Below are 65,080 nucleotides of genomic sequence, written 5' to 3' on the forward strand. Positions count from 1 at the left end.
CCCTTTCTTTCTCCTTTTTTAAAGGGAACTTGTCAAGGTTTCCATCAATAATAGATAATGGTGCATCACTCTGGCAGGTTACACCCTCCGGCTGTTTTGATATTTTCCAGAGAATTTGTCAGCAATCTTACAGCAAAGGAGGACTGGGGGAGTGGTGCGAGGGGGGGGGGAAGGCCTCATTAATTTTTTGTCATTTGCATTCCCGCTGTTAAATAATGTATTGATTGCTCTTTCTCTCTCCCTCTTTTAATTCTCTCTCTTCTGCGGCGTCTCACAGCCGATGGCCCTCACTCCGTGACAGATGAGTTTGTCAGAGGCACCAGACAGCTCGTGCTCCCTGGGATGGGGCTGGGAACGCTCAATGTGACCCCAGCACCAGCTCTGGCATCGCCACACAAGTCACAGCTCTGGTGGCACCAGCTCCTCGAAGGGAGACACTGAGGTCCCCTCAAACCAGTTGCTAAAATATCCCACTCCATGACTTAGTGATTCACCTCCACACCCAGCTCCTGTGGGTCAGGAGGTTGAGGATGATGGCGCATGGGTCCTGGCATGCTTGGGGGTCATCAAAAGGAGGATTTGCCAAGAAGCTGGAGGGATGGTAACAATGCATAACCAGGGAAACCATCGCTCCTGCCCTCACCCAGTGCTGAGCTCCCCAGGCAGCCACTGGAAGAGCCAAGATGGGCAGCTCTGACCTCAGGAGGGCAGCCAAGCCAAGATGGGCAGCTCTGACCTCAGGAGGGCAGGGAAAATGGAAATGCTGAGGGGGTCTTGCTCCTACTAACTCAGAGAAGCTGTGGCTGCCCCATCCCTGGAGGGGTTCAAGGCCAGGCTGGATGGGGCTTGGAGCAACCTGGTCTGGTGGGAGGTGTCCCTGCCCAGGGCAGGGGGGTTGGAACTTGATGACCTTTAAGGTCCCTTCCAACCTGAACCATTCTATGGTTCCATGATTCTTACTCCAGCAGGAATCTGCCTCCCCATCCCTCCCAAGGACTTGAGCTCAAGGCCCTGGGAAGCCAGATACGTGGCCCATTGAATTGGCAGCTGAGCTCAACAAAAATTTGCACATGATTAGGGCTTTGCTCGGCTTAATGCGGCTTGGCTTCCTTTTTAATTAATAAATACTTAATTACCTAGTTAATATTTTAGTATTTCCCTTTAAAAATGTCTGATTTAATGGAGTTACTGCCAGCTATTTGTTTTGTACGACTTTTATGTTTATCTTCCTCTTTCATTTCTCGTTTCCCCCTCCACCCACTGCTCTAATCCCCGACGCTCCTGGTTGATCCTTGCTCCTGGAAATGAGCAGCCGGGCTTTCAGCTGAAATGGAATCTGGCCCTCGGTGCTGACATCCATCAGCCAAAGGTGCTAATGTGAGTTATTAGCAGTCGGGTACTTCACTGCAAACGTACCAGCCCTGGGGAGGAGAGGAGAGATTCGGCTGGGGAAGGGGAGGTGGGAGAGGAGCTGGGGTGGTGAGTGGGTACGGGGCTGGTGCTACCCTCCAAGGTCATCCCTAAAGCTGGGGAGAGCCCTGAGCTTGTGTTTGCCTTCCAGCCAGATGTTATCCACCTGCACAGCTTGTCTCCAGAGCAGCACAGGGCTGTCTAGAGGCATGGTGTACCCAGGTGGGAGTGGAGAAGGGCTCCAGGAGTGAGGACAAAGGAGAGATGGATGTGACCTCCTGCCATGGTGGCAGTTCTGCACCTCCTATCCTGAGACCTTGGCTCCTTCCTCCAGCTCCTCGGTGGTGCCCATGCCAAGCCCTGCACGTGAGCAGGTGGATGGCTGGAGACAGACACTAAATTAAAGCAGCTTTAGCATTCCCACCCCCCCAGGAAGCCCCCCCTACCTTGTGACCAGCTCACCCGACTGCCAAAGCCCAGCTCCCAGGCAGCGTTCCCACCACACGGGTGGGCTGAGCCGTGGACCTGTGCCTCACCTGGGGTGGGACATCTCCTCCAGCCTCGCTGAGGGAGCAGTAATCTCCATGAGCAGCCTGTTGGGATAATAAAACAAATAAACAGAAGAGTTACAGCCAAGGCTCACAGGGCACCATAAACCAGGCTAAAAGCACATACAGCGTCGTTAATCCATCATAAAATAGCAGCCTCCTACGATCCCGAATGCAGCAAAGGGAATAGGAGATGGGCAGGGTCTCAATGCAAGCAGGGAGGGGGTGAACGTGAAGTGGGGCTGTAAGCAGTGGGGTGGGAACAAACCCCAACCCAGCAGGTAAAGCAGGACTCCCAGAACTCAGACCTTCCTGCCCAGGTGGGTTTAAAACCAGTAACACCAGTTCAGGCCAGGAAGAGAGTTGTGCTGCACTCACCTTGGTCTCGTGGTCTCCCTGCCTCCCGTTCCTGAGAGCTGGGATATTCCTGGCAGAGGCCGGCCAGCTCAGTGCACATCTGAGGATGAACAGGGCAAGCACAGCCCTAACGTGGGGCTGGAGACATCATCGGGGTCCCCGTGGCTGGGCAGAGGGAGCAGGGGGTGACCCAAGCCCCCAGCAGGACACGAGCCCCACTGTGCTGGGAGGATGCTGGGTCCCGAACCCCTGTGGCTGTGGCAGGACCTGGCTTGTTCTGCTGGTGGAACCGGCGGTGATGGGGCAGGATGTCAGGAAGGAGGAGATGAAACACGTCGGGACGGAAACTTAATGGGACTCTTAAGTGCTCCGTCTTCCCCACTAATGAGGTTTCTGCACACGCGAGGGCGAGAGAAGAAAACCCACCGTGCGCTAATAAAGCCCCATGACTTTGCTGACTGGAGGCACTGGCGCTAATGAAGTCACCAGAGATTTGGGATTCCTTTGGCAGGTCTGACATTGTTCCGTGTAACCGTTATTTTAATTCAGTCTGAGGAAACAACAATAAAAATTAAAGAAAAAAAAAAGCCACGCACCGATGCGACATGCCTGGGCTGCTGAGCCTGCATGGGCGATGGGTTTGGGAATGGGGATGAAATGAGCTCCTTGATGGGTGGGAAGCTCAGGTCACCCCCAGAGAACCTCAGGTTGCCCCAAAGCTGGAAACCCAAGCCCCGTCCCAGAGCAAGGAGATGCCAAGGACTGTACCCAGCCTTGGGGACACCTGGGCAGTGGGAGATCAAAGGCAGGGCAAGGAGCACAGGGGCAGACAGACAGACAGACACTTACCACCTTTGATTTCTAAGCATTTCATAAATGCCACGTGCACACTCAGCGTGGCTGACAGAGAGCCATCCTTGGAGAAAACGCCCAGCAAGGGCTGGTCGATAACCTGCAGGCTGAAGATCACTTTCTGAAAGCAATAGCTTTATAGATACACATATATATTTAAATATACACCCTAACATATTAATATGTTAGTATATTTATATTTAACATATTAATACATTAATAATATATCTAAATGTGTGTTGTGTCCCTTCCCCCATATATATATAAAATAAACTCGGGGCCTTAATCTGGCACCAACAGCAATGACTTTGGCCGTGGCTATTTTCGGAAGCCTCACAAACATCCACTGGGCCCCCCATTTCCCACTGCAGCGTCTTTCATTTGAGCAGGGACATTAAGGAGAAGCCACTTTGCCATCTGGGAGCCACCGGTGCCGGGTTGTCCTCGCTGTCACCTCAGTGTGCAGGGAGGAGCAGACGGATGCCCCTCGGGGTCCTTTGGTGCCTCTTCTTAATTAGAAACCTCCTCTTTAAGTCTTACGTGCCCTTCCGCAGGGTTAGTCGCTCTCACCTGCTTAATCCTGGGAGATTATTTTCTGGTCTCTTTTTAAAAAAAAAACAACCACCCCAAACCCTTCAGTCTTCTTTCAATTCTTTTCATTTCACCTCATTTAATTCCTTGCCAGCTTAATGACTTGGTAGTAATGAATAAGATGAAAATTAGGGCTTAATAAGTGTTAAGAAAAGACAGTTTTCTTGCTGATGAAGGAAGCACGCTGGTGGGAAAGCAGAGCCTGGGGAGAGCACAGAGATAACCCCAAAGTTCTTCCTGACCTTGAGAGACGTGATGCCAACACCAGGCTGTGACTGGTGACAGTGACAGGCTGCAGCTGGGCCCAGGGACACATTGGTCCCAGGAGAAGGATGCTGGAGGAAGAGGGAGGTGATGGGCACAAGGAGGGGCTGGCACAGGGGGCTGGCACAGGGGAGGTGATGGTGCCCAGCTCAGCACCCCAAATGCTCCACCACCCTCCAGCTGGGGCAGGGGCTGTGCTGGGGGTGCAGGTCAGCCTGGTGGACTGGGAAAACTCGAAGGCTGCAGTGACCCCCATGTTTGGGGAACCCCACGCTCCACCTGGGGAGGTGGCTTTGGCCCGTGAAGCTCCTACAGCTTCTGATGGGGTGGCAATCACCAGGTCTGTGGCTGGGGACCGCAGAGCCACCAAGGAGAGGTAAATCCAGCCCCAAGGCTGTGGTTGCGGGGCCAAAATTGACGTAAAATCACCACACAAGACACTGACCTGCCATTGGGTCTGCCAAAGTCTTGTCTGGCAGTCCCTGGGGCACAGCCTGGCACCAGTGAGGGGGTGGGATGGTGGTTTGTGCTGACTCAGCAGAGGCAGCGCTGGCAGGAGCCGGAGCACCTGATGGTTACTGGTACCCAAGGACCACAGGGAGCAGCCTGACCCTCAGGGTGGGCTGTACTGGTGAGGACACTGGGATACCAGTTAGATCAGCCCTGGCCTCTGTCACGAGTGTGGCTAACGACAGGCCAGACAACCGCTCACCCTGCATTAGCTGGCTCTGGATGTAGGCTCTAATTAACGATGATATTGGGACTGACAGGTAGATCCGGGGAAAAAAGGTGCAGAACTAATTGACCTGCCAGAAAACGTGTCCAACAAGACTCACCAACCCTGTGCATACCCAGCCCCTCCATACTGCCAACACCCCCTTGCCACCCCTACCCAAACGCGGGGGGGTTTTGCCCACCCAAACAGGGGGCAGATGCCATCAGTGAGCCCGGGATGCCAGCACAGCCACACCACGGGCCATACTGATGACTTCCTAATGGGCCCTGAGAGCTGTCTCCTTCTCTGCCACCAGCCACGTTATTTGAGTGAGTGACTCCTCAATCATCTCGTTTGTGGGACCCCCGGCCATCCCCTGCTCCCAATCGCTTTTCGGTGCCACCAGTGCTTTTTCCTCCCGGAGATTGGTTTGCTCCTTCTGCTCTCAGGTGCTGTCACTTTGGAGATGCTGGTCATTTTTTAAGTGCATTTCTTGCTCTTTCGATCCTTATTTTACTTCCCTTGGAGTAACTGGGCATGACCAAGTGAGAATACTGGGTCTGAGCCTGGGTGAATTCGGCTGTGTGGATCCACAGAGGGCTCTGAGCGCAGCCTGGGTTAATTCAGGGCAGGGCTGGTTTGGAAGGGAGGTTTTAGGTGAAGGAAAAGCATAAATCCCAATGATCTAATTAACCCAACGAGCCTGCTGGGTGGCAATGCCAGCAACTGTGGTTGAGGAACGGGTCTGTCCTTGCTTCTCTCTGCTTTCTCAGTAAAGCCACGTGCTGGAGGGCTGGAGTGGATGCACCCACGCTGGGACCACACGACATTACACACATGTAACTTTAATTCTAGCCTTTTCAGATGCAACAAGATGCTGAAACCCAATGACAGCGAGGTGTGTGCAGGGTTTGCAGGCAGCAGAGCCGTCCTCCCATCACCTCCTCCTCTCCCAGGTGCAGAGGGGAGGCTTCGGGCAACACAGGGGAGTTTTAATTCCCTTTTGCAAGGAAGAGAGTCTTTCCCAGTGCAAGGACCAGAAGCAGTTAAATAGTTTTCCCACATAAGGGTCAGCTGAGCTGCTGAAATCCTTACCAAGGGGGATGCAGATGGAAAACAAACTGTAAGCTGAAGAGGAGGTTGGATGAGGAGCTCAAAGACAGGTGGGCAAACCTCTTCAGGGTCAGGAAATTCCCTTAGCCAAAAAAAGTCATCACTAAAAAACAATCAGAGGTGTCAAACACAAAATATTGTGGGGGATCAAATGCCTTGACCTGCTCCTGCTCACTCTTGTGCATCTGCTTATGGCTCCTATAGGAGACGGGAGACATAAAAACCACTAAAAAGCCACTATTTTGGGGCAGGCCCCTCCAGCAAACCCCAGTGGGGAGGAGCACAGGGGAAACCCCAGCCGAGTGAGCCGGTGCCTCGGAGCAGCTGGAGGTGGTGGTGGGAGCTGCACCAGGCTGGTGGGTGCCCAGGCTGGGAGATGAGGGGGTGGGTGCCTCTATTTCGAGGGGAGTGTGTGCGCTCTGGGAAAATAACCGATTTAGATGGGGAAATTTATTCCTGCTGGCACTGTGTACTATAGATCCATAAATAATCAGCCCTTAAAAGCAATTGCCTCTACTAAATCAGAGAGGCATGTAAACATCCCAAAGCTGCATGACTAATAAGGGGAAATTACACTGTAGAAGAGGCTTCACTACTTGCCTTCGTGTCCACGTGGCAGAGCCTCTGTCCTGGAGAACCTCTCCCCACCACTTCGCTCACAGCAGCGCAGATGGAGATGGTGTGAAAGCTCCCGAAAGCTTCGTGCTGGCAAAGGTCCCTCGTGGTGGGAAGAGCTGGGATCGAACCCCCTGATGGTCCTGTTTCACCAGCCATGGAGGAAACTGGAGGGAAGGGGAAAGTAAATGCTTCTCTTCTTGTGGAAAACCCCTCAGAAACCTTTAACCTTCTAGCATCCTTTGGAGAAACCTCACCTTGGGCAGTGCTGGAGCTGTTTTTCCAATATCCCGAGGGATGTCTCCTGCGAAGAAGGTGCTGGGGCTGCTGCTGAGAGAGATACTGGAATTGCTGGTGCTGATGTGAGGGTGCACATGGGCACACACAAAATGCTGCATCTGTGAGACCTTGTCGACAGCTCAAAGCAGAGCAGGGAGGAGCCTTCCCCCTCCCCTGGGGTCTGGGTGCTCCAGCATCCCCATCCCCTCCACCTGGACCAGACCCCTCAGTACCCTGACCTACTGCTGCCAAGGAGCTTTTATTCATTATCAGACCAGCACTAGGATTCAAAAGGATACTACAATCCCCAAACCCTCTTTTTAATTTTATTTTAAATAATTTCATTTATTATGAGCCCTATAATTCTCCTCCAAGCCCAGTCCCACTGTGACAAGAAGCTTCAAAGAGCCCCTTCACATTAAAATCAGATCTTGCTCCCACGCAGCCCAAGATCAGAAACACCTGCAGTGGGGATCGATCGCCTGATTAAGGGGAATTGATTGCCCCAGCCTCATTAGCATATCGTTAGTGCTGACCCTGTGGCTGGCCCTGCTCAAGCGGGCCGTGACCTGGATGGATTAGAAAGTGCAGTGAGCTGAGGAGGGATGGGAAATCAGTAAACAGGAATGGGGGGAGGGAAAAACCCCGCTCGATAACATCCACCTCATTATCCCACCGGGGTTCTGAGTGCTCGACGCTCATCAGCCCGGGACCATCGCAGGGAATACAACTCCTGGGGCACATCCCCTGCCTGCAGCAGTCCCTAAGTGGAGCATCCCTTTCATGGGGACCATGGAGGGTTTCTTCAGGAGCTCCAGCCCTTTTGAACGTTGACTAACAGGCTTTTTTTTTAGTGCCGTGAGTCAGTAGCCCCAGATAGGATTCCCATCTGTGCTGTGTGAGGCCTCGCCAGACTGTGTTTTAGGCCCCCGTCCAAATGAAGCTGAAGAACAAGTTGAGTTTGATTTGTTGGGGTTTTTTTGTCTTCCTAAGTTTTGCACACAAAATAAGGGGAGAGGAGCCTGGGCTGTTCCCGAGGCCCCGTCCAGCCTGAACCTCCCCAGGACCCACCTTGTGAAGGACTTACCTTGGCTCAGGAGACAATGTACAGAGAAGAGTCTGGTCCAGCCTGGTGGCCACCAACAGGTGGTGGGTGGCACTGAGGGGATGGAGAGGCCCCAGTGTCTGGTTTTGCAGAAAAATTTGGGTTTGTTCTGAAGACCTGGGCTACGTCACGTCACAGTTCTGCTATTGGCATCTGAGGGACACGGAAAGTATTTCAGTTTGATCAAAGGACCACGGAGTCTGGGGGGATCTCCCCTTCCCCACTGCGCCATCCCCATCTGCAGGATGGAGGTGCTTGTGTCTAACAGCAGCACCGTGGGTGTTCTTTGGTTTTATGATGCATTTTCAAAGGAAAAGGTGCTAACGGCAAATAAATTCTGGTTTCCCAAATAATTAGTGGAGATTTGGCAAAAAAGGGGTTTTCTCACTCCCTCACTGCTGTTTGGGATGTTGAAGCTGCGGCTCCAGCCTCGCATGGGATGAAGTCCTCCACGTGGCTGCTGCCCATCAGTTCTTATTACTGTCCCTTTTCTGTGTTGGGTGAATTACTGCAGGAGACTCCTTGCCGGCAGTCTGCGTTCAGCCCTTTGCTGGGTCCTCTAACACAGCAAATTAATTAGCAGCGATGTGTTAACTACCCGTGAATCTCATAACTGTAATTGCACCGCGGTGCTCCGGCGAGGAGCATTTGATCTCCTATTGATTAATGAAACAGGTTTCCCCCTTTCACGAGATGTCTCGCTTCCCGCTGGTTTCATGCCACCATTTTTGAAGAGGAATAACTCGACCGAGGATGACCCAGAGCTCAGGGATCACAGCTGCTGGTGGGATGGATACAGCAGCCAGTCGTGGTCACCCTGGTGCTTGCAGCATCAGTGTGGGGAGGGATGTGCACCCAGGGACCACACGCATCCCACAGCATCTCTCAGCTCCAACAGGTACTCCAGGAAAGGTGGGACGGGGCCTTTCTCCCTCCTGCTTTTTGGCTACTGAGCCCTGGGGATGCATCTCCAAGGTGTCCTGGTCATGAAGCCACAAGGGGGAGGAGTAAGTCACCCACCCAGCACCGAGGGATGCTCTTCCCCACACCAGCTCAGGGCAATGTGCAGGGCTCTATGCAGGACCATGTTTCAAGCAGCTTTTCGTAGAGAAAAAGCCTTGCCTGTGCTTTTCCAACTTCAAGAAAAGTGAGAGCCACGGCTCCCCCCAGCCTGGTCCCCCCCAGCACCGGAGGAGCCTCTGAAATGGAAACGAGGAAGTGGGATTCATCTGAATTACAGTGACCCTTCCAACCCCAACGCTTTACAGGAATGATTACACATTATTTTATGAATAAGTAATGTCTCGCCACATATTTCCACCTGTTCCGAGCACCTCCCTGTGATCTCTGTGGCTTTCAGAAAGGGAGCTGGAAACAGAAATCTCTTTTGCAGGCAGCAGAGATGTTTGAAGCCTCCTTCATCCCCGCATTTCAAGTGTTTATCTCCTTCTCCCGGCGCAGCTGTGCCTCCTCCGTGGCAGGCGGGCGTGACTGAGCAGATCAAGCTCTCCCCAGAAAGTTTTCGCTGCTGCAGGTCCCTCTCCTGGTCCAAAGGAAAAGTTGTCGTGAGCATCACTAAGCCACTGAAGAGAGAAACAAAACCCAGCTAAGCTGGGTTGGCAGCTGGATCCCAGAGACCCATTCATTCATTCATTAGCTGATTAACCATCCCAGTGTCCAACACGGGCGGCTTCTGCATGGCTTGGCTCGGGGGAAGGTGCTGGGATGGCAGAGATGCCACGTTGCAGAGGGGGGAGCAGAGAAGCCCTCATGCCCCCACCACGGCGGAGATAAATTACTGTTTGTTTAAATACCTCCCTTCTTCTCTATGTAACAGGCCAAGAAATAAATAGCAAATATTGCTTTCCTGTCTCCTACCACCTCCACCCACCTGGCAAAAGGCAGGGTTACAAAAACTGCTGTGGCCTTCAGAAAAACAAAACAAAACACAAAACAAAGCACAGCACCAAAAATCCCCTCCCACTTCTTCCTCTTTCCATCCCTTGTCAAAATAAGCAAATGAAACAAAATGCTGAAAATATTTTGCGACCACCCCTAATGTCTCATGCTCCTCCTCTTCATGAAAGTAGTCTTGGCCAAATTTAATTATTTTAACATCATTTCCAAACAAAGAGTTGAGGTACTCCATTTTTTAAGTATTATGAAGAAACATTGTGACACAAACCCCAACCCCTCATTCATCACTTCCTCGTCTAATTCAGCACAAGTTCATGAATAATTTCCATCAGCCTGAAACCACTTATCACTGATGAGACTCAGCCCAAAGTGCCCTCACCGATGTGGGTGTCCTCTCCCCTCTTGGAACATGCAGGAGCAAGATGCCCATCGGCTCCTGGGAGCTGAGGACCTGCAGGACTTGCTGGGAAAAGTGACCCCGAAGTCCCTGTGGATCTTCTCCTGGGTCCAACACCGAGCAGGCTTCATCCTGTTTTCTTGTGCTACAGCAAAGAAAAGGAAACCTGGATGAGTGGGGTGATGTGGTGCAAAACCTCCCAAAGCACCTTCCTCCCCGAGACGTGGGAATCTCCCAATAAACATTTTGCACCCATTTTGCTCTTCTGGCAAACAAGAGCTGTTTTGGGACGACAAAGAGAATCACACCCTAGAGTGAAAGCCGTGAAACAGGGGCCTGTGGAGCCACCGAGGGTCCAGCCCCAACCCCTTCCCGGGGCAGAGCCAGGGTCTGTCCCTGCCCCCCTGGAGACAACCTTAGCCAAGGGGCTGTGATGGGTACTTCTCCAGTCTCAGCTCTTCTCTCTCCAAGGGGCTGCAGAAGCCTCTGCCTCACCCAGCTGCAAACCCCATGCCTGGGAGGGGGCTTTCTGGGCTGGAACAGCAGAGTTTAGGGGTGATTTTGGGGGCGGGAAGGCAACGAGCTCCCATCCCACTTCTCTCTCCTCTCCATGACAGGCTGACGGCAGCATCAGTGTGTGCTGCCCTCAAGGGCTTTCAGATGGCTTCACACACACCTCAGCAGAGCAGGGCCTCCCTCTTGTTCTCATTTTCCTGAATAAACTTTGCTACAGCAGAGAATTTTCTGCTCTGATTTGCATTAGCAGGTTTCCCCCCCAGGTTCAGCTGCAGGATGCCCCCCTGCACCCCCTGCCTCCACCACGAACCCCGCTGTAAACCCACACAGGAACCTGAGTCTACAACTTCGGGCTGACTTGCAACAGAATATTAATTTTTTCCTTATGAAATCTTTTGAACCACACTTTCCCCTTCCTGGGTTCTCCCGGAGTCAGCGCGTGGGTGTTGGGAGCCGTGTTACAGCATCCAGCTCCGCAGAGAGGGCTCTCAGTGGGGTTAAAGCTGGAAGCTCTTCTCCTTACGGCGTTGGCGGCTTTGCACGGTTGTTTTTAAGCAGTTGGGAAAGATGTAGCCAGGGGTCCCAGCTAACAAACGCTACCACATAACCCGAAAAACATTAAATGCTGGTTAAAGCACCCATGTGTTGCCAGAGGGGGCAGTTTTGGCAGCCTGGGCTGGCCTTTGGGGAGATCCTCCCATGGGGTTTGCAGTCCAGTCTCACAACACACCCCCACCCCATGCTCAACCACCACCAAGGAAAGGTCCTCAGCCCCCACTGAGCCTCCCTGGGGTATTTTTCACCATCCCCTCTCCCACCCCCCTTTTCCAGCAGGGTCCATGTGCTGCCCAAGGGGAGCAGATGGCACCAGGGTGAGGCAGAAACCCAGGTGTTACTCAAACCCCCTGAACTTCAGGGCTTGGAGCAGCACGGGCTTTGCAGACACGAGTGGAGAGAACTTAGGGGAGAACTTTAGAGTAGGGTTGGACTCAATGATCCCAAGGGTCTCTACAGCACGGGCTTTGCAGACACAAGTGGAGAGAACTTAGGGAAGAACTTTAGAGTAGGGTTGGACTCAATGATCCCAAGGGTCTCTTCCAGCCTAGATGATTCAGTGATTCTGAGTGGTCAGAGGTGGATCCGAGGTGCTCCCTGGGCACACGTGGGCAGGGGGTGCCCTTGGGAAGAGTGGTCAGAGGTGGGTCCGAGGTGCTCCCCAGGCACACGTGGGCAGGGGGTGCCCTTGGGAAGCAGCTCCCTCCGGGCAGAGGGATGGTGTCACCCATCACTGAGGCATCAGGCCTTGCCCTGGCACAGCTGGGCTGGTAGAGCCATCCACTCACCACGGGATGCTGCCTCTGCTATGGCCACCTGCCGAGAGCCAGAGGAACAAACCATGCCTGGGTGGAGAAAAAAATACGTGGAAAAAACAAAGAGGAGGAAGAACAAGGAGATTAGGAATTATAAGCGGCAACAGACGACAACAACAACAACAACAAAAATATACAGCTTTCTCCTCAAACTGTTCTTTTAGTCCCAACAGCTTCTGCTGTGCAGAGCTCACGGCTCAGAATTCACAGCTGCTCAAAAAAAAAAAAAAAAAAAAGAAAAGCTCATGCATTATTTATTCCTGCTCAGATCAATCCTTCAGTGTGCTGTCAGCGAGGAATCAAAGCCCCAACAAGGCAGGCAGGGGAGGAAACGGCTTCCAACCCCCCCCGAGCGGCCAGCGGGTCCCTCAGCTGGCATGTCACACCTCGTCCCCTCCCTGTCCCCCTCCTTGTCCCCATCCCCATCCCCGTCCCTGTGCAGCCATGGTGCCCGTGCCCGCAGGAGGCTGATGGAGCCCCGCACACCCGCCCCGTTTCTGAGCTGCTTCCAAGACCCTGCGTATTAATAATTGATGGCAAAAGCTTATTTTAAGGCACAGGAGTCACCTTGTTCCCAGGGAGGCTTCTCCTCCTCACCCCCAAATCCAGCCTATTCCCACCAGCACGGCACTCATCGAGGGTGTTTATTCCCCACTCTGCCTTGCCCACGGTGACTCCATCTCCCGCCCGCAGCCTCTGAAGCTCTTAAATTCCTGCACCTCTCCCTGCAGCCAGCACCTCCCTCCCTGCCAGCTCTTTCCCCCTGCAAAATGACAGGGAAGTCAAAAAAGAGCAATTGCAGCAGCCCGGGGAAGGAGCTGGCCCCAGCCCCATCTATTTGGGACTCTGCTTCTTCTTTCACGAAGCCACAGATAGGGAGGAGATCAGAGGACAGGGGCTTGCAGGCTCTGGAAAAAATACCACTTGTCCCCCTGCCTGGTACAGGACAGGGTTGAGAGCGGGATGGAGAGAGAGAAAACATTATTATTATTTTTTTTCTTTTAGCTTTTCAGATGAAAAATCCATCCCTGCAAAGAGAGATGGGCAAATGCCCTGCAGCAGGGATGCTCCAGGCTTTGGATTGTGACCTGGAGCACTTCCAGCACGTGGAGGCTGGGCTCTTCCCTCGCCCCGTGGCGAGTCTGGCTCTCGCAGAGGGGGTGCAGGGAGAGTAGCACCCCAATGTGCTCACTCAGTTCCTTGCCCAGCTGCTTTGGAGACAGGTGAAAGCTTCAATGGAAGAGAGTATCCCTCCCCCACCATAATTTCTGAATTTCAGGGCATTTTACATCTTTACTGACAGCACCAAAGAGCCCAGTGCAGCATCTGCTCCCAGAATCGCTCTTTCCCATGAGCTCCACCAACCAGCCCCAATTCACTTGGGTGCTCCCAAAACCCTGCCCCGTTCTCAGGGATAAAACCTCTCCTCCTGAAAGCGCTGGTTTTTGGTCTCTGTCTTCCCCACCCCGAGCTTTGTGCTGTCAGAGCTCTGGTCTCAACCTCCTTCCCACAGCATCTCTCCTCCCGGAGCATCTCCGTTTCCCAGGGCGGATGCAAGGATGCTTAATTAGCCCTTGCAAAGCACTGGCTCCATCGTTAACCACCCTCCTGCTCTCAGTCTGGAGCTCACTTGGCGATGCCGCTGCAGCTCCGCTTCTGCAAAGCCCAACCTCAGCTCGGCAGCCAGAGAAAAAGCCAAGAGCTGGCACAAGACCCAGACCCCATCCCCTGCCGTGCCCAGGGTCCTGCAGGACTTTGCCTTTGCACCACCCTGCTGGCAAAAAGCACTGCCAAAAAAACAGAAAAACTGCATTTCCCACTGCTTTGACCTGGCTGTACCCCACCAAGTGAGGGGTGGTGGGTGCACAGGGCTCAGCTCTTCTACCCGGGGTTGTCCCCTCCCCGCTGTCCCCATCCCACAGCCCCGGGATGCTCCGGGAGAGCCTCTGGTGCAGCCCTGAATTCCTGCAGCACCTTCCCCTGGTGCAAAGCCATTTATCACCGCGTACAAGCAGCTCGCACGCTAAAGGCCACGCCGTGACAAAACGCCAATAGGTGTATTTACATTCAATATGTCCCGCTAATCTGGCCTTCAGAAAGCGTCTGCTGAATCTGTCCTTTCGTTCCTGGGCATCACCTCTTTAATCAGTCTCTCGTTACTGATCACAGATTGATTTCAGTTCCAGTAGCCAATAGGTTTGCCTTTTAATTTGCAGCATCACATTTAATTAAAGCAAGGTGGGTCCGGCCCCATCAAATCATATCAAAGTCTGTCTAAGCCCCAGGTGAGTGAAAACACCAGCATAAATTATTGATTAATCTTTGTTCAGATTAATCTATCACTGCCTCTCCCTGGGCAGGCGCGAGGATGGAGCTCGCGAGATGTTTGTCTGGTGGCAGCTCTTCTGAGGCTCCTGAGGACACGGTGGTGTCTCCAGCCAGGGCTGGAAACCTGCTCCTTGAGAGCATCGCGTCCCTCACTCCCTTTTCCCAACAAATCCCAGCCCTGGGGCTGAGCGGGTGCAAACTTCACCCTGGGAGATGCTGCTGAACTTCCAGAGCTTGTTATCCTCTGGGAGAAGGGTGCAAAAGTGGGATTAAAGAAAAAATATCCCCATTTCTGCACAAAGCTCAGACTAAAGGCCCTTGGGCTAGAATAATAAGTGGTTTTCCCCAGTTTGGGGAAAGGGTTAGCAGGAGTGATGCTCGGGGCAGGGAAACCCTTCTCCCCTGCCCGGCTGCTGCTGCCAGAACAGAGTTCTACATGATCAATGGAAACCACCACAAAGCTCGTACCTGGAGGCGGTTTTCTGTCAGCCCGTGGAGATGAGGGACGACAAGAGGTGGCTGTGATGGGGAGAGAAAACCCATCAGACAGACATAAAGTGAGGTGTCCCCACTGGTGCTGGGGTGGTTTGCCCCGGGTGAGCCCCTTCAGCTCTGAGTTGGGGGGGCTTTTCTGCCCCTCCTGGGCTGGGCGAGATGCTGGGTGAGAGAAATGATATAGAAATGCTAAAAAGCAGCAGAGCCTGGGAGAGAGAGGTCCTCTGGGGCTCGGCCAGAGCCAGCTCCTCCGGCACTGCAGCAACCCAAACCCCAGAGCAAACACGCCTTTCGGATTATGAATAAAGATGGAGCCGAGACGTCCCTCCCGCTCCCGCCGGCAGCCGGGATCCTGCCTGAATACTAATTGCTGGTCGGAGATGAGACCACTGAAACACAGCTCTGGGGGCAGGGGCTGGAAGAGGCCAGGGTGTATTTTCCCCCCACCGTCTGGGGGAAAAACAGGTGGCTTTGCTTGGATGCAGAAAAACTTCTGTTCTTGGAATAAACTTTGGACTCTGCCAAAACCTGAGCGGGGTGAAGGGCTGGATAGAAATAGCTGGAGAGCGGGGAGGGAGGGATTGCCAGCAGCATCAGATCAGCTCGTGAGTCAGCAGCATTAGCTCTCACCTCAACAAGCAATCTGCAAATTGTGCAAATCTGCTTTTCACAGTTCACCTCACCTGCTAAATGGCCTCAGATTTACAGCTTGGGTGTTCACGCTCAAAAATGACTGAGTTAATGAAGAAGCAGAAGGTGGGGGGGGACGGGGACGGAAGGGGATTAAAACAAACACACAAGATTTTGGATCTCATTTGAGGAGATGGCTGGAGCAGTCCCGTGTGAGGGTTTATGCCACCGGATGCTCAGCTGAGCTCATTTTGCAGTTACATCCCCAGAAACACCTGAGACCAGCTCCCGAGCCTGCTATCCCTTTGGCTGCCCTGCTTTTCCACCTGCAGCTGCAGCCCCTGTCTGAAGCCCCCACCATGCAGGGGGACTCTTTGATCAGGTAAAGATTTCCAATCCTTCTGGATTAAAATCCTCCCGTCATCAAGCACAAACCGGACAAGGGGATCAGTCTGTGCAAGGAGAAGATGAAAGGGGCCGTGTTTCCCCTCCCTGTGTAAAGTGGCGAGATCAATACCGAGCTTCCACGGGGATAAAAGAGCCAGTTGGGCTGGGGGGGAAATTGCCTGGGAAGGAGGAGGCAGGAGGAGAACGAGTGGGTGGAAAGAGCCACCCCAGGGTTTACCTTTAAAGTATTTTTAGCTTGGGAGAAAACGCTGCAACCAAATAGTTCAGAGAAGGACAAGTAGAGGACACGGGCGTCTGGTGGAGTTACCTTTGTGCAAAGGTCCTCAAAGCGGAGCTGGGGAGAGAAGAGGGAGCTGAGGAGGAGAGAAAGTTCAGCTGCTTCTTGTGCTGAGCTTCTTGAAAGCGTGTGAAAGGACGATGGTGGCTTTAAAGCGTCTCCTGGGGTCTCACACCTTGGCTTTCAGATCTTTGAAAGAAAAATTTATCAGCTCTTCACACAGGGCTGTGTGTGGGAAGGTACCTGTTGGTCCTGAGTGGTCCTTGGGTGATAATCCTCAGCATTCACAGAACCACATGGGGTTGGAAGGGACCTCTGGAGATCATCTAGTCCAACCCCCTGACAAAGCAGGTCCACTCAGAGCAGGTCCCACAGGAACTTGTCCAGGTGGGTTTGAATGTCTCCAGAGATGGAGACTCCACCACCTCCCTGGGCAGCCTCTTCCAGGGCTCTGCCACCCTCAAAGTGAAGAAATTCCTCCTCATGTTATGGTGGAACTTCTTACATTCCAGTTTGTGCCCATTTCCTCTTGTTCTGTCACTGGGCATCACTGATAAAAGACCAGCCCCATCCTCTTGACACCCATTCTTATAAATACTTAAAGCACTGATCAGATCCCCCCTCAGACTTCTGTTCTCTAAACTAAAAAGACACACGTCCCTCAGCATCTCTTCAAAAGAGAGATGCTCCAGGCCCCTCATCACCTTTATAGCTCTCCACTCTACCCTCTCCAGCAGTTCCCAATTCCATGGAGCTGGGCCACGGTTTTGCCCTATCCTGGCCCCAAGGTCAAACCACCATCTCTCTCAGCAGAACCCCTCACTGCAGGCCAGGTTTAATGTCAATCTCAGCCCCAGGGGCTTTTCCACGGGCACAAGCACTCAGTCACCTTTTCCCACAGAAACTGGGAATGTCAATCCCATTACAATCCATAATTCAAACAGTGTTTGCTCTTCTTTTGAGATAATGTCATCTTAATGTTCTCCAACTGGCCACCATTAATCTTGCACCGCAGACGGACAGATCATTATGAGTGGGGGGAGAAGGGGGATCTGCAGCACAGAATGATCAAGCATGTTACGAAAAGGTGATGTGATTTATGTCTATATCACACCACGTATTAGGGTATTTCTATAAGCTGGTCCCTGAGCGAATACAAGTACATGCTCCACTCACAACAGCATCCTTTCTTTAACTGGCTGCGTAAAAACACAACGGGGAGACATTTAATGGGGTGCAATTAAATCTTGGTGGGAGAAACACCTTCCTTCAAACAGTGGTTGGAAAAGGGGACAGTCCAGGGCACCTTTACCCTGTACTGGGAACCCGACACCTCCCCTGCCCGTACAGAGCAATGTGGGGGCTGCCAGGTCTCCCCATGGTGTGACCCCCACACCTCTCTCTTTGAGATCTGCCCTCCCCTTCTCTGTTTCTCCCCACCCAGCAATGCTGGGCTTCATTCCCTCTTCCCAAGTCATGAAGCTGTGAGATGAGCACCAAACAGCTCATCCCTTCTCATCTGGCAGCTCTAATCCCAGACCCCACGGACACCCCTTGGAGCATGCCACCTCTCCAGTGTCCCTGTGCCGTCCCAGAGGTCCCAGTCACCCCCTTCTGCTGAGCCTCAGTCCTCCAGCACGTCCCACACTCAGGCAGAGACCCCAGATGACACCCTTGGAGATGTTTTTAAACCAACAGTGGGATCCAGGCTCTTTGCCCAGACCCATCTCTGACCTCTCGTGGTTTCAGGGGTTCACAGCTGCCTACCCACGAGCTACCTCTTTTTTATTCAGGCTGATAAAGCATCTCCTCTTGTCCTAGAGCATCACCTCATGAGGTTTAACAGCTGCTGCATTCCCTCCCAGAGATGGTTGGATTGCTGCACCCTGGGACTGGTCCAAGATCTATTGAAGGCAGTGGAAAACTCCCATTGACATCAATCAATCCAAGATTAAAAAGGGTTTGTAAAGCCTGTGATACCTCAGGGATGAAAGATAAAAATATATCTATTTTCAAAATTTACATTTTAAAGGAATCCGAGTTGCCATAGCCAATAAAAAACCAGCATTGCCTGTTGTAATGAAACCCAGGAAATCGGTCTCGTCCTACAGACCCTGACCCCAGGGGAAAAGCTGCTGAAATCCAAGAGCAGACCTGGAGGAGGAGTGGAGCCCGTGTGCCAAAACCCACCTCTGAACCCGCATGGAAGAATGCTGAAGCCAGGAGACTCTTCACCACTGACGGCCTTGAGTGGGGTAAGAACAAACAGCAAACGCACCCTGTTTTATGGAGCTTCCTCAAAATAGTAGAGGTAAAGGACAAACTCCCAGGTATCCAGATCTGTAAGTTATGTCTTTGGAATAGGACCCTAGAAAGGAGCAGCTTTATGTAAAGCTGGTAAAACAACAGAATTAAAATTGCATTAAACCAGCGCTGACAGTCTTTCAAGCCAACGTTTTGGTTGGCAGCACCAATTTAAAAATGCAGTTTACAAATCAGTGACTTAGAGGTGGGGTTTTAATTTCCACTTTGATGTTTTGTTTTGTTACTTTTTTTTACTTAATGACTTTGCTCTTTGAATGTCCTTTAAAAGCTTTACTTTTTCCACGTTGCATCTTACCAAGTAGTTTTCACACAGAGCCCGGGCAGAGCTCTGACGGCACTGTACTTGGGGAAAAATAAAGTAAATCTACTTTTAATCTCCAGGGATGAAGGTGTTACTTTTTGTTTATATCACCACTATTTAATGATAAATATTTTCAGCGCTTCTGATAACCTGGGCGAGGACATTATCGATTTCTCTACCTTGTGCTATAAGGTGGCTTGTATTAAAAAAGAGATAACTCAGCTCTTTTCTAGCTTGGTGCCTGCTTAGGAAAAGGCCCTTGTTTGACTGCTTTTTAAGTAGTAGTAAACCAGCCCCCTCCTCCCATCCTCAAGAAAACCCTTTAAAAAGTGTTCTTAGACGAAAAACAAATACTAACCTTCTTTTTTTTTGCTGAATTTTGCAACAGTCCATTAAAACAACCAAAAAAATTATTAATAGGAACAAACAAACAGGTTTGGAAACTGAAATGTGAAATGTGGGACTATACCTGAGGATAAAGAGCTAAATTTGTGAAGAAAATGTACAGTTTTACAGCCTCTTGAGCGAATATGGGAGATTCTTTCTTGCAGAGAGCAATACACCCTGCACATTGGTACCAGCTGCAATAATATCCAAGAGCTCATCTCTAATTTCCCAATACAATTAACACAGTTGTCAGCAGAGTTTGAGCAGGGCTTTTCTTCCTTCCTGATCACCCACTGCTTCTTTAAGGATGGAAAAATGTCCTATTGCTGTAATTTTAAATGTTTCATGGCCCAGCCTCGCCACTGCCTTACATCAGCAATTTGCAGTTTTAATTTCACGGGTGCCTGTAATTATGTGAGTATAAGCGAGGTGCGCAGTGAAAACAAAAAGAAAATCTCAAGAGCTTAACAGCTTTATTTTTTGGCATGTTTTGTTAAATAGTCTCGGTTTAATTTCCTCGTGCTTTTCAGCAGGAGAAAAATATTTAATACAAAGAATCTAATTTGACTGTAATCTTCCGCGGCTGTTGCCTCAATACCACGTGCAGTGGTGGAAATTGAATTGAGTGGGAGGGTAAGATCAGGAGCACATCGTACATCAGCATCAATCACTCCCCCCTCCCAGTTACGGGGGGGGGGGAATTGTCAGCCAAACCTGGGAGGGGAACTCACCCCCTGCCTGAGCAGAGCAGACCCTTACATGAAGGACCAGTTTCTTTCCATCCCTCCCTCCTTCCCCTTAGCTGGGGGCACACCTGGGTCAGAAAACCAGATTTTGGGGAAATTTAGGAAGAAGGGGGTTGGAAGTGAGCAGGTGTTTCATCAGAACAGTCACCTCTTGGCTCAGGAGGAATTTATCACAAGAGCAGGATTTCCACAAGAGCCGGGTTAAAACTCAGAGAAAGAAAAGAAAATGTAATTAAGCCTCCTCTTAAGGTCCTCAGTCTCAAATCCAGCATTTTGGGAGCTCACCCTGACCCCAGGGACTGGCCAGGCCCTTTCATGCCCCCCCGGGGGACCAGCTTTATTCCCTCCAGCGGGATGCAGACAACCACCACCCCTGGGCAGAGCTTTCCCCAGGTGCCATTCTCCCCTGACATTTCACTTTCCTTCAGCTCCCCCGGTGGGTTCCAGCCTCTTCAGCTCTGGGAACCCGGGTCTGGCCAGCTTTTTCATCCAGCAGAAAATGCAGGGTGTCCACAGGTCACCTCTCCTGTCACTGCTCTAGAGATTGTTCTGAACCAAGGGGAAGCCACAGCCCCATTGTCATCCCGGAGCTCTGGCTGCTGGGACTTCACCACCTTTAAATAAAAAAAAAAACCAACCAAAAGGCTCCCGGCTTTCTTCTTAGCATTTTAAAGAGGGATCGTCAACAGTAGCGAGGCTGTAAGGAAAGAAAAAGGGCTAAAAATACCTTAATAAAACCAAAATGCATGCAGGAAGTGCAGATGGTGAGAGACAAGGGCATGGCAGCGCCGCACAAGCGCAGGCTGCTTCTCCCCGCTATCAATTTTATTTTTATATCAAGGCTACAGAGAAATTTCCTGCTAATAATTCTTCACCTGCGGATACGGAATGAGCAGCCTGTTGTGAAAACTCAATAGCTGAGAAGTTGGCACCGTGGGTTAATTGTCATCGGGTAGATAAATCCCAGCCTGTGTCACTCTCTCACGAGTGTAACTCCTACAATCACGTTATTGACGCAAATATTTGTTCTTATGAATTTGAACTAATCTCACCATTAATATTTTTCACATATTTGTTGTTTTCTGGAAATATTCCTCAGCTGATTTGCAGGAACTTGTTGGAGATGTTGAACGATGACAGACCCGTGTGAGGAGCATCTGTAAACCCCAGAATGACTCGTCTCAGCATCTCAATAACAGAACATCTCCGTCCTTGATCCCAGCCCTCTGCTTCTCAGAGCAACTTTTTGATCAGCACAAACCCCTCTATTACCAACTACAAGGACTCTCATTTTCAATTAGCTTCCTTATTAACACAAAAAAGTAAATAAAATGAGAAATGCTCCGCTGTCCCCAGGCTCTCACAATTCAATGTACAGTAAGAGACTGTTCACATTCCTATGTCATTCTTCATTTTTGTCCTCCCCTTTCATTTTTACAACACAAACCTGGTAATCAGGTATTAGGGTCACTGTTGAGCTCTACAGAAGATAAAATGCCAGATGATAAAAAAGCCCCAGTTGTTGCAAAGGCAACAACCCCTGACCTCTCCTCATGTTAACGAGGAGCACATCTGGAGACGTCTCTTGTTTTGATCACTTGGGTTTAAAAGGGAAGAAAAAAAGACAACCTCAAAAATTCTAACAAGTTCATGACACCCACATGTCTTCATAAGAACTAATTATCTGGTATTGAAATCAGAGTCCTTCAAAGCAAGAGAGGTGACACAGACCCCAGTGACTCCGAGCCAGAGAGGGAACACCCAGCTCCATCCGTGCCCCGGCGGCTTCCCACCGAGTGACCACGGGCAAAACAGCCCAATTCCAAGGTGGAGAAACCCCACTGAAGCCAACGCTTCCCCTGTTTGCTTGCAGAAAATCTCTCCTGAAAGACACCAGGTGAGTTTGGAAGAACAAAAGCCCAGCCTAGAGATGGTGTGTTTGTGATAAACCAGGGGAACTGGGGACTTTGGCAAAGGGCTGTGAGGTTCAAACCTGCTGGAGGAGCCAGTTCCCCTGTGGAGCTGGGGCAGGGAGTCCAGGACATTGGTTTAGGTGCTAAATTCACTGATGAAACCTGCATCGAGTGCCAGGCGTGAGGCTGATCTATCACCCTATTGCATGGTTTTGAATTAAATCTATTCCCTGAATCTGTAATAAGGTCTCACAGGCAGAGGTGTGGATGGTGGTATGAACGTTGGAGGTTTCCACACAGCGGTGGGTAACAGCTACTGAATGAGACAATGGAGCCTCCTGCTCAACCACCTCACTGTGAGCACGAGGAACCACATCTCCCACCTCCCGGGGCTCAGTGTATTGGAACAGAGCAAGGAGCAATGGATTCCCAGCTCAAAACCAGCAGAAAGACTAGTCCAGGGCAGGTCCAGGGGTGTAAAGACACCTGGTCCCAGCACTCTAAGGTCTCACAGGCAGAGGTGCGGACGGCGGTAGGAACGTTGGAGGTTTCCACACGGTGGTGGGTAACAGCTACTGAAGGAGACAATGGAGCCTCCTGCTCAACCACCTCACTGTGAGCACGAGGAACCACATCTCCCACCTCCCGGGGCTCAGTGTATTGGAACAGAGCAAGGAGCAATGGATTCCCAGCTCAAAACCAGCAGAAAGACTAGTCCAGGGCAGGTCCAGGGGTGTAAAGACACCTGGTCCCAGCACTGCCTTTATGCAAACCCTCCATCGAGGGCAGCCCAGTTCCTCTGGAAGGTTTTGTTGTTCTTCACAATGGACAGGCCTGGAGAGACTGGAAACAGGCAGTTGAGCTGAGGCTCAGATGAGGATCCTTGACACACGCCACGGTTCAGTTTGTGCTCTCATGGCTCAGTGCTACCTGAAGGACCAGCCCCTGAGACGGGACTGCAGCACCACAGCGCGACACAGAGCTCCAAGGCTTCCAGGGAGAGACAAATATCCTGATATTTAAGCTGCATTTTTACCTTGAAAAGCAATTTTCGAACCCACAGAGCGATTCTGACAAGGCTCACTGAAACCACATGTACCGAGTTTGCAAGAACGATGATGCTTTTACCCACCTGCCAGCCCTGGGATTCAGGTCAGATGAATCTCCTCTCACTTTATCATCATCATCATGGCTGAACAATTGTTCTACAAGACGAAGCGGGTCTCACGTGTACTTGCAGGAACCGTTATGGTTTCAGAGCGTGCAGGCAGTGGTGTGGATGGACCCGATGAGCCTGCGGTGGGATGAGCTGAGAAGGCATTTTGTGGTCCAAGAACCTGCAGAAGCCCAGCTGGGGACCTAGAGTCCAAGTGCTTTGGGTACGGCCAGGGGTGCTGTGCTGCTGCGGGGGCCCCTCTCTTCCCAGTAACATTCATGATAAGGCTACTGGGAGAGACCAAAGAGAAAAGGCAAACACCCGAAGTCTTCTTCAAGCCCTTCTCCAAAGGCTTGGGCAGGAACAATCCTGGCTTTGAGACAGGGTCCCTCCCCAGCACTTCCCACTCGCTCCCTTATTACATTTTCTGGGTTAATATTTTAATGTGGATTGCTCTCGGTGGTGCGCAGCTCCCAATTAACCCGGGGACTAATTTAAAAAATGCATTTGTTTCCGAGCAGACATTAAAAACTTCGCAAGAAGGCAACAAATACACAAGAAAGGGAAGGGAACTAAAAGGCTTTGGGTAGAAAATTAAAGTTGTTTGCCATGGCTTGATGGCTTAATCAGTCGATCAATATTGTTCACAGGGCAGGCAGGGAGGGAGCCATGAGCTGCGATGAAAAATGCATGAGGGGACAAGGGAGACCTGGGAGTAGAAAATTAAAAAGTCAGCCTGTTACATTTGTCCAATATTGGCAGAGAAATTAAAGTGGTTTGGGGAGGGGTGCTGGGAGGGAAGAGGGGAGCCGGCTGCAATAGGCGCTGCGTATCTGCTGCGGGTTCCCTTCACCAGAGAAACTTTCACATTAATTAAGTTGCTTTCTTAGCAAAAAGATGGATTTTGTAACCTTTAGCACTCGCAAGCGCCACAAGCACAGTAGGTGGGGTTTGCACTGGGGAAAATAAAACGGGATTTCTTCCCCTCAGGGATGCGACAGGAGACAGCGTGTTCTGTCAGGGTCTGTGGTACCAGGATGGTTCTGGAGAGGGTGAGACGGGGCATCTTCCTGGGCTGTCAGGTGAGATTAACACGTAATTGCACCGTAAACGAGAATGGTGGAAGGATCATAGGATCATAGAATCGTCTGGGTTGGAAGGGACCTTTAAGATCATCCAGTCCAACCACCAACCTAACTCTGATAAAAACCATCACTAAACCACGTCACTGAGCACCATGTCAACCCATCTTTTAAATCCCTCCAGGGATGGTGCCTCAACCCCTTCCCTGGGCAGCCCATTCCAAGGCTTAATAACCCTTTCCATGTAAAAATATTTCCTAATCTCCAATCTGACCCTCCCCTGGTGCAACTTGAGGCCATTTCCTCTCGTCCCAACGCCTGTTCCTTGGGAGAAGAGACCGACCCCCCCGGCTACACCCTCCTTTCTGGGAGTTGTAGAGAGCAATAAGGTCTCCCCTCAGCCTCCTTTTCTCCAGGCTGAACAACCCCAGCTCCCTCAGCTGCTCCTCATTAAGACTTAAGTCTCCAAGATGCAGCTCTAGAGCACGTACAACCTGAGACACTAAAAGCAGTGCTGCTGTTTCAGCACATCCAGCAGGTTCCTTTGCTCCCTCTCTGTTAAATCTGGCTGGTACCATTCCCCAGCTGTGCCTCCCTCGCAGAGCTGAGTATCGGGAGCAATGCTGTTCCACACGATGCTCCAGAGGAGGGGAGGGCCAACCACTCTTCAGGGAGCACAGTCCTTGCTGCTTGCTACTCTCCAGGATGCAGCTCTAGAGCACGTACAACCTGAGACACTAAAAGCAGTGCTGCTGTTTCGGCACGTCCAGCAGGTTCCTTTGCTCCCTCTCTGTTAAATCTGGCTGGTACCATTCCCCAGCTGTGCCTCCCTCGCAGAGCTGAGTATCGGGAGCAATGCTGTTCCACACGATGCTCCAGAGGAGGGGAGGGCCAACCACTCTTCAGGGAGCACAGTCCTTGCTGCTTGCCTTAAAGATATGAGCGGTTTTAAAAACTGCAACAAACTCCAACCACAGAAAAAGTAAGTTTGCTCATCCTGCAACTGAACTGCTTTTTGCCACCCATCCCTTTCACTACAGGTGGAAAAGAAAAATAGTAACATCCAGTATCCCAGCTCCAAAGCTGAGGAAGAAGACCAAGATGCTGTGGTGTGAGAACAGCTTTTTAGAATCTCCCAGTTCCTGTTCCTCACACTCAAGACTCAGAGCAAGACTCTGCTTGCCCTGGGAAGCCACATCTCAGCAACCACCAGGCACCAGCACTCAGGGCAGGAACCAGAGATGAGCACGTGCTGCAACCAAAGTGCTGAAACTCAGCAGAATTTAGCCAGTTGAATTTCATCCCTCAAAATGGAACGATTCCAACCTGTCCCACGTAGAGGCTCACAGGGGCAGAAATCACCATTTCTCCCAGGGTCTCCAAAGAGGGGAGGATTCCCTCCCACTGCAGTTTTCTGGGGGAAGAAACCCGACAAACAGGTTTGTGCTGCGCTTCCGTAAAACAATTATTTTTGTACCGAGGTACCTACAGTGAATTTTATGACCCTCCATCAGGCTCACCAATTACAGGTTTAAAATTTCAGGCTCAATTAACACACAGACTGGTGGTTGATGCCGTTTTCTGCAACTAATTATCTCCAAGTGCCAAGACACGATTCCACACACGATACTTTTGTGAACTTCAGGATTTGCTTTCTACACCATTATTTGAGGATAAACAGAAGGGAGCAGACAGCAGTGCCTACATCAGGTTGGATACCATATTATGACCTTTTTATTAACAAAACCAAAATTGCTTACGCTATCAGAAAGCCAGGCCTTCTAATTAGTACAGTAACGGGACGGATGGCAGGGCTGCTTCTCTACAAGGCTCTCTCTCATCTAAGATGCACACACCGTTCTGTCTTGGGTGATCTTTGTACAGAGAAGGCTACTTGGGTCAAATAATAGCACAAGTTTTCATCAGGTAATTCAACTGCAGCTGGATTTGAAATGGCCATTATCCCACTGCTACGGCCATGGTTCTGTTTGGTGATTGGGAATAATAATAACAATCATAATAAATACAGAAAGTTAAAAAAAATAATAATCACATCTCACCAACATCCTCAAACAAGTACAAGCTCATTCTTCATACCCAATGTTGTGCCTCCAAAGGAAGTCATAAACCCATATTTTCTTTCAAGTTCCTCTCTCTGTTATACGAGCCAGTCTCGCAAGGATTTCTATACCTAAAAAGCTGAAATTCCCACCTCACACGTTGTCCTGGCAGGAGGAGCCGCTGTCTTTGGGAGCTCAAGTCTTTTATCTTACCAGCAAGCAAACACAGTTAATTCAGTGAGCACAGGGTGATACTTAAGTTTCTTCATTTTTCAGTTTCCACAGCTATGAAACGGGCCGTTGCATAAATGCTGTAGGTTCAAATTCAATTAAACAAGTGCTTTAAAAATCTCTGAACACCCTATTTCAATCAGCCGCAAAAAAAAAAAGGGTCCCTCCCCTTCCTGCCCTGTTTTTGTGTCCCCCCTGCCCCTTCTTTTTATTAAATGTGATTAACTTCACTCAACATTCTTTCCTGAAAACCAAGCCCAAACCTTGCCACCACCAAAGCAGCACGATACCTTAATGTTGATTTATCTGAAAATTAACTGAGTGACAAAGCTTCTCCAGACACCCCCTTACCACCTCCCAAGCTTATTACCAAAGCCTTTGTGGCTCGTAAAGGAACCAAGGGTGCTCCAGCGGGGATGACAGCTGAATTAATCAAATGGGCCATCAGGAGCTGACAGATAAAACATACAGTTCTCAAGAAATACCAGGGAAGACACTTAACCCCAGGCCAGTGAGGAATCAGCTGGGACAGGACCACGGACCTTCCCGGTCTTGGAGTGAAGGAAAAATTGGCTGGGGCTCCTCTGAGCTGGACACTCCCATCCATTCCGAGCGCAGGGATTACCGGGAGGGATCTCACTCCTCACTGGAGTGTTGCAACTAAATTTTAAACCATTTAGGAAAAATGCTCTATGTGTCTGCACTGCTGAAGCTGTGCTCCAGGGCTGAATTATTTTACTAATTTCAGTTCTAAAACACGACGAATTATACACACTGTCACTGCTCATCACACATTTTCTAACCACTTAATAAATGCAGATTTTGCTAACGTTTTTCATTACAATTTTAGTAAAGGGAAACATCTGTTTCCCCCCGCCTTAGAAAGTACACTGCATCTTCCAAGCTGCCACATGCCTTTGAAATTCCATGTTTAATCAATGCCATAATCTCTTCCAGAAAAAGACCAGGGCTCAGATAAGCAGCCCTGCAATAACAACAACAACCCCCATCATACCAGCGTGCGCGCTTAAATGATTCCAGTTCTTCTAAAGAGAAGAGCAGTGTTGAAAAATCCACACCGAACCCAAGGACTTTGTTGATCAAATAATGAAATAAACAGCACACGTTCTGGAATACAAAATTTATTTCAAGCTTATAAAAGTCTTCAACTTTGCAAATTCTGTCACAAAACACAAACTGTACACTGGTAATTTCATTAATGTTTAGAATAATGATTATTACTGTTAGATCTCCCCAGATGCATTATTCCAGCTCTGGAACAAAATGATCACACACAGCTTCTTACCACCTTCTTCCAAATGCAGCAGTCTCACAGGTACCCTGCAGTCAAAGGTATTAAGTGCAACCTGACTATTGGTACAGGGTGAAAGGTTCAGGAAGGGAACCAGCTCTTAAACCACCGGGTCTCATCCGAGCCCCACAGAGCACTCACTCCTTGCATCACCAATGGCCACTATTGCCTGCAAGTGTCATGAAAAGCTTCAAGTGTTCGGAAATCCCTCCACGTGGGTGGCAGGCCATCCTGCAGAAACTTTCCGCAGCGCTGGCAGGGAGCCTGGAACAGCTTTATGTAACTTCTTAACCAGGTCTAAAAGGAAAAGGGAGAGGAATTAAAAAAAACTGGATATGGACGTTCCCCTTTGTCATCATTCTTGTCAAACTGATAGCAAGGACAGAGACTATGCTTTGGCCAGGCCCCAGTGAGGTGCACAGTCAGTTTATAAACAGAAACATTAGAAGATTACAAGGTCACTGTATAGCTGAATTCCCACTTTATTAATCATCTTTTGCTTTTTTAGTCACTTAAGCAAATTTGTTAATAGAAATTCATGCACTCTGAGAAGGAGCTCTTCACTGCTAGAGAATCACAATGGAAGGCAAACATTGTAATGCACCTCGCATTTTAACTGGGATGTAATTGTTCTTGATGGGTTCCTTCTTCAACCGAATATTGGTTTGTCTCTTCCCATGATCATCTGTCACACCCCTGCTGCAATCACACCGCAACAGTCTGAAATCTTCATAGCTGAAGATATAAGGACTTTCACAGCAAGCTAACTAACTTCCTCTCTAATGTGATTTTCAGATCAATACTCGTTGGTCATAAAAATTCTGTACCGTTTTAAATCTGATTACACTGATAAACATATATATTTATATATATAAAAGGCTAGTGCTTAGCATCACAGAGTAAGCTCTGGTGTTCCTCAGTGAAGTTCCTGCCTCCAAAGTGGATTGGTCCCATCATCATACACAGCAATGGGCATTGCATAACTCAATTCCCAACTCAAGGAGATACACAACTGAAAACCACCTAGACCAGCAGATTTATACTGTGAAGGATGCACATGAATCTTGTCATTTAAAGTCCTATTGAATTACATCGATAAGAGAAAATTGTTCTCTGAAGAAGAGGTCAGCTGAGTTTATTGAAACAAATCCTTCCATCTTCATCAGAGCCTTCTCTATAGCAACCAAACCTTTGGCCGTCAATAACTCTCCTCCAAAAGAACTAGATCTTCTCTGGCTTTAGCAGTAAATATGTGGACAAGGGCAACAGAACACTACAAGTAAATTGCTGTTATTTACTTCAGCTTGGATGGGCTTTGCTTGCACTACAGAGAAATCGAATTTTCTGAACCATAACACAAAAATAGGTAAATGAAGTAAAATTGTGCACTTGAGACATCTGTCGAAAGAAAAAAAAAAAAGTGTTCTTCATTCCCACCAGAAAATTAGGGCTTCACTACATCCTGTCATGTGGATTGCACAACTGACATGTGAAAGGACCAACATATTGACACTTCTGATGTACATCTGGTTTTGCTTTGTTAGAAGTTTTAGTAGTGTTTTATCAAATCAATAAGGCAGGTCCATGACTTAAACAAACGTGCTACCCATTCTATTAAACATTCATTTTCAGAAACATGCTGAACATGGATTTGACCAGTAAGAGTTGCTTTCACCTTTCAAAAGCTATTATTTTAAGATGCACTCCAGGAGAAAAGACCTTTGCAAATCTCTCATCTTAGTGGCCTTTTTATTAAATAAACAAACCAGCACTGCAGGTAAGGGAGCCTTACTGTTCGGAAATCACACAGTGGAAATTAAAGATACAAAAGAACCAGTGCTAAGGTACAAACCTAAAGATTATGAATGGCAAAATTAGACGTTTGTTTTCAAAAGTCTCAGTTAAATTGCTCCAGGTGAAGGGGTAACGTAATGGAAGTAAATGAAGGAAAAAGTCTGAATTGCAGAGAAAACGTCTCCCAAAAGCCTCCTTTGGGAGACTGCAGCGGAGAGAACAGCAAGAGTCTCCACTGCCAGAATTCATCTTGGTGAAAGGAATTCTGAATCATAAACCCTTGGTCTCACCCTCTGATTAACAGGGCTGCTTATATATAAGTTTATTTCATAAATACAATTCTAAATACAAACAGAATTAAAGGTAAGCAAGGTGGACCCTTCCCCACCAGGTTCCTGCCTCTCACCACTCTCCAAATAACACACACCACTTCCCATCCTTCCACTTCCAGGTACGAGACAGAAAGAACTACAGTCAATCTCTACTGTCTAGCTGGTTTAAATAGAGGAAATTACAACAGCATCAGAACTGCCTCAAGTGACTCACTGTACGTGTGCTGAAGTCTATCTGGAAAAATGTATTTTCCAATCCACTTACCATGAAAGATCTGACCACTACATCCGGCATTTGAGGCAGCTGGTAGTGCAACAGAGCAGTGGTGGCATGGTCTGTCACCTGTATCAGACAAAAGGAGAATGTAGCCTTATTCATTCTGTGCTTCAGATAAAGCAGTGTTAATCTGCAGGAAAACAGTATAAATTCCACAGGGAAGTAGCAAACCAAGGATTACATGAGTGCGAAGACATTCTCAAATTAATTTTGGGTAACTTTTGCCAACTAGCTGCCATTCCCTCTGCCAACCTCATACAAGAATCAGCTGAAGCAATCGTGATAAATAACTTCATACACAGGCAGTTAAATCAAACACACCTTTGGAAGTTCATAAACATCATAAAAACTAATAGCATTTGAAGAATCTAAACTGGTGGCTGATGTGAGCCAAGTGATGAGGAAGGCATCCAGCTTTATGCCACATGGAACAACACGAAACTAATGTGCTTTGCTTCCCACTTTGGACTAGACAGGCTTGAATTCACACCAACCCAGCCATAAAAAGGAAAAAATGAAATCTTCTGTACCATATAAAATAAAAGCATCCATTGCAAATAACTTGCCTAATTTTCAACTGCCTACAGCGTAAGAGCAGAATCTATGCTTCTGTGATTGAAATCTTGTGTGTTCTGTAAAATCACAAAGTCACTAAAAAAATCATGTCAGAGGAAAGCACTTCAGTTTTCTCTTTGTGTGTTCCCATTTTTCGCTTTGGTCATTTTTTACAGACAATATATTCTCTTAATCTATGCTGATTTGCTAAACAAAAGAAAAAACATTGTCAATAGCATAGCTAAATTAAATACTTCTGGAAGACTAACTTATTAGAATAGAGGTTATGACTTCAAAAAACCCAAAGCTTTGGTTTTGGTCTGTTTTATTAAAACAGCCCCTGAAACACCACGATAAAATATCTTGATTTGAAAATGCATTTTAATGTAAAAAAATTTGCATGCTCCTCTCCATTTTTTAATGGAAAAACTTAAAATATTTAACTCTTGTAGTCCTATTTCAGGTTGCTAACACTGAAGAAACAGGAATCAAACTCTCAGTTTCATTTCCTCTGAAGGCAGGAATTAATCAATATGATTACGGTTTATAAATACTCGCATTACTAAAAGATTTCTGATAGAAAGCTTTTTAATTTCCCAGACAGAGCCGTGACAATATGCTACATCTGGGAATTATAGCTAGACAGAATACATATAAAAGATATATTTATAATAAAAGGAATAATTATAGGAAAAAAATCAGGAAAACCAAGCAATGCTTTGATAGTTTGGGTGCTTTAAAAAAAAATCACTACCATTTTGAAATTATTTTGAAAATGGGCACTTTCTGACAGCTAGGATACATTCACTACCAGTATTCAGCCTGTCAGCTGCAGGTTTAGAGCTTCCTAAATTATTAGCACAGTCAACAGCTTGATTCTTCTCAGAAGTTCTAGGTTTAATGCAGAAATTATTGGCAAAATTCTTTGGGCTGGACTATTAAAGAACTCAGACAAAACAACCACGAGAGGTCTTTTACATCTTGTAACTTGTAAGTCTATTAACAGTCCTCGGCAGTGATATCAAAGCATCCAACAAACTACGTGATCCTCTAGTTAGTGATTCAAATTGTATTTTCTAGTTTTAACACAGAGAAGTAGTGCTCTTCTCAGGCCTTGTCGATATATTTCCCAGGGCTTGTCTTTACACTATAGTAAATTTGGAGTAAGATAAAGTGTGAACTGAAATTACAATTGCTATTCCCAGCTCCCTCCACTTGTTCCTGATTTGTATTTAGTCGGATTCAGCAATGTGGATTGTACTGAAGCACTCGGAGCTTTCACTGGAGAAGGAGCGAGCCTTGTGCTTGAAGCTATTCAGGGTAGAAGATGTATTCCTGAATAAATCCATGTATAGACAGGCTCTAATTCACACCATACAAACTTCCTCCGCAGAACACTCCATCAAATCAGTCTGTCCTACACTGAATCCAGTTGGAAGTTACACCACGATTTTAGGACCAGACTCTGCTCCCCATCGGTGGTGCACGTGCCTGACTCCAAACGCAGCTCCGTTCAGTGTGAACACGGACACCAGATCCTCACACTTGGAAGGGAAAACTTTTGGGACTGCACACATTCTGGTGAGTTTGCAAAAATATTCACAAAATGGACCTCTGCCTGCTTAAGCCATGTATAGATAACCACTGAACACATTAAAAAAAATAATCAGAAATAATGTGGTTAACTGTGCATTAATAGCACAGCATAACTCAAATCAGTAATTTCTTTTAAACACATCTCATGTAGTGTTCAGAAATGACTGTAATCCAAGCCCTACTAGCGATGTGAATTTTTTTCTTTTAAGATAGTGCATTTATAGGGTAGTACCAGACATGTCAAAGAATAGAAAGTTCTGAAGATATTTATGAGCAGCCGCTCCCCTTCTGCTGTCTTTCTACTTCTAACAGACTGCAATTCTTTTTTTTTCCTGAACAACAAAGTTGTTTTCTCTTGGCACCGAAGAAAGTTGCTGAAAAAAAATACTGCTATTAACAAATTTAAATTGACTGGCCACTTTGGCAAAGTTGCACATATGCTGTTCCTATTGTAATGTAAAGCTAATGAGATTCCACAGGGAGATAAAAGCCATCCCAGCATTGCTAGAACACTAACAATGTTTTCTGAACAAAAAGGAGGCGATTTCTACCATAAGCAAATGCTGATGAAGTGCTTCTAAAAAAGATCAAAGTGGGTGTCAAATCTGAGGAAGAGGAGTAGGGGAGTGACCCCCCCAAAACTAGCAAACACCATAATGTCAAATAGCAAAGAGCTGGGCAAATGATAAACTGGCCAGTGCTTGGGAATGAGGGAAGAACTAACCCCCCCCCCAGGATAACAGAGATGATGAGAGAAAGCACAAACTGCCCAAGATTAAAAGAGGAAAAAAAAAAAAAAAAAAAGGAGAAAAAAAGAAGAGGAAAGAAAAAAAATAAATCAATACCCAGCTTTACTAATGGCAATACAATTTCACACCAAAGCAAAGCAAAGCAAACTGCATATGCACCAGCTCACTTAAGGGACACACTTTTTCTTCCAGCCAAGTTGGAATCACAAACTAATTTATTCTGGGTGTAGGATGACATTTTGTACATTTCAGGGCTTTATTTTATTAACTTCACTTTGATTGCTATACCTAACCTACTGCTATCAAAGTTATCTGTCACTTTCTAATTTCTCTACCTGTTTTTATACAGGAACACATTCAGAAGAGCAGACATTGATTGGGACAGCTGTTGCTCTGGACCTTGAAATAGATTTTCAAGAGATCTTGCAGAAAAGCTCAATATTTCACAATTCATATATTGAAAAGCACTTGGAATTTTTGTCTGGGGGAAAAAAAAAAGTCACAACAAGGCAATCTCCTGAAGCCACAATTTTGCTAAATAAAATAGCTATTGTTTACCTAAGCATGTTCCCACTCTGAGACAGAGCAAAAGAGATTGTAGGTACACGGAAAAAAATCTGACAAAGAGACTGATTCAGTCTTTTCCTTTAAACCAACTTAAGCTGTATGAAATGATTCTGCTTTCCCAAGGCACGGTTTTGTTTTCAATTTGAACAAGAAAACTTCCCTTCTTGTTAATAGTTAATTATATTGTCTGAGATTTTTTTTTTTCCCCCTCTTTTCTCTTCCAAATGTGAGTTGACGGAGCAAGAGAGACTGCAGGTACGTGGAAAAAAAAACATCTGGCAAAGAGACTGATTCAGTCTTTTCCTTTAAACCAACTTAAACTGTATGAAATGATTCTGCTTTCCCAAGGCACGGTTTTGTTTTCAATTTGAACAAGAAAACTTCCCTTCTTGTTAATAGTTAATTATATTGTCTGAGATTTTTTTTTTTCCCCCTCTTTTCTCTTCCAAATGTGAGTTGACGATAAACAAGTACTTAAATACATCTCTGCTCCCTTGTCTGGGGCACTGTATCTATCAGGAATACAAACCAGACTGATACAGGATTAAACCTGAGCCCAGGCCACTGCTCTGCCCCACAGCAGTGGGGACACACGGACTCCACACCGACTCCTGGCTCCCTCTTGCACCCCACTGCTCTGCCTGCCCACTCATACACTCATAAACAGCTCATGATCAGCACCCTGCAATGAGTAGAAAATAAAATCCCTATTCTTTGTCTCAACCAAACCAAGACCAGTCATTTCTACAGTTTTTCTTGACAGTACTGCTCTGCCAAATTGTGCTTCCCAAAGGTGATACAACCAAAAAATGGCATTATTGAGCCTTGACACCTCTTAGGCACATAGCATTCCCACAGCTGAAAAGTCATTCAAATTAAAAAAACCCACATTCTACAATTTACAGGTTGAGAAAGCTGAACAAGTGCTTCCTCTAAGTAGATAAGAAGCAGAAAAGCAAGGACCTATGGTATTGCTTTGCTCCACCACAGACCAGGTATGTTCCACACACGTGTGAACCTATACCTGGCATAAAATCTAAAGCAAGAAAAGACAGATATCACACGCCTAAATTACAGAAGCTGTCTCTCTTCTAGTACTTCATCTCACTGCCAGTAAATATGCTTTTCAAAAGTTGCTGCGAAACTTCCTTGAAGAGTCATAACTTTCCCTGCCACTTACTTATTGGTTTATTCCCTCAAGTACGGCACTGACAACTCCATCTAATATAAAGGGATTCTCTAAATCCCCTGAAAAGTTTTTTCTTTTTATTTTTTTTTTGAAACCCTGCTAAGTTCATGGCCTTAACAAGTAGTTCTGGAGGATGATGACAGCACTAAAAAAAAAAGAAGTTATTTTATCAGTGTTTAGACCTTTTTACAGTGTGGAAAACTGCATGAGTGCCTTTGTTCATTTCCAAGGATGCCCATTCTTCAATCATCTCTCCAGGATCACGTTTGAGTCTCTCTGGAGGGAATCCAGAGCACAGAACCCAGTGCCTGAGGGGCGCTGGGAAGGATGATGGATGGTGCCTCTATGAACGCAGCACTGATGAACTCCACACAGATCCTTTACACATCCTTCCCCTCTCACAATTCAGTAAAGCGCTGCCAGACTTTTCTCGAGCATAGGATTTATCACTTGTTTTCAGAGCTCACAGAGTGTTTAAGTTTTTATTTCGCTTGTTCTGCTTGTTTGGGCTGGGTCATAGAGATTTTATTTCGCCTAAGCAGGTTTTTGAATGGAGCCAAGAACTGATCATGCCCAGGAGCAGGTGACCCTGGAACAGTCCATCTCCTCTCCTTGAACAGACATCATCAATAGCCCAATATTTGTCTCATGCATGAATTCATCCCGCATGTGTTTTTATGCTGAGATTATTGACAAGAATACATCTTCATACATTACAATACTTATGTGTCCTTGTAGTGGTGAAAATCGTGCTCTGAGTTGCATCACTTTGGGATCACACAGCTCACAAACAGCTGGAGAGGCACAAACAGCTTCTCAAATTTAGGTGTAAACGTGCCATGGGAAGAAGCACATCAAACCAAAACAAGACCAGTTTGTGGCACACTAAAATTGATAGCCCATTTAGGTGAAAATAAGAATGGGACTCTGAGATCAGAACAAAACATACGGCTTTAAAGCCTATGCATATGACTTTACACAGCTGAAACAGCTGTGCTGCTCTTAACTAAGCAACTTGATAAATGAAACAGTTAATGTTTGACACCATCTCCCATTTTCACCCACTGAGAGCAGTTCCACTATTCTATATTTTTGCCTCTTTTTTGAATGCAAAGTTATGAATATTGCACCACTCTCTAAATTTTTTTTTAATACTCTACACAATCACCTGGAGTTATGCAGCCCCCATGTTCACTCTTCTTTCCACCAAGATTTAAGCCCCAAAATATTTTTTATTTCTGGATTTGTTCCTCCTCTTGTGCTAGTGGATGAAGAGATGGAAGGTGTTAAAATAAGGAGGTTTAAGATCAAAACAGTTGCTGCTCCTGCGGAGCTTAAATGTCAGACCAACATGGAAGTCTGAAAAACCTTTTCTTTGCTCCTTGTGCTTTTGCCCTTTCAGCCTTCCCTCTCTTATTTCCCAGCTCCATTCTCTGAATCTAACCCTGCTGGTGGATTCAAAGCCGATAAAGCTTATTCACCCCAGGATCAGACTCAAGGAGTCTCCAGGGAACTTAGAAAATGACTGTACACTTTAACAGTAATGGGCCCTCTGGGAGTCGTCCCCCATCAAATTATACACACTCGGGTATCCTGCCTAATAAGAAGGCGAGAGAAAAGGCTTGCTGACACAGCCAACGTTTGCAAACAAAAAGTCAGGACAAATTTAGCTTTGTTTGACAGGGTTGGATTGAAGATCAGAGGTCTCTGGTCCTTAACCTAGAGAGTCGTGCTGCAGCCCTGTGAGAATTTGACAGGCCCGCAGCTACCCCCGGCAGATACCTTGTGAGCTCCAGATGTTGTTGTATTATCATTGAAGACAGGGTTTGAGAACTTGGTCCAGCTTTTAAAGAGACACAGCCCTGCCCTTCAGAGGGATGATTGATTTTACACTCTTAAAGTCAGTAGAGCCAAAAGGGCTACGCAGCCTCCTCGGTGGGAGCAGTCACTCATCCTTATTTCTCCTCAGCACAGCACTTCCACACCATGCTCCTGGTGACTGCCACAAAAAACACGTTTCGGGAACATTCACATGTGCTCTGACATATTTACAGATGATTTTTTAATGGCATGAAAACATTTGTTCTGAAGATCCTGCAGTACAGATCCTACACCAGTAACAGAGTGTAATAGTTTCTCTAACACTATTTTATCTATTTCCTTTATTCTGCTACTGCTAAATCACTATTCCTGGGTATTATAAATGGATACAAGTGCAGCTTCAGAGAATAAAGAAAAAACCGAAACCAAGCACTGCCCCTGAGAGAGAAAACTTACTATGCTGAACCACAGCATTTTCTATCATCTGTTTGAAAACCTGACTTGGGTCCTAGCCTTAACTTCTTTAACTCTCAGCTCAATAGTACAGAATGTATTGATTAGAAAGTACCATCACCTTGCATTTTTATCCCATTTTTCATGCAAGAACCTGAGAGTACCCTGCAACCAGTTCAGCAATAGCTCCTGTGAAGTCAGCAAGTATTACCCCAGCCTAAGGGATGAGGTAAATCTGATCCAAAGAGAGGTGAAGTTGCTCAAGGTAACAGAGTGACAGAGCTGGGAACAAACCGTATAAAACTACTATAAAAAAAACGCAGACAGCTTTTCAACTTGTTACAGGCAACCCTTTCTCCTGCAGCCTTTTCTTTATGGTTTGCGGTTTTTTTTGGTTTTTTTTTTTGTAAATATTAATGCATTTGGTATTATTTACAGAGAGGGAATTGGCGAACAGGAACTTAATATTCAGGTTGCATCACATTATTTCAGAAGCTCAGGAAGAGAATAAAGATTCTTATTTAACTGTAACGCAGCCACAGAGGCAGCAGTAAGAGGGGCACATTTTCTCACTGGCTTCTTCCACTTTTGATCTGATCACCTGGACTTCTAAGCAAATCGTACATTTACCCCACTCTGCTGTCCTGCATAGACAATTAAAATTATATAATCAAAACCTCATGATTTATTATGGCAGTATGACTTAACCCTTCCAAGTTATTCTAAACCAAACCATCCAGGAGGAGAATCTTACGCCCAAATGAGCTTAGAACCAAACACACACATGGGGAATTGAGATGATGCATTTAATTACAGAACCTTAAATCTATTCCATTGCAAAAATTACTTTAAAGCATACTGATAAACAAGTTACTAAGATATATGCTGTTTTAATTCCCCCTGTGTTACCCTACTTGACACTAAGTAACTTTGAGGAGAAAGAAAAAAAAGAAAGAATATTTAATCCACTAATCTCTGGAGTAAAGAATCAACCGCAGCAAAATTTTGCTTTAATGCTGGGCTGAGAGGGAGAGCAACCAACCTCCCCAAAAGCTGTCCTTTGATCTCTAGCAGGTTAATATCAGAGGTCAAACATCTTCCCTTCTGACTGCATCTGAAATCTTGGAAGGAAGATGCACAAATACAGCCAATATACCATACTTTTGACCCCTGCTTTTATGCCCTTTCGAGGCCCTGACCCCCATTTGTTACACAAACTGCAGAAGTAGATGAAAGGAAGCCAGTGCACCAGCTGGAGACTCAAGCTCCTTGAACTGTGGCTTGAAGGTAAGGAAACTGGAATTTAAACCTGGATCAATCTGAACTTACAGCATTCTGACAAGAGGCCTTCAAAGAGAAATCTTCCTTTCCCTGCCTGGAAAATAGCAAGATATAGATCTTTCCAAAATAGACTTTAACATCCTTAGTAGTTTTATACTTAGTGCTCCCATTCTCTCATCGGTCTTTTCTTACTTTCATTCCTTTCAATAAGTTACTCCTTTTCCTTACACCATCATGGGAAGAGAAGCAGGCAAAATAACATCATGGAAACAATTTCCACACTCATTTTGGGAAGTGAATTCTACTGATTTATTAAACTCAAGCCCTCAGGAGAGATGGGCAACCAAACCCAATGAAAATAAAAAACCAAAACACAAATGAACCTGAAGCAGTCCTTCCTCCCCCAAAAGATATAAACAAAGTGCGCTCGAAGATTCCGCATGAAATTTTAAGGCTATAGTAGTATAATCTCCAATTTCCTATTCCAAACCACAGACTGGAACTGTGATGGGAAATAAATCCAAATTAAACAGCAGCAGAAGTGATCTCCTTTTCTACTCAGAGTTTTCCATTATTACAGATTATTGTCTGTTATCTGCAAGTTGTGATGACAAAGAAATAAATTCTAAATTCTTTTACATAAGGGCCTAGATATTTAAAATAAACTCTGCATACCTCCTATAGACATAATGTAGAAAGAAATGATGTGAGACTTACCTTCTGAAAAACTTGATAGTTGGATTTAGACCATATGTCAAGCTACAGTAGGAAAAAAAAAGTTATATATTACCACACGTGATTACAGAGAAAAAGAAGCTAAACAGCTGTTCAAATTAAAAGAGCAGGCAAACAGATCTACAGAGACATATTTCTCAGTTCACTATTTTGACCCATTGCCTATACCTGCTGCTATCCAAGAGAGGGAATTAATGATATATGGTTTCCTTTGCATTGCAATGAAGAATGAACACAGTTCATCACAGCTTCAATAAAAAAAAATTATATATACATGACCTGCTAAATTAATGCGTTCTCTTTAAAAACAGCAAAATCTTCATTTGTTTGGGGTTGTGGCTGATCTATGCAAATATTCATCAGCTTCAGTCTGTTTCCAAAATGAGGGCATTTTTACCAAGTTTATGCTTGTCTTGTGTCTGAATAAGTGATTCAGTTACAAACGACACAAAGAACGTTTAGCTGAATTAAGCCAAAGCAGTGGTCTACTGGGGCTAAATAAAACATCCCTTAGGAAACTGCATTTACATTCGCAGACAAAAATCACACTAAAAGAGATTTAAGGTTGCAGATAACTGCACACATCCATGACTTAAATGTGTGCTCAACTATCGACAAACTAAAGGAGCAAAACTGAAGTTTTATTAACCCCTGACACCAGAAGGTAAGGCTGTCCTTGTTAAACAACCAAATGGCTCACATATTAAACAATTTAAACTGACATGCTAATGCTCTTTTAGCCCAGCCCTGTGGAATATCTTGTACTCTGTCAAGGAAAAGCAGCAGGAAAACACAAGAGGAATTTCCATCAGTCCCAGACTTGCAAATCACTTTTTTCCTACAGATCCCACTGAACTCAAAAATTCCATATGCACAAAACTTGTCACAAAAATGGTGTTTGCTACAGCATGAACCTCAGGAATCTTAGTCTAGACAAAAGAAAATATTTTTTGAGTGAAGTTTTGAAGCAGATGTAGCTCCTCCAGTGCTTGATAAAGTGGTCAGACACATGCTTTCCCACAATGGGGGTTTATCTCCTTTACTATAAAGTACAACTAATTATTTTAATTCTGTCTTACGATAGTGCTCATAAGTTCTAGTTGAATTTTCAAAGCACAAAAAGGCACAAAAAATAGAGTCTGAAATGAAGGAAGTCATATGAAGTGAGTAAAACGCACTAGAGGGGGAAGGATGCTGACCAAGTAATTAATTCCCATTGCTAAAAAGGGTCAAAATGCGAAAAGTTCCCATTCTTTAAAGAGTAACACTCTTAAGTGGCCCAGTTGTATATATTGGTACAGAAGTAACACTTGGGTGCCCAAACCTCAGTCTGGACAGGAGGCGATGCTAAAGACTTCAAAAACCACTTGAGGGTAGATGTTTGAGGCTGACCTTGCCATGAGACAAAAGGCAGCTGATGTCTCCATGGCTCTTCCAGGTCAGACAAAGACAGAAGTACCCCGAATTAATGAAGCTGTAGCATTAACATAACCCAAAGAAGTACCTACAAATCTTTTTATATTTACTGACTCTTAGGGTGGGATGAAGAACCCGTGTGAACACCCACAACACTTATCTCTAGAGTCCACCACCGGGGGATCAACCTGGACTTGGACCTGAGCTTGATTTACAGTGTAATAACAGACCTGTGCCTGGGGGGAAGGAAGGATCGGAATTTTATATTAGAAAAGTCTGCATTTGAAAATAAAAAATTAATGCATATTTTCAAAAAAATATTTTCCTGTAATTTAAGGCTTTCTTTGACTGTAGAATTGCTATAATTGGAATGTGTATGTGGTTTTGCTAATCTCTAGTGATCAAACCAAGTATGTGATCCTCTCTAGTTAGACTCAAAAAAAAAAAAAGTCCACTTCAGCTGCTGCATTAAGATGAGTCCAACAGGTTCTGAATGTTCGTTAGTTGGCATGAAGATTGAAAAGCTGAAAAAGTAATGAATGTCTGTCTTACAGACATGATGTTATCCAAGTTAATAAAAAAAAAAGAAAAAAGAAGAAGAAAAAAAAAAGCTCCCCAAACCACATGCGTACGTCCTAAATGACTGCCCACCTTTCCCCCTGAAACAGAGGATTAAGGCAGAGGCGGATTAAAGAATGCATCGTTATAGGTCTATTATTCTTCAACTTTTCACTTTCAATCAAGACACACATTTGTAACTAAAAAACTGCTGAAAGCACAATTTCAGGGCATCCTCTGCATGTGAATTAAACTGGGGCTTTTTTTTCCCAGTGCCCCACTCTCCCCACCCACCCCCAGCATAAGTAACAAGAGGCCATTTTCTGAAGGTCGTCTGAACGATTTCAAAGGCGATAACAAATCAGAATGTTCCCTGCATCTAATATCAAACAGGTCCGGTGCCAACACTTATTAGAGAAATCGGATTCAACCCCCCCTTCGCCCAAACACACACATCCAGCTTTGAAGTGGAAAGAATGCAGGGATCAGAAATTACCCGAGAGACAGCTCTGCCTGTCTTTGAAGCTTTCCTTTGATACTACTATTTCTTTTCCTCTCTTACGCTAGGAGGCTAAAAGCTGCCTTTTCTTATTGATATGGGGTAATTAATGAAGCTGTAGCATTAACATAACCCAAGTTCCTTAACATGATAATTCAACAGAGACACTTATGTTTCTTTAGTTAAGTCTAAAGATGCCAAAATAGGAATTTGGCTAGGTATGATGTTAGGTACCACTCTAAATATGCCCCGTCAAGGTGGTTCTTGCACTCTGCATCTGAAGAAAAGCAAGGTATCACTATGCCAAAAAATCCCAATATGTTTTTATTTTTATTGGCAGACTTGGGCTACTAATGGCTCAGTTGACAATAAACCTGCCCTGCAAGGGTGAGCTGCAAAGCTTCATTTATTCAGGAATCAAGACAACACTTGTAATTAATTACTATCCATGGTTAAATTCCAGTGCACAATGAGTGTGTCTGAGTTTGAATTGAGGGTGGCACGGTGCCATCGCTAAAACCGCGGGGCTAATTAAAATGCATCAGTATCTGGTGGATGCAATGGGTTCGTACGGTAAGAGAGAGAGACTGCAGAGCCAGCAGCATCCAGAACCTGGGACCTGACAGAGCCTGCCAGATCTCACCTATTGTTTTTGCAAAGTGTCACGAAAAATGTCTAAGTTATGCAGCTGGCAACTTGGCAAAGACATATTCTGCAGGGTTTGTGAATAATTCACAAGAGAAGTGCATGGAGCACTTGAAGAAATGCAATGATTCTTTGTGTGTATAAGCAAAGCTTGAGAATAAAACCGCAGAACGTAGTGTCTTATTTTAATCACTGCAAGCTTAAGACTTCTATTTTTTTCACCTAAATTTTGAAAGTATTTAAATCTGTAAGAGGGAGAACCCAATTTACCTGGATTTCAGCACAGCAGAAACCACGTGAAGCTTTCATGTAAGTACCTGTCAACCTACAAGGTACAAGCAGACAGCAAGCAACAGCAACCTGGATAAGGCAGTGTCAGCTTTCCTGGATAACTGTTAGTGTGCCACCACACACAGTTCCACAGCTACAAGAAACTACAAGAAATATTTGTTTTATTCTAGACTTGCCTGACTAATGGATGAGAAAGACTATCGATGCTTCTCCTGTTCACACTCCTCTCTTCCCTTTTTCTTCCCAGCAATGCACAATTTGCCAAAACAGTTGTACTTTTGGAGATAAATGATGATTCCCCTGATCTGAAAGCAAATTGTTGGCCTCTTTTCTGCACAGTCTATTTTAAACATATTGTGATTCTTCAGCCTCCCGATGACGGCCATTTCTTTTATGTTGGATACTGTTGAATATATTTTGTTGCCCCAAACCCCAGTCTACTTGGAGAAAACCCTCCACTGAATTTCACTTCTGTTACTTAAAGGACCTTCTGCGCTGTGCAGTGAGGGGTGTTACTCAACAGACCCTCATTCAGCTGTTTAAGGGTAAAGAAGCAAAACGATACTATGACTTATCCAGTGTCCCTTATTCAACGTGGCTTACAGAAAAGACAGGAGCTTCAAAATCACCATACTGTTACGACACCACCTAGTTAATCTTATATCTGTTGTTTACAAATATTAAATGCTTGCTAGGAATACAGAAGCAACCCCCGAAATTCAGCAATTACTGTTTCAAATGCCCACTGGAAAAAGGATCACCTCCTACTGTGACCCTGAGGATTCTCTCTATTTTAGTTATTTAATAGAGGAGATACTCATTGATCTTTTTCATGCTCTTCTGTGTCTCTTCTGAATGCTCGTGTATTTTCCCTCCTAGCAGGTTAGAAACCAAGAAGCTAGAAAAGGATGGTGAAACCTCACTGAAGCACTCTCCCAGCAGCATCTGTTGTGACAGAGAAGGAATTGGAATGGACTATGTTTGCAATTGACTGTAATCGCTCATTCCCAGCAGGCACAATAAGTAAAACGAATCATTGCAAGAGCACAATCTTATTCTTATTCTCCAATTACCAGCGTAGTTAATTAGTGAAAAAGCGGGAGCTCACTGTTTGTCAATATGTGCTCCAGTTGGCAAAACTAGCAAGCTACGCATTTATTTGATTTCCCAAGCCAAATTTACTCATGATTTAAGTGGCTGCAACTCCCGCTCTACTTAAGACAAATGAAATGTTCCTATTTATACCTAAAAACGCAGACCTTCAGGTTTGAGAAAGCCCTGGGATGGCCCAATGGAATAGCAAACTGTCACGTAAAGGTCACAGGTTCGTGCAGCCTCGTGGGAGCAGTCCCACAGCCCAGCTTTGGACACAGAAAACAGACTCCCCTGCAGACTGGCTTAAAGCAAGAAAAGCAGCCAGGTGTTAGCACCGATGCTCTGGAGAAGCTGAACTGCTCCCCACTGACAGCAGACAAAGGTTAGTGCCCCGTGCCCAAAGCCGGCCTCGGTGAGTCCTGCCCTCCCCCTGGCAGCAAACGATGACACAGAAATGGTTTATGGCTCTCAAGAGGGTTAACCTTGAGCTAAACAGAAGCCCAACGCCAGATGCCAAGTTTCAGAAAGGAACTTTTTTACTTGGAGCTTTTCAGCAGATATAGCATTATTATATTTCAAGGGAGTTTCAAAGGAAACTGGATTCATCAGAGAAAACGAGCACACCCAAATGAAGTGTGACACAGGAATCCATCAAGCACTGTCACTGCTCTTTAGGCAGACTCTCATTTCACTTCCCAACAGAACTTGGGGTGAAGAGGGGCTGGTGCTATAAGTCTGTATTTATATGCTAATACACAGGGAGTATAGCGCAGCTGCTTCTGTGGCAAAGTGGCATTTAAACCTGCATATTTGAATAATGCAAATCAAAATCAGGCGATTTTTATTTTATTACTTCTCAGGCCAGTCCCCCACCCTTCGAGTGAGAATGTCTCACCTGGGAAATACAGCTGTGCTGTCTCCTTCAGCACATCAGCTCCTGGCCTTTTCCAGGGAGCAGAGGTTCAAACTGAGAGCTGCTGAACCCCGGGTCAGTACACAACGTGCTTTTCTGTGCGCTAAAACACAGTTATCACTTTTGAAAGGAAAAAAAGTCTCACCTCATTATAACATGGCCTATGGGTGCCAAGTACTCATCCTGATATAATGAACTTTTTATTTTAATAGGCTTCATAATCAGAAGAGAAAGCTCCAGAGAGAAAAATGTGAAACATGGATGTATTTAGAACTGTTACTGGCAAAGGAGAGTCCTGGCGGATGTCTCGGGAAGAGAGACCATTCCACCCTGGAAGGAGAAACAAGCTGAGCTGAAGGCCGTCAGGTCCCATTAACATCTTGTGATGCGCTAAAGAGAGCCATATGGAGTGTGTGCAGTCACAGGAAATTTGAGGGTTCAAGCAGGGTGAATCGTTCATAAAACAAATCACTGGTGCAAACAGGTACCGCTCGCTTTAATAGCTGCTGTTCAAGATGTGCTATTACTGATAAGCAAATTATTGAAGACTGCCTACCAATGATTCTCACAGATGCGTTTATCAAGTTGAGCACAAAACTAGCCCAAGATTTCCCAATGGCTCTCCAAAAAGAGAAACCTGAACCTTGGGCTATTGATGTGCTGGTACACTGAAAAAAATGTTTTCTCAGTAGACACTATTAACAAGGCAACTGCGGTCTAAGGTGATAAATTAGAAATTCAAGCAAGGGCTTCAGAGCTTAGAAGTCAGACATTTGGGTATGAAAAATCCAAGCAAAGCATGATAAACTTAAACCGGAGCATTGTGCAAAACATCCACAGAGTGTTTTGACAATTTTATGTTTTCAGCATACTTGTGATGTGATTCTTGTTCTCTGTCATTTAAATACCAGGTAAAAATAAAATTTAATGTTGCTGGATATATAACAACCTACCTTGCCATCTTCAGTATAGACATTTTCATTGTACCCTTTTACTATTGTCCGGTCAATGAAGAGGCTCCGCATCACCACTATCACTTTTAACACCTTTCCTAAGGTAACCTGTGAACAATAAGAGAAGGACAAAAACAAGCTGAAGGAGAGTCGATGGCGTCTGAATTCACAGGACCATCAAGTTAACAGCTTAAGTTGATGCAATTTCAGTTTTCAATATTTTATAGACAGACCAAAAAAAAAAAAGATCTAAACCCACTGCGTGTTATGAGGAAGAGCTAGACTATAAAGTGCAGAACAAACAAACATTCATTTGCAACTGAAAATGTATGAATTCGCAGAATTCCCTTGTGTAGGCATGACACTGCCAAGCAACTCTCTCAATTTTATTAACACCACAACTCAATAACTTGTCAAAAACAATGAGCAAATGTGATTATTTTCGATGTATTTTATATTCTCTGCAGTAAGTCCACTTAGAGAAAAATAATTTGAAAGCAGAATCAGACTCTTGTAATGCTAGCTTTTGAAAGCATGCCATGAGTTTAATGGAAAACATTTTAGGTCCAATAAAAATGTAAAATTATTTAAAAGGAAACTACAGCTAAAAAGTAAAAATGTTACATTTTCAAAGGTCTAATTTTCCTCTGTGAAATCAGTAATGTGTAAAGAAAAAAAAACTAGTATTGTGGAAAATATACAGGGTCAGTCAGAGTATAACAACAGAAATAAGCCTAAATTATAGTATTGACAAAAATGCAATAATGAAGTCATTTTAATCTAAAAATCAATTTACATTTCAAAGATGGACTTGCACTTCAATATTATTAAGAAGTGTGTCTAACAATAATTCTGTCTTTGTGTTTTGTTATACAGAGATTATTACAGAACTTTTCCTCGGCCACAAAAGCATAAAACTCAGATAAAAAAGAAACAATTAGTTCATTTTAATATTTCAGAACTAGCAGTAGCTCATTCTCCATTGTCTGTGTTCCAGCATTTTGTCCAGGACAGATTAACACATGCTAGAACAATTGTGTTCTTACTGCTAACCTCAGCAGACAAATCCACACCCAGAGAAATCAGTCAATACGCATCTTTATTGATTTCTTATGTGTTTTTCCTTTTTAACTCCTGCTAATGACTCCTATCTCCCACCTTCTTTCAGCACGAGTAACCTCAGCCTGATGCTGACTAAGAGACTAAGGGGCAAATCAACTCTGAAGTGCCAAGATGCTTTTCCCCCCAAGGAGGAAGCCAGAAAACCTGGCACAAAGACTCCAACTCACAGGTGATACAGGGTCCATGCTGGAGGAGGGTGAGGAGGGGAAGTGGTGGTAGGAATGGGGTGAGGACACACCACTTTGCAGAACAGTTACCCAAACTACTGTAAATAATGCTTATTATATCACTATTTTGCAGGACAGGGTTACAAGTCCTGAAAAGAGCTGATGACAACTCTTTGGCACAGGACACGGAAAAAGCAGCTCTAGAAGAGAAAAGTCTAAACAACAGGGAAGAATAAGTTGACAGCAAGAGAGAGGACAGGGAAGAGAGAAGGGAAAAAAAGACTCAATGACAGACTTCAAGAAGACAGGCTGTTAGGCATAATCCTGCAAGAATGCAAAGAGAAAAAGCAGGTCAGAAGAACGGGTAAGTTTTTGAAGCAAAATGTTACAGGCTGAAGGAGGGTAACCTGTATCAAGGCCTGAGCCACACACATTCCATGAATAATCTTCTCTGATTGCTACCTTCACAACAGGTTGGGATTTTCTGAACATGTATGGAACACTATATTCGCCATAAGGTGCTGTGAATTTGGCTCTAAATGCAGTATCTTGCCAGGATACTCTTTAATAAGACCTAATTGGTCTGCAAACAAAGGAAATAAGCAGAGTTACTTCAGCACCTCCCACCATATCAACTAAGTTAAAACTACAAAGCCATGACCTGAAGGTGCCCAATCTATGATGCTGATCATGCACTGGAATCAGAAAGACAGTTTTGTAATAACTGCTAAGAAGAGGAAATACAATTACTTTTGAAAAAAGTTGTCAGCACATTTAGAGTTAACAGGTTTTATTTTTCCTCCTTAGTAAGCCTGGCACTGCGCTAGGATGCAGGTCTACTGAGAGAACTGACTCTTAGAACTTCACACTAGGCATCAACCATCTACAGTAAAATTAAAAGGAGGAAAAGAAAAAATTTTAACCAAAAAGAAAACAAATCTTCTTAATGGAAGAACAAAAAGGCTGCCCTACTAACACCCAGAGCAGGCTTTATGTTTAATATTTTCTATCTCCATTGCCTTCACACACACTAGTGGATGCTCACTTCTCTCCTTTTCCCTTACGTTCTGCATTCATGTATCTCACATTCCTGCCAGGTGGAAAAAAACTGGATGAAGTTGATCTGAAGCCTGTGTGGGATGTTCCTGAAAATCCTCAGAGTGAACAGTGGAACATAACAAGCTGAAAAATCCCATGTTTGGCACACCAATGTGCTTGAATATAGTTATTGCTGCCCTCAAACCTCCCCACAAGATCCACCTGCACAAATGCTTCCAAAATGCCTCTGCGTGAGCTCATTGCCTTTTCCCAGGTCATCTGTTTTCATACCCTTCCAACGATTCACTCCACACTTCCAGAATCCATCACAGCTACCCAGACCCCAGCTATCATCCATCATGCCATACTGAAAGGTCAAATTGTACAGACTGGTCCAGAAGAGTAGCCTTGATCACCCACTTGCTTGAATGTCAAAAGCAGGGGGTTAGACTGTCTCCCACGTATGTCAGGAGCTGTGTACACCCATCCTTAGATGGGTACCGAAGACTGTGAGCTCCCTGAGGGAAGCACTACTGTTGCAATCTCAACTGAGATAATGTACAAGGAGGTAATGTACAAGGAGATAATGTCCTCCAGGAGTAGGGGCACCCAGGCATCCTAGTAACAAAAAGGAATGACAGAATTCATTGCAGCTTTGGCTGGGTTAGTGCTGGACTCTCTGAATTAGTTCTTACAGTGCTCCAGCACTGAAACAGAAAACATTCCACTGTTGTTTTGACAAGGGATTCCTGTAGGTTTTATACTGGCTGGGATAGAGATCGGGACTTTAAGATGATTTTTGTAGGACTGTATCATTAGTTAAGTCTGACAGAAGCAGAAATGTTGTAAAACTACACGTAGCTTAGAGAAATTACAGTTCATCATTTTAACAGCATTGAAAGAATGAGGCTAGTAGTACAAAGAATGAACAACAGCCTGTCACTAGATTGGAGGATGCTGTTAGATTTGGAAGCCGAGAGTATGCTCCACAGCTATTTTCAGGGTAAAGCACATTCCATATTGTACACAATAAATGGGATACCCTTTATTTTTTCCTCTAATAACCAAGACTTGTAACTGTTTTCAGGACTTCATCTCTTGAGGTTCACCTCAACCATATTTTAGAAATCACGCTTTCCAGCAAACCATTTTCTTTCAATGCCTGCTCAACTTAGCTAACTCTTCAGAAAAGACCTATGTACGGAATATAATTTACACCTATAGTCATACAACTGTGTCCCTAAAGATCACCTGAAAGAAGGTAATAAAAACCTAATGGCTCTGGTAAAAAAGTACTTTGGTAGCTCTACTCTGAGCTCCAGTAGTGCAGGTCTCTCCTTCTGGAGGTCAACTCACCCAGATGGTCCCTATTTAATGGGGACTGAAATGTCCCTGCATTTCCAGAGGTATCAACTGAAACTTCTTTCATTATACAGAGAAGATACCTTTCAATTGTAACAAAAAGGCAACAATTTCCTTTCTAAGCCAACTTTTCCTATTAAATTTCAGCTTCTTCTGTCGATATCCTGTTAAGACAGCGCTTGGCTTTTTAATATTTCGCCTGAAGGATATATGCCAACTCGTCCTTGATGTAGAAAATTTTAATTCAAATCAATACATGTACAAGGTCACTTTAAAATTCAATTAATATGAATGAAAAAAATATGCCCCACAGTTCTGTGAGCTGAAAATGGAGCAGTTGCAAGTTAAATACTTCTGTAGCTTCTGTTTTGGTCTGTGTAATAACAATGTATTTCTAACTTCCTTTTAACTAAAGTATACTAAATTCAGACAGTTAAGTTATTCATAAATCCCCTGCTTCCTAAAATGGCAAGCTCCAGAAGAAGGTAGGACAGGCAGCTGACTGAAATCTGCAATATTATGCAGCTTTTCTGACAAAGATATATAAAATAAAAATATTCTTGAAATATCCCAGTTTTAAAAATATTTTATCTATCACCAAGATAATTCTCAAAGAGCATATGACAGACACTGTATGCCAAGAAAGGGGGAGAGGGAAACAGAATAATCAGTGAGAATGGCTTAGATAATTTCTTGTAAGACTGCTAAAGAAGTTCCCATTTAACATTACTTATGATGGGAAAAGAAGCAAGCACCTCTCCAAATAAGTAAGAACTGGGGTCAAAATTAATTTACGAAATGAAAAGGATCAAAATTAATTTACCATGATCAGAATTCTGTCTGGAGGAAATAGCTTGAAATCCTGCCCCCCCTTGAATTTTGCTTTCTCACTGAAACTGATGCCAAATGAGAAAGCCTTTTATAAAAAAATTTAAAAATGCATTAACACATGTTCTTCTTAAAATTTATTTAAAAGTTTGACATTAGGAAAAAGTACGCTGGAAACACCAAGCTCCAACTCAATACCAAAAATTCCCAAAGCTCCAGCTTTCCTCTCAGCATCCCAGGGAATTTGCTGCTGATTTGAGCTGCAGATGCTCTGCAATGCAGAGCTAAAAGAAAGAAAACATTAGTTTCAGTTAACATGGGGACCTCCCTGCTTCTATAAAAAGGAGCAGAGGTTTGTAAGCGTTTTTTATTCACCTTAGAAAACAGTGAGGCACCACCAAATTAGAGATGTAACCAAGCAGTACGTATTTCCAGCAAAAGGCCAGGCACCTGCTCCTCGCCATGGAGCCAGCCATAAGCTTGTCCTCCCACTCATGTATGTCTTACCAATCAGTACAATGCCTGGAAATCAGGTCTGTATACTGAAAAGTAAGGTTTTGTATTAAAAATAAAGTAAAAAAAAAAAGAATCCCACCCAGACTTTCAACTAGTTGTTTTTTTTTTCCCTATGCCTCATCTGCTGCTGTTATGAAGGCTGAGCTTTCCCTCACATGCTCATTATTCTTTAATGATGCCTATTTGTAAATAGCAAGATAAGATGCAATTAAGCCATTAGAGTCTAAATAAATAAACATACTAATTAGGTTCTTTACAAGGATTTCTTTTTTTATGTAAGGGCTGGAATTTACCTTTCATTACTCTAACCTAATTGCAATAGTGCATGATAAAAAGTCAACATAAAGGAAGGACTTTAAATGATTTTGCCGTATTAGGGATGAGCTGGTGATCCCCCCCCTCAGTAACATGGCATATTCTCTTAACACAGCGAACAAACTGGCACAGAATATTGTTCAAAGGTTAAAAGAGAAATTTTGCCAGTGGCCAGTCATTAGGGTCTTTCTCTACTTTTTCTACTCTTGCTCACTTTCCCATTAGAAGACGCTCCTTCATCTTCCTCATTCTTGTATTAGACAAGCATCCTTGTCTAATACACCCTGCTCACGTACTTCATTGATTCAAGACATTCTTCCTCTATATATGTGACCTCAAATACTGGCTTAATGCTGGAGAATACACCCTGCTCACATACTTCATCGATTCAAGACATTCTTCCTCTGCATATGTGACCTCAAATACTGGCTTAATGCTGTTTAAATGCTGGCAGTCAATCTTAAGAGAGAAACTGTGAAGTCACCAATAGTCCCACCATGAGCTCAGAAGTGATTCCTCAAGATCCAGCTCACTCAAAACATCCTTAAACATCCCAGTAGCTTCAACAAACGCCAAAACCCAGCTAGTGTCTCCAAAAGAGTAAGTTCCTAAGTAAGTATTCATCCTATGTGCCTAAAATTAGGTGTCAAAGCCACCAAATGTGATCACCAGATTCACGTCCCCACCATGAACTTGTATACCTTGGTCCAGTGCTACCATGCACTCCTTTCCTAACGAGCCACCAGCCCAGTAAGGTGGGACACTTACATTGCTAAAAGCTTCGGAGAAAATAGATTGTTTTAAAAAGAACAGCATTAAATTGTTTCCAATCAAGTAAGACATCAATACTTATTTCAAATCACTTCGCGAATTTCCCCCCAGCTTCTCCCAGTTCTTCAAGATCAGGATCTCTTGAACAAAAATCAGTTTGAGGGCCATTCTTAATGGGCAAACAATGTATTTTAGAATCCCCTTTTCCAACAGAAAATAATAATGATTTTATGTAAAACACTGATAAACAAAAATGAGACACAAGAAAGTATTCTGTTTTAGAGAACAGATGTCTATTTGCAATTAATACAGCCCCATTTCATACAATCAGACTGTTTAAAATGCTTGGAACAAGACTTGAAAGTTTAAATGCAAATGCATCTGATTATATGGAGAGTTAATAACATTGTATAAAAACATGTTTCATATTTTTGTATGAGATCTATTAAAATCTAGGCATCAGTATACATTAAAAAAAATAATTTCTCATCAAAAATTTCTAAGACAACATGAAAAGAAGAAATCGCGTTTTCTGCCATGAGCTTTGGTTTGGCAGAAACAATTCCATTTTTTATATTGGAAGTTACTTATACATATAATTATCCTTTAGAAACAGCTGAAATTACAGAAAACTATTTAATTATCTGCAAAAATATTTACAACTTCTTGTTTGCAACTTCTATAGCAGTGTTTTTATGTATATGATTTTAAAGACAAAGTAGTTCCCAGATGAAGACAAGAAAATCTGCACCTGACTAGGGCTGGCCAAGTGCACGAGCCTCAGGAAGTTGTATTTGTCAGCTGGGAAAATGGGGCTAATGTTTATTGTTTTCTAAAATATTTCTGATATTAATGAACTGTACAGAGCACTTTAGTGTTTTGCACTGAGAAAGAAAATACTATGAATTTTGATAACGGAAACAGGGTGTTTGAAACAATCACCCCAACAAGTTATTTTATTAGAAAAAAGAAGGTATATCTAGGAATACAACTAATCATTCAAACCAAGCAAAAATCTAGGTATTTCTTATTAATTAAAAATCAATTCATGTTTTCTTAACATAGGAGATGAGGTTTATCTGTTTACAATTCCTGGCATTTGACCAACAAAATCTCACAAAAACCTTAAGGAGTCCGCAGTTCCCTCTGCTGCCGCTGGAAATTAATTTTGCATAACACTGTTATTAAAGCCAATATAATTCTATGTTTAGTCTTTTTTATGCATAGTGCGATTAAAAGATTAATTGAAAAATCACTAGTGAAGATTGGGATTAAACAGCACCTTGAAATACCACGATAAACTGCTTTTAAAATCAGTTGAGGATTTCACACAGCTCGGAAAGGTTTCAATTATTTATGTGTTTGGTCTGTGTAGCATAAATCCAGACTAATGAGGTACAATTGCTGTGTATAAATCTAAAGCTGAAAAAACCTCTCCTTATTGTCTGGAGGAAGCTGTAACCTCAAAGGACTGGGAGGCAGCAACCTTTCAAGACAGAGCATTTATGCTCTCAGGAATAGTTTATTTTTCTTTTAGCCTGAGGTTCTGGGCTGATGCGAGCGCCGTACCCCGGTTAGGAGGAACCCAGCTTCACACAGAGGTTACTCACCAGAAGGGTCAGCCCAGCAGGCTCACAGGGCTGGGAATTATTCCTCTTGAAACACCAGATGAACCTTAGACCCTGAGAGACCCACCTCTACAGCTAAAGACATAAATTGATTTCCATACGCACATGAAGTCGTACAGTCTGGGGCTGAAACTTTCTGCATTAGGTTTTGTTTTTGTTTTTTTTTCCTAAGGATGATTTATTGGTAAAGACTCCAGCTATTTGGAAGTTTTGAAGAATCTCACAGGCACTCCCTTCCACTTCTTTCCCATCTCCTTCCAATTATTTGCACATTCTTAAAATATGTATAGTGCTTACCAGTGCCTTTGGAGATGAATACATGTTTTTTTCCTGGTAAATGGACTGATTAATAGAACAACTAGACCTCTGCATGAAAGACCGTCATGAGCAGCAGCATGTATGATACGAACTGTCCAAGGATGAAAATAGTTGAGATTATACAGTTAGTTAATTAACTCTGGACAAACAGCAGGGTTGTGAACTATTTTTAAACAAAATAAGCATTATCAGAATCCTTTGGTAGCGCGGTAAACCACGCTGCTGCAAGGGAGCAACTCCAAATCTAACTTGGGAGAAGTTCAGAGTGAGAAATCACAAGTTCTGAAGAAACCTCCCTTCTTCTGGGGGAGGTGCTCTTCACACTGCCCGTCCTGCAGCACCTTTCACTCAATGATTTGTGGCTGAAAACAGCAAAAGCTTTTGTAGCAGTCAGGGCCAGATGGAAAGTGCCATATTGGCAACATCAACTGAGACAGATGGGAAAGAGGGAAAACCTGCCTAAAAGAAAAAATGATAAACCCATCACACAATCACATACAAAAATACTTTAAAAACAATCTTTTTGATCTCTGATCCAAGGAAAATATGCATACCACTGGTTCAGTACAGGGCTGCAATCTTGTACCAACAATAATAACCTTGATTTAGACAGCAACTGCAAAATGGAAATCGCTAAATTACTACTGCTTGTAAAAGGGGCTTCTCTTACATTCACCATCCTTCCACCCTACCTTATTCCTTGTCAGTCACATGCAAGATAATTTACCCAATTTCCTAATTGTGCCTGAATCTTGAAAAGCATCATCTACTTTCTGACCTCCAAAAGTCACCAGAAGGAGAAGGCACTACATGTAAAAAAGGGCTCCAAGAGAATAGAAAGGGTTTCAAAGTAAAGAAGTAAAACCAGACATTTTTCTATAGCAGAATAGTTAAAGTCAGCTTAAGACGAAATGCAAGAGCTTCCAAGACTTATAGCTTCTTAAGACTCTACTGATTAATTCAATTCTTTTCTGGAATATATCGTTCCACTTCGTGAATCCAACAATTGAAGATTAAATGTTTAATGCCAACTGTTTATTTTAACCTCTGACTCAGTTAATCTCTTGCAAATTTGGGGCTGTTCAAAGAAAGTTAATAATGGGATGTTAGACAGTTGATTAATTAAATCTAAATGTAACCACAGCTATACTTACTATAGAGAAATTAACAGAACATTTGAATTATAAAGGCAAAAATCTAACCAGAATAGTGTTTTGAAGTCAACAAACTCTAAAAACAATATAAAATTGAAGAAGCGATCCTAACGTTGATTTTTAGTGACTTAATTTTGTTTTGACAAAATATCTGATTGTCAGATTCATTTTACCATTTGCTTGGAAACAAGAAATTTACTCACATGTACACTACACCCAAGCTTTCTGTAACAGCCTGTGTGAGACAGGAAAAACTAAGAGGAAGTGCCATGAGAAATCTGAGATGGAAAAGACTGATCCAGTCTCAGTTCTTCACCTGTGTATATGGCATATTTTCTAGTTTTATTTAAAATTTGGCAAAAAGTGTGACTTCTACCTTTCACTCTACTAGAGGAAAATCAGCATCCAGCTGCCACACTACAGACTCCACTTCCATGTTGCTGTCTTAGAGTAAAAGCTTTAAAGACTTCTCTTGTGATAAGCAAAGAGCTGCCTCTGAAAATGGATGTGAACAATAGGTTCTTCTGGAATGAAATCTTGCTTGGTCAGGCAGAAATAAGTCGAATGTATTGGACTTGTTTATCTCTATTCCAGCCTTTACCGTTCATTTACTTCAAAGGCAAATTCTTGACTTCATCATATAACAGAAACTCACTGACCCAAGAACAATTTGAACAAATTTAAATCATATTGGTTTCCTCTTTCTTTCCGTCCTCTCATCACTCTTTTCCTTCTTAGCTATGATGATTAAGACTCACTCATTGCTAGGGCTGCTGAAAAACAGTGAATATTTGAGTTTGTGCTCCTATTTCTACAGTCATGTTTAACTGTGATTGTAGAACATAATAGATCTTTCGTTTAAAGGTGAAATTCTTTTTATCGCTCATTTGCCTAAGAGCAAGAAAGATCCTATAATCCTGTGACAAATGAAGAACAGTATGTTTCTGGAAAAAAATAATCTTTAATAACCTGCATTTTAGGAACAGTAATTCAATCTCTTAAGAAATCCATCTCAAGGGATTAAATGATCCAACTCACCAGAAGCATCGCCGAGGTCCCATTTGGCCGGGATAGCTGGATGGACATTTCAGGGAACATCCTATCAATGCGATTGATCACATCATCAACATATCTGCCAAACAAACCAAAACAATAGAATTAACACACATGCTCTTTGCCACAGACTCAGGCTTTCCTGAATTAAGCATAATTCAAAAAGTTATTGATAAGAGGAAACAAACCAAAGCCCTATGTAAGGTGTTCTGAAAACTACTCTGCTCTTAAAAACATGCACTCACTCAATTTTTAGTCCAAATCTGTCACCCTCAAACTCTTGCCAATATATTTCTATACTTTTGCCTCAGGGAGTTGAAGGATCAAAATAATTCTTCCAGCGTAAGAATTCATAGGTTGTCACCTCCTTACCCTCTCTTTGATAAACTAAACAGATAGAGATTTTCTCAGTCTTCAAACTTTTTTTTTCTTCTGAAACTTTCCAATTTATTTCACGCACGGGTGACCCTAAAACTGGCTAGCACATTCCAGGAGCTTCCCTGGGGTGATCAAACACAGAGGTGAAATAACATCCTTTCTGCTGGGTAGGATCCCTCTGCTCTTGCAGGCCAAAGGGAGCAGGAATACACTTGTCCTGGTTCCTGGTATCGTATTAAGAGCTGACATCCATTAACAGCAAAACCTTCCTTTCAGAGACCTTGTTTCCCAGGACACATTGCCCCATCCCATGGGCATGTCTCATCCTTCAGCCATTCCTCTGGACACATTAAAATGCACAGTATTTGCTTTAGCAGAGTTTACAGGACAGTCTGTATCATCTGTGCCCTCATCTGTCCTCCAGTCCTACTTTTAGTTCTCCTGAAGAATGCAGAGAAGGCAGGGGCACTGCTGCCTTGGTATCATATGCATCTACAAACTCTGCAACTCCATCAGATCCATGAATTAATTTATTGATAAAACTGCTTAAATGTGAGCCCATATCAGTGCTCTGAAAAACAGATTTTGGAAAAATTGGTTGCCCCAGTTAGATTTACAGTAACACTGAACAATCTAATTATTTCCCTTTAGCCTGCGCAAAAAAAAGACAAAAAATGTTGAATTCTTGCTCTTCAAAGTCATTCAGTTCTAATGTTAGTTGCTAGTCCCGCCGCCCCCAAAAAACAATGAGGTTCTATGCTCCAATTGCTACTTTGCAAGGGATTAAAAATCATCAGAAAAAATAAAATAACATCAAGAAAGCTACACTTACACAGCTGGTAGAGTCAGCTCCCTTTGAAAAGTAACAAAAGAATGGAATTAGTTATGACAATTTTGCATAAAAATCTTAATCTGCACCTCTCGTGCAGAAAATCCTTCCCCCATTCACTGGAATGACTCATTAACAGCTCACTTGCTGATAAGCAAAGTCAAAACATCCATAAGCCAAGAACTTCCTTAGCACAGTGAAAAAGGAGACGCGCAAGACACTGCTTCAGGATGAGTGAGTTACACACGGACAGGACGCACCTCAGTGATTTTAAACGGCACTCAATCCCATGCTTTTTTTTTTTTTATACAACATGAGAGTTCATACTATTTCATAAACACAATTACCAGGCTCCACAAATAAATTCTCGTGTCTTCTCGCCTTGCACGCTATGATGCAGACCATTGCATAACTTAAGTTTTCTAATCTTCCAAGCTTTGGGCAATAATAAGTTAAAACAAAAAAAAAAATGAAGTTACATAAAATAAGACACTGTCACAGTCTATATGCATTAAGGAAGGAAAAAGCCAAGTAATTTTAAATTACATAAACAACAGTTGGGCTTGGGCATTTAATCTGCTTAGGTCCTTCTGAAAAATGCCAGTGGACACGTACATTTATCCTTTGAAAATGTGATCCAGGCTGGCTTGGAGGTAATCAGTTCTTCAACTCTTTCTTGGATATAATCATTTGTTAAATGTAAAACTTGTCTTGACCACCTGCCTTAAAACTTGACTCAAACCCAACTGTCACTTCGTACTATCTGAGCAGGATAAGGCAGTGCAGGGAACTCACAGGGAGCTCACGAAGAGTCTTCCCTTTCAGCGAAATCAAACGTACAGCAAAACAGAAATTTTCTAATTTGTATTAACCAGCTCCTGAAAGAACTTAAAGATGAGTTACTAAGATACTTTGGGCTTAGAAGCCTGTTAATGTTGTATCACTCTTCATAGGTCATTTGACAAAAAAAGAAAATTAAAATGAAATACATTTTACTTCAGCAAGGCTCAGCAACTCCACCAGGACCCTCCACACAGGAGCCTTTTGCTTTCTCTTCTCAGTCAAGAGGGTGTCAGAGAAAATCCCAGATCAATGTAATAAAAGAGCACTGATGTATGTAGCATTATTTTGCCCCTTTGCCTTTTTTCAAGTAGACAACAGGGTTTCCTAAGGACACATCACAACAGAAGGATTCTTCAAAGATGCATATATAATTACTAAATTAGCCTGACTACATGGCGGCCTCAAATATAAAATGACAAACAACCTAATCTAAGGCAAAATTCTTCTACAGCTATGCCCTTCAGAGAGGACATCTGGTAAAACATCTTGCAAAGGGATGGATATGATAAATCAGATGCAGCAAAGTAATGTAAAAGTGTAACTAGTGACGACTTTAGAGAAAACTGAAGAACGTATGATAAAGACAAGATAAAGTGCACTCCTGAGGCTGGCTGCAAAGAGGGTCAGAGAAAAAGCTACTCTCTGGAACTCATTTTACAGAACTGAAATACATTAATTTAGTGCCAAAATAAGCAGAGTCACAATTTACACATCTCTGCCCAATCAGTTTCAGCTCAAAAATATGATAGTTCCTATTTATGTTACAGAACCTCTTACACAGTCCCAGAGAGGCGTAGCAATTGAAGACGGAGAAAAGTCTAATTTTACTTTGCCAATAAGCACTTCTAACTTTTAACGTACTTACCACATCTCAGTTTTCTTGTACTTATAAAAGATGCTGGTTGGAATGAGCATTTACAAACCCAGGAGAAATAACGCAAAGCAGAGAAAAGCAAATGGAAATAGACTTGCTCAACCATTTGGCATATCTTCATCTTAAGAAAAAAATAATCATGGGATTCTCAAAAATAAATACCAGCTAAAGTTATATGGTAGTAGCATCCTCTCTTGACCTAGAACATTGTTCCACCCAGGAAGGGTTGAATAGAGCACCTAGACAAACTCCCTCCCTATTGCTCCTCTATGAGGCAAAGGGTGATCGAAAAGGTTTAAAGACAGACCACAAATGACTGCAGAAATCATACCCAGTAGTCTACATATTCAATTACAGCACAGTATTTAAACTCTCCATATACAAAATTTGTAACAATTTCCCTCTCCAATTTCATTTTGTCCTTCTCTCCTCAACGACACAGATTCATTATTTTTAAGAAAGTTTTAAAATTATATTTTTGACAGAAAATGACATTTTAAAAATGATAAATGGTATCATTCAGCAGTATGTATCTGAATGTGCCAGTAAGATCAGACCTGACATCAGATGCTCTTCAAGGCTGTCAACACTATAGATTGTTTTCATTTTAATGTAGTAGAATACTTTCTTCCACGAACATGCTATATTAATACTGCAAAAGTCAAAACACAAGATTCTACTTCATGAACGTTAGCAATGACTAACATTAATTCAAAATGTTATGCTCCAAATGAAGTTGTGTTATGAACATGCAGAAAAATCAACACTGGAATAAAGCAACAGAGATATTCTTTGAAAAACCTCTCTGCCATTTTGTGTCTACATAAATCCTTTAGTCCCTTATTAGAAGAATACAATACAATGCCTGGAACAGACAGAAGACACTTTTGAAGCCAGTTAGAAAATAGTATTTATAAGGGACTAATTAGTTATGGAAAATGCTAAACGAGAAGTTTCAAACTAAACATCAAGTTGACAAGGTAGAAATAATTCAGGAACCATCTTTGTAGATGAACGGTTTTCTAACATCTCTTTGATTCACACAAAGGCCCCCCAAAAGACAGTAATATAGGAAAGTAATCCATTATAAATGCCTTTCAATTCCACACTGGACAGATGGCTTAGTTATCTAATGTGACCTCTCTTCTTCATTTTTTTTTTATTTATTTTTACTGGATTAGATCCAGCAATCCGATGTTAGTGTGATGTTTAACAGCTTAGACAAGATTTAAATAGCATTTATCCCACACAGTGTTTAACTTGCATGCTGTTCATTTTTTCCACTCAATACAACAATTTAAAAATTAGAAATATAGGTATTAATAATTTTCTAAGGAGGTCTTTCAGAAGAAAGAAAATTTCACTAAATGATCTTGGGAAAACAGAAAAAGAGAGAGAGACAAGTACACATTTGTAATACAAAAGAGCGTAATCTTTCCCATACACTCAGTGGAAAAAACACGACATATGAGACAAAGAGAAACTCTACCAATCTGTTAAATCTGGATTCTTGATATCCTGGACAGCAATCAGGGAAAATCTCCACACATTCTCCCACTTAGTAGATTACTTGCTCCCAGATTTTTGGTTTTTTGGCTTTTAGTTACTATTTTTCAAGACAGCTAATAATTTTTTTTCACATGTCTGATATTTCAGAAGTAGGGGTTGATCCTGCAGAGTCTTTTCTACATAGCTAATAAAGGCATCGGTGCAAAGCGCCTGCCTGCACTTTACTAAGACCTATGGAACGGCTGGTTTTTGCAGAACCAGACTCAATATATAACTTAAGGCTTTTAGCAGTGGCAGGATTTTAAGTCTTACACATTTTATAAAGAGCCTGAATAGTTTTCAGGCAACCTGACCAGAAGAATATTGTATTTTAAAACATACAAGGTAGTCACAGTTCTAGTGCGTTTTACTAATCAATGAATTAAAGTTTTAATTTGATTCAGCTACCTGCTGAGCAAGTCTCTGCAGGTAGCAAATTCAAGTTGATAGAAAGCTTTTCAGAAGCATCAATTAACAATAGTTATTAAAACAGTGACCTCTGCCAGCTTCTGTGAGATGACACTTCCTGCTTGGCTAGGCAATGAAGAGCGTGAAAAGAAATTCAACAACTCTCATGCTGAGAACGCGACTTCAAGTCTCAAGACTAAATGAGACAGCTGGCACAATCCGTGACATCTGTGCATCAATCCTGGAAGTCTTTGCCTCCTTCCTCAAATTCCACAGGTTTTGTGGTGGTTTATTTTTTTAAATTGTTAATTCAGGCTCTTGCGCTTTTCATCTCTAGAACCTCTATAAAAACGCTCACGTTTCCTGGCTCTGGTTCTAAAATCACTTGCTTGTTTTGATCAAATTCTCCTCCAGCTATACACTTCCTTGCCAGGCTGCCTTCTCTTACAGTTGTTAACACCGTCCTCTTGTTCTTTCTGAACAAACTGCTTCAGTGGTTCCTTCTCTCTTCTCGCCCAGTTTCCAGCTTTCTGTTGGTGGAAGACTCCAGCCAGGCTCCTCCTGGCTCGTCTTGTTTCCTTCTGTTCCCTTCCCATCTGCACACCAGCTCCGTCTTCTGCTACTCCTTCAATGCCTCCCTTCCTGCTGTGAAATCTTTATTCATCACATGTTATAAAGGAAAAATGTTACCTCATTCAAATGACTGACTTCTAACTACCATGAGGTAAGCTGAGGGCACAAGGGGCAAAACCTGCGTCTCTCAATTTATACAAAGCTTTTCAGTCTTGGGGCTACAACACACGATCAACATGAGGGAGTTTGGGCACTGGAGTGTCTTGGTAATAAGGATCCACAGGTGTGGAAAGAAGCAAACCAGAATGTGTAGATTGCAAGGAACAGATTTGCTACAAGACTTTGGACAAAGGTCCTAAAGAACAAAATTGCTAAGATTCAAGCTCAACTCCTCCCCAGCCTGCGGTGGAAAAGTGAGACACCACACATCTCAAAGCGCTGAAAGATTCAAGTCCAACCCCGCAGGAAAGCAGCTTCCCATTTATTCTTGCAAGTTAAGCTTGTTTTCAACTTTGCCGGGGATGTTATTTCGGTCATAGAGGAATTACGTTTCATTATTGAGTGGATGCAAAAGATTAAGTTATGTGCTTAAATAGTCTCGAAGTGTTTACATATAAACACAGGGTGGTCGGCTCCAAAAGCATATGCACATAGAGCTGTATCAAACACTTAACCATCTGCACTTCTCACTCACAAAAGGCCAAACCTGGTACAGCACTTCAGGATACATGCGAAGTCGTTTGGACAGTTCTCCAGAAGCCAAGGCAGAGTGTTTTTAGGGTTGGATTTACAAAGACATTTAGAAACCTGAGGCTGTGATTCAACAATTTTGAGACTTCAGCACCAATAGTGACATAAGGCTCTGACACATCCCCTCCCGCACGCTGCAGTGTACGGCCCCCGCAACTCTGCTCTGCTGGAGGAGCTGGATCACACAACTGATCTGGCTTTTAGAAAAAAAAAAAAAAAAAAAAAAAAAAAGAACAAAAATGCATTCGTTTAAATCTAAACCAGTTTAGTGATTCAGCTCCCTGTGTGGCTGCACATGTTGTGTGCCAGCACAATTCCTGCTGGGACCACACATCGCAGGCCAGGAATACTGTACACTGGGGTCATGCTGTTACAAACGATAAAATACTGGTTTATGGTAAAATGTGTTACTTTTACTGCATCGTTTATACAACAACCATAATTCTGAATTCTTCAGCACTACTGTGAATCCATTGATAAGTGATGTGGTGTAAACCTGCAAGGAATGTCCTCAAAGGTGGGAGCTGAGAGCGATGCCACAAACGCACACGGGCTCTTGAGCTGAATGTTCATGAAATGCAGACCTGCCCCTGAATCAAACAATCTCGGGACAGCTGCATATTTAAGTTAAATATGAGCAGCTCTTTAATGCACTCTGAAAACATGTATTTTGTCAGTGCACAGTTTATTATTTAAGACGGAGCAGAGACACAACTGTTCACAATATCCAATTCCAGTGCACCACCTTAAAAAGCGTAACTTTAAAAAGGAAAACTTCAAGTTATAAATAGAGACCTTGCAGTCAAATTCACGTAGATATTTTATTATATTGTTGAAATAGTGTTCTTTGTATGATGTGGAACGCTCTTCCAAATGCCTTTAATTCACAGCAGTAATCAAGAGAGGAATATGGACATTAGAATGTGTGAAAGCTGGTTAACAGAATAAGCGTGAATCTACTTTACAGTCCTCACCAGGTCTTGTCTGAGCCTGTTACTGGTCCGTGCTTTACAGAAAACATCATTAACTCCTTTATACGTACCTCGAGAGGAAAAACAGCCCTCCCTAACTATGAAGCATCAGTGGTAATAGAATTTCACCAGCAATACTTCACAGCACATATGCATTGTTTGTATTTCTACTTCTTCATGAAAGTAGATGTTGCTCCACAGCCCAACAATAAACGCTAACAGTAATTTTCAGGGGCCTGGATGAGAATCAAGAGTTATTACATCAGTGTTTATCTACAAAGATGGTTCTTGAATTACTCCTAACTTGTCAAGCAATTTGTGCCCCACCTGTTATGGTATGCCTAAATGTGCACGCACACATACATGCTTCCATACAGTAAAGCTGTGCCAGAAGATCTCAGGAAAAGCTCAAGTCAAGAAATCCAGCTGGCCTTTACAGAAAATAGTTTGCACAAACTACACACAGTTCTCTGTGCTGGGGGGTGAGAGATGGATAATCTCCACCTCTCAGAGTTCAACTGAGGTTGCTTGGGTCCACACTGCCCAGTGAAGCCACCTCTCCTGCGCTCCCTAGTCAATCCTGCAGCAAGGAAGAGAGGTCTCAGCTGTGACACCCTGATGGTCAGTAAACATGAGACGGTGCTTTGACAAAGGGCTCAATGCACCAAGTTCAGTCTGGCTTGTAGAAAAGATGAGGGGATGACCTGCTCAGCCAGATCCCCAAACAAAAAGGGGCTCCCTGTGGATGGGAAAGGTCCCACCGTGTGGACACAGTGGCTGATGGGATCCTGATGCTGTACGTTACTCCATGCTGTCATTCCTGAATCCATCCTTCTAAAGCTCTAATTCAGTATTTTCTAACATGTTATTTTCAGCTCTGCTATTGAAAAATTACTTCAATAGCAAAGTCTTCTCACTTCCTTTGTGCTTTATTTCTCCCTCAACAGAGCAGAAATTACAGTACTTACCTCCTTGTATGAAAAGCAACAGATGATGCATGATACCTACTATATATCTATACCTATCAAGAGCAGCAAGATTTTACCTTTGGGTGGAAAGATTGATGAATAGGAAACATACCACATCGTGCACAGTTAGACCTTTTTATACACTATGCTTGACCGTATGACAAGGCACTGCTGGAAGAAAGAGATCTTAGCAATCATTTCTGTTAGGCACAACAAGTCCCAGAACCTTGTGAAGGCAACACAAATTCCAGAGGATGGGAGAAAGGGAGGAATAAGGATCTAACCCTCTGCAGAACAGCTAACATATCAGAACAGGAGAGTAGAGCAGACCACTTCATATGACAGGTTTTGTTTGTATTAGTTAAGTTACCAAAGCCCTGACATTTTCTGCTTTCAAAAAATGTTCCCTACTGAAATGACACCGTTGGCTTGCAACCAGTATCACGTGGCTTTAAAAAATCCTTTAAATTCACAAAAGCTCAGTACTCTGAAAACCTGTCTTACTGGTAACTTCAGCTGAAGGCACAACAGCTTATTGTCTCTGCCATGTCTGCATCCAATGCAGGCACCAGCATGTGCAGCAGAGCTTCAGCCATCATTACTTCATGTGCTGTGTTGTGCAGTTACTGACTCCACCACATCTAGTCTTTCATGACCTGTTAGAAACTACTGAGATGAAGATACTCAGCTTCTACACAAAATGGTTTCATTCCTACAGATCCAAGCTAAGACATGGTGTTATCTATTACCTTAATCTGCACCGGACTCTGTGATCACCTACTTTAAGTTTTCTTAAATTTTCATAATTAGTCCTGATTTTTTTTCTCTCCAGGATTATGCTCTGACCAAGTATTTCGATCTGCCTGTGATACTACAGAGATAAAAATCTATCTTAAAACTCAGAGGTTTATCAAGAGACTCCTTCAAGGTCATCTTCACACTCCAGTACAAAACCTGCATATAACAAGTACAATTAGGCATTTATAAACCCAAGACTCTCCCAGTACTAACAGTTAGGAGAGAGAAGCCCTTCAAAATATTTTTTTCTAAAAAATACACTTTCATCACTTCTTCCTCCAACATGACAAGCTGTTCTTCATTTGGGATTTTTATAGGGCTCATGGAAATTAATTGCATGGCTTCCACTGAAAGCCAATGTGGGGGAGGAGGGCTAATTCCCTTAAGCAAATTCTCTGAAAAAAATTCTCTCTTGAAACAACAGAGTCAGTTAAAGGAAAGGGCTTCTC

At 44.0% G+C, this 65,080-nt stretch overlaps 1 protein-coding gene across 1 annotated transcript; it reads right to left on the reverse strand.

Annotated features, from left to right (window-relative positions):
• Positions 1-27,514: 27,514 nt before the first annotated feature.
• On the reverse strand, positions 27,515-55,788 carry LOC106888461 (mediator of RNA polymerase II transcription subunit 27). Its single transcript, XM_014942705.1, has 5 exons — positions 55,677-55,788; positions 45,420-45,527; positions 39,032-39,073; positions 30,092-30,169; positions 27,515-27,997 (listed from the first exon to the last, which is right to left on the reverse strand). Exons 1-5 carry the CDS (start codon positions 55,734-55,736, stop codon positions 27,863-27,865), a joined length of 423 nt encoding a protein of 140 aa, XP_014798191.1. The 5' UTR covers positions 55,737-55,788; the 3' UTR covers positions 27,515-27,862.
• Positions 55,789-65,080: the final 9,292 nt, after the last annotated feature.

This window comes from Calidris pugnax, unplaced genomic scaffold, assembly GCF_001431845.1.
Source record: "Calidris pugnax isolate Ruff unplaced genomic scaffold, ASM143184v1 scaffold102, whole genome shotgun sequence".
Taxonomy (NCBI): domain Eukaryota; kingdom Metazoa; phylum Chordata; class Aves; order Charadriiformes; family Scolopacidae; genus Calidris; species Calidris pugnax.

What these genes read in the sequence shown, in the direction of transcription:
- LOC106888461 (XM_014942705.1), bottom strand. Translation starts at nt 55,736, where the DNA reads ATGTTCCCTGAAATGTCCATCCAGCTATCCCGGCCAAATGGGACCTCG. An exon ending in TCTATACTGAAGATGGCAAG is followed by an intron (nt 39,074 to 45,419) that starts GTAGGTTGTTAT and finishes TTCCTACTGTAG; the next exon opens with CTTGACATATGGTCTAAATC. An exon ending in ACTATCAAGTTTTTCAGAAG is followed by an intron (nt 30,170 to 39,031) that starts GTAAGTCTCACA and finishes TGTCTGATACAG; the next exon opens with GTGACAGACCATGCCACCAC.